General features: G+C 35.6%; 1 protein-coding gene across 1 annotated transcript; it reads left to right on the top strand.

Moving 5' to 3' along the window:
- Nucleotides 1-24283: 24283 nt before the first annotated feature.
- On the top strand, nt 24284-54692 carry LOC126892033 (uncharacterized). The gene is made up of 6 exons (XM_050661454.1): nt 24284-24406; nt 35793-35952; nt 42295-42476; nt 52709-52825; nt 53516-53641; nt 54535-54692. Exons 1-6 carry the CDS (start codon nt 24284-24286, stop codon nt 54649-54651), a joined length of 825 nt encoding a protein of 274 aa, XP_050517411.1. The 3' UTR covers nt 54652-54692.
- Nucleotides 54693-72089: the final 17397 nt, after the last annotated feature.

Genomic DNA, 72089 nt, shown 5'->3' with positions numbered 1-72089 from the left:
ATTGGTGATGGCTGTGGTAAGATTCTTAAGGAAGTGCTGAGAATCTTTTGTTAATAGTGAATAGGAAAAGCCGAATTATTTTCGGATAAATTTGCTCCAAACCGGACCCGTTAAAAAAAGGATTGCATTGAAGGAGAGATAAAACTGAGTGGAGAAATTAATTTTAACCCTGTGTTTGAAAGAAAACAGGTATGTCGTTGCTCTTTTGTTTTTTTAATAGCTGTAGGTTAGTAATAAATAGAGTCAAATTCATTTTCCTTGTCAACTGTTTTACTGTGGGTGTAAAAAAGTTGATTGGATAAAAAAGTAGCTATATTTAAAGGAATAACTTTAAAATGTATTTTAAATTTAAGCGGCAGATTTTGGTAATGTAATATATATTCTGGGATGGGTTTAGCAGCATTTGAATATATTCTTTTTGTTTCATTACATGGGGTGGGATAACTTGGTAAAAGTTAGGCTATATTGCCATAGAGGATTTAAATGTAATCAACTATACAGATGTAGTTTTATGAAGGCATTTATTTATTGAAGTGCTCTTCAAAGTAGTTCTATTTAATTTTTTTGTAGAGAAATAAAATACTTAATCGAAACAGCTACTTGTTATTATGGGTATATTTAAATCTTGTAAATTAAAGTACATAATTCGGGTACTTAATGGGACTATTTTTATTTAAGGGTTTTAGTACGGGACATTTTAGTACTGGACGTTTTAGTACGGGACGTTTTAGTACGGGACGTTTTTTTGAAGTCACACGCGTTCAACAGAGAGGCCATTTGAGCGTCATGGCATGTCAGGGAATGGACTGATGGACCCGATGGTAGAATCTTAAGCCCCTACATAATCCGTTGTAGATAATATGGTAATCTGTGGAGAAGATTCAGAATTAAGGTCTTTTTTTTACACTTCATTATATTAATTAAGTTATATTCATGCTTTGTTTGGACTTATTTTTTTTGGATAGTATTAAGAGGATGAACTTTATTATTTGTACATTTTTAATTTAAACTTCATTAAGAGGATAGATCATCTAGGATAATTAGGAGTATCTATTGATTTTTTTTGCCGATGTTAGTAACTTATTTTTCATGAACAGAAACATATAACTTTAGGGTGTAATAGCCAGTTATTAATTTTTCTTTTTTTTACTGCTACCATTTATTTAAAGTAAACAATATCTAAAGTTTTTAAAAATACCTACATCACAGTTTAAATTGTAATGGGGCAAAGGCAGGGATTTTATTGGAATCTAGAGTTTAAAACTTTTCAAATATTACCTACGGTGTGTTTCATTCTGCGCTTGCGTACGCTATGGGCCCATTGCTAGCCGCCGCGTTACCCGAAGTTCGTTCGTGTTGAGAAGGAACATATTCCAGTCTTTGTTACCAGCTTTGTTGTTATTTTTTTTTAATTGAATTTAATGTACGGGGGAAATATATATTTAAAATAGTGGATTTTAAATTTTAATAGTTATATTGCGGTAAGATAATTTTGTCACCTTTATTTTTTTTACATTATTTAGATAAATTTGTCACAAAAAAATACTTGTAGTCACTCTTTGAATATTTCAGAAAGTTAATGTCACCTAATCACTTGTTTAGTGTGTTTGTAAGAGACAACCTCGTAACCGATGTTAGTATTACATCATAGGGCAATAAAAGTTGTATATGGGTTACTCGTGTCTTATTATTATTCCTTTGCTTCATTTGGGGAATAAGTTATAGTTATCTGTTTGTACTGGCTGGCAAAAAAGGAAGCTGGCGCCCAAGTATATTTATTCGTTCTATTTGAATCCACCCCGCCACCGGTGAGTTAGTTCGGAGCCAGTACCGTTGAAGAACGACAACGGCCTACATATAACTGCAAGGTGAGTAGCATTAGTGCTGTGGTGTTTGTTTTAGTATTTATCTACGTGCTAACCCGTCTTGCGCGTTATAATTTGGCGCCCAACGTGGGGCACCATATGGTGACAGTAGTGGCGTCACATGGTGACGTAAGTGGTGACATATGGTGACAGTAGTGGCGACACATGGTGACATAAATGGCGACATATGGTGATAATTGGTGACATTAGTGGCGACCTTTGGTGACATTAGTAACGGTTGGATTGTTTGTGATATTAGTAACATAATATTTGAGTTTACATTTTTAAAAAGTACCTATTCAGCAGACTTGATCACCTGGAGATGACAAATATATAGTGCTCAAACATTGGATATTGGAACTACTACAACTGGCTTAGGAGTCCTGAAGTTTAGTAGAAGATAGGTCCACTGGGTGTGGAGTCAACATTTTTGAGGAATTTGGTGAATGGAGCTGACAGTGAATATTTTATTGAAGGTGACATTTTATGTAGTTAAATGTAACTCTTCATCCTTGTCATTGGTATCCAATTTATAAACCCTATCCCTTACTGTAACTAAATAAAAAGTAAATTATTTTGGAGTAACACACTTAGTATTACTTAACGAACCTTGAGTTGGTTACTTAATAATTTTTATATATTTGACATATACCTATGAATTATTGCCCATTGGTCTAAACTAGGAAGCAATTATAGATTTATGAGTTGTATTGATACTTTAGAGTTAATTTTTGTTATTGAGAACATATTTAGGAATCATGTCTCGAAAGTTAGTTGTTAACCGGTTGGATAAAGAGGCTCTTGAGTATGAATTAAGGATTCGAGGAGTCCAATCTGTATCGGTGGAAGATGATAGGAAAGCTTTAGCTCCTCTACTTCGGATGGAACGTGATGGGAATAAAACAATTCAATATCCAGCGCATCCTTATACATTTACGGAGGACAAAAATGCAGTGGATAAGAATCTTGCAGAAGTAGATACAGCTCTTCAGGGTATAATTGGAATACCTACTACATCTGAATATACAAAATGGGAGACGAAGTTAAATCACTTGTTAGGAAGAGTAGATTTGATGGAACATGGAAATGATGACGAGATGAAGACTACTAGATCAGCACTACTTGCTCGAGTGTTGTCGTTACTGAATTTACTTCATGAGAAGGTACATCCAGCTAACCCAGTACCCCCATAGTTGATGTTATAGCTGGACTTAGCCAAACTTTCCATGCTAATTTAGGAACTGCTGTTAGTTCTTCCCCAAGTAGACCTGCAGTTGCTGTAGGTCAGGTTGGATCGAGTGCTGTTGCTTCTAGAATGGTACTACCACATAAGTGGGGCATACAAAAATTTTCAGGATGTAGCAAGTCCATGTCAATATCAGCTTTCTTTGAGTTGGTAGAAGAATTCAGTGTGGCCCGTCATGTTCCAAAGCATATTTTGTTAGAATCTGGTGTTGATCTATTCTGTGATAAAGCGTACCAATTTTACAAAGATGCCCGTCTGAGAGTTAACACATGGGAAGAACTCGAAGAAGAATTTCGTAAGGAGTACTTGTCTGCCCATCACAGTGAAGCTGTATTTGAAGAATTAAGGAGACGTACTCAACATTCCTCTAAGACGATAGGAGTCTATTTAGCCGTCATGTCCAGTTACTTTAAAAGATTGCGTTGTCACTTAAGCGAAGAGGCTCAACTGTCTATAATCATGAGGAACTTACATCCGTTTTATCAGGATCGACTTCGAGATCCACTACCAACGACTTTGGAAGAACTTCGCGTGGTTTGTAGAAGGATGGAGGAAAGGAGGGATACTATTCGAAATTATGTCGAACCCTCAGTTAGACGCGGAAACATACTGGAAAAGGATTTAGCATATGTTGATGTTGAAGTAGAGAGGGAATCGAATGTTATAGATGCTGCTTCAACCTCCAATGCTTCAGGCAATCATGAACGGATGGTTACTTGTTTTAGATGTAAGCAACCTGGACATAAGGCTATTGGATGTCTAATGCCGAAGAAAATTTACTGTTTTGGATGCAAAAAGGAAGGAGTAACTGTGAGGAATTGTCCGAAATGCAAGAAACAGGGAAACGGATCACAGCCCCTTTAACTGGTCGAAATAAGGAAGCTGATGTATCTTCGACCAATGTACAACCAATATTAGATTTTATTTTAGACCATGCACAGAATGATGAGAGACCTTATCTGCGTGTAAGTGTTCTAGGGATGGAAATGCTTGGCTTATTGGACTCAGGTGCTTCTAGAACCATTGTTGGTAGTACTGGATGGAAGTTATTGAGAAGTTTAGGTTTAGAAATCGATAGTTCCAAACCGACTACTTGTCGTGTAGCCTATGGACAATCCTGTGAAGTACAAGGTGAATGTTCAGTACCCTTTATGGTTAGGGATCGATTACGTGTTATATCTGTTTTGGTCGTAATGGGAGTTCCACATACTCTGATATTGGGAAGCGATTTTTGGCGTCTTATGGGAATAGTTCCAGATCTTAGGCATAACGAGTGGCATTTTTCTGAATCACCAGTTATGTTATCTGCAGTTGATCATCTTAGAGGTCAAACTGTCTTATCGGATATGCAGAAAACTCGACTTGAGGCTGTTGTTAGTAGGAATCGTGAGCTTATGGGAGATACCCTCGGATTAGGGATGGGCGGTGTCGATAATGTCATGTCGACAATTCGATTGTCGACATGTCGACAATCATGTCGATGTCGAGTGATTTAAAGTTGTTGCCAATGTCGACAATGTCGAGTATGTCGACAATTAGCAAACGATCAGAATGACGTTCCGTGCGCACTAATTTGAAATTTTAGGTTAATCTGGCTGCGCTGACTTATTGAAAAAGTATGCATTAATGTTTCAACAAGTTGCAAAGAGACCAAATAATCTCAAACTTTTGAAACTTTTAACCTCACTATTAACTTGCGATTGTCAAAGTCATAGGATATTCCATAATTGTTTGATTGCAGGTTTTTCAAGTGTAAATGAATTTTAAATAGATTCATATAGAGACAATTTATTATGTGCAAACCTCATGATAGAGTAATGCAATGTAATGAATCTAAAACATTACCATATAGATGCAAAACCAGAAAAAACCAGCAAAACAAGCAAATTTTCATAGATTTTTAATTTTCTATCGTTACTCGTAAACTCGTAACATTTACAGAAAGGTTTAAAAAAATTAAAAAGAAACGTAAACCTAAACGTCAGAAAACGAGGTAAGATTCAAAACCACAATCAAACATATCTCAGTACATTGAAACCTTACCTTGTTTCCTAACATTTCGTTTACTTTTTTTTAAATTTTACTAACTCTTTATTATAATAATTATAGTATAATAATTACTGAAACAGTGTTGAATCTCTTCGTGCTTTGGCAGAGACTGCATAATAAAAACATTACAACATTTTGCGGTTTTGCTAATTTTTAACCAAAGAAAACATTTAACCAATAATACATCAAATAGTTGTACTTTCCCCGTCCATATCTACAATTTCTTCCTCGTCCAGGTCATAACTATTTTTATCAGGATACTCTCCCTTTAATGAAACATAAATATGTACCAATTTCTTGGAATTAGTGAACGTTAATCTATTTCTTATCAGACTGTGAATGTGTCCCCAATTTGAAAAGAGTCTCTCGATTTGAGCTGAGGAGGCTGGCATTTTTAGAAGTCTGAGAGCCATTTTAGCAAGAATTGGGCATTCCAGTTTGACCACTCGCCAAAATACTAGAGGCTTTTCAACTCCTTTTTCCCAAAGTGTTGAGAATATTCCTGAAATTGTAAACCTAATATATTAAAAATCAAAAGAGCGATAATTTTGTCTGAAAGACTTACCCGATTTAGTGTTAAATTTGTCCCATTCTTCTATGCCCTGATTGCACAACTTTCTGAGTAAGAACTGAGTTATTATACCAGTGTGCTCTGACGTAAGCTTGGAATTTTCATATTTCGGATGCAGATAGTACGCAGTTAATGCGTACACGTTTAACGCCATTTGTTGTCTGTGTTTCAATTTTTCTTTAAGGTTATCTGGCAGATTCAAATTGAGCCACAGATGAACGGCATCTGCTACAGATGTGTCAGATTTCTGACAAACATTGATCAGATTACAAATGGGTTCATAAATTTCTATGTTCTGTTGAATCTCATCCACAAATTCATCGTTGAAGATTAATTCCTTGACTTTCGGCTTAATCTTTTTTTTCGTTACAGCGGCTACTTGTTTCATATATACCAGATTTTCTAGGAGACTTTCGAAAGAATCTCGGTAAGAGCACCATCTTGTTTCGGCCGGCAATTTGATTCTGCGCCCTCCCTTATCAACTATCATTTTTTCTAAATCTGGTTGCTTAAATTCTTTGAGGACAATGACCACATTGTCGACTAACTTTTTATCCAGCACGTCTTTGGCTAAAAGGTTGCCGGTGTGGCTACTGCACGTAGAGTGCCACATGTTGTGCTTGAGGAGGGATCCCATTTTAATCATTGCACTAGCATTATCCGAAACTATACCGTACGCATCTACATCGTATTTTTCTTTTGCAATTTTTTTAGATTCTGTTATTATTTCGGCAAGTTTTTCTCCAGTCTCAGACTCCGTGGTTAAATCCCAAGCATCAAGAAAGGCATTTTTTCCGTCTGCACTATGCAACATTGTCACAACCGTTTTAGAATTAGTAGATGAGTTTTTCCAACCGTCACACAAAATGACTGACTCGGTTTCCACTTTTTTACGTGAAATCTCAATACAGTCTTCATAGCACTTATTTAAAAGCGATGTACAAAGTTTTTTCCGGCCAGGAATTTTGTCTAAATAAGCAGGACGGATCGTTTTTATAAAATTTTTAAAGAGAGGTGATTCTACCACAGTAAATGGTAAGTTACAGCCGAATATAAATTTGGCTAGTGCAGTGCTTATCTTCTCCTCTTCATACTCTTGTAATATGTCCATATAGTCGGTGATTTTCTTTGATTTTTTGGCTGGTCTAGCTTGAGATGTAGCGAATAAATTTCTTTTATTCGTGCTTGTGTAGCTTGTGCTGGAGGAAGTTGGAGTACTTAAGTTAGTCAAATTACTACTCTCAGTATCAGTAGTTGATAACATCATATTTTCAACAATACTATGAGTGCCTTGAATTGCTACACCATTGTTTTCTTCCAATTCCAATAAGGCGGCATCGGTATCTAATGAATTTTCTATAATTCCATCTAGCATGTTTTCAGGTGAAGTTCCAGTCACAATAGCTAGCGAACCATCTTCCATAACTTCGTAACTACCGTTCGTTGTATTCTAAAATTCAAAATAAAAAGAAACTCTAAGGTGACTAAATATGAAGGGCGGATCTACGGACACCCTGTATACAGAAGTTGGCATAGATACAGCGTTTTGTACTTAATTCAATAGGCCAATCCGTTTTTTGCCGTAAAATACTAAACTTGGTGTTTTTTAAATGGGACACCCTGTATATAGAGATGCAACAACGTGAAAACCTCAGAATACAAATTCTGGGGTGAAAACTGATGCAATTTATGTCCCCTTCCGAATTCGAATTAAATAGTAATCAAGAAATCTACAATAATATATAGTGCGTTATTTTCACTTCTTGCCGTTAGATGGCTATACGGTTTTTAACGCCATGTTTTCTCCAATATACTACTACCGAAATGGTGATCCATGCGTTGTTGAGTTATGCGGCTCCGAACACATTTTACGATTCATTTTTATATTATAGATAAATGTAATTTCAAAAAGTTCCCCCCAAAATTTTTTCTAGATCCGCCCCTGCTAAATATGTAGTAGAACATACGTCCTATATACTCACTTGTGGATTAACTGTAGGTGTAAAACCTGTGTCTGAGCCAGTATTTTCGTATATCGAAACATGCGACATTTCATTATTGGATTGATTACCATTGCCACGATCTAACTTGCAGACGTTTCTTAAAATGAAAGTACGGGACGGGGTTAGTTATCAACCGATACAAATATCAATTTCAGAGAATAAATCTCTATAGCTATCCAGCTAAAATTAATTAAAATATTTCTTCTTACCTGTGACTTTGCAATCTTGCTGCAGCTGTATTTTTTATCACATTTCCACATACACAACATTTAGCCGCGTGCTTTCCTTCTATCTTTAATACTTTGAATGATAATATATCATAGTTTTTATTCAGTTTTCTGCCACTCATTTTGATTCTGATCAGATCAGATCACATTCAAAGTTTACAACTGAATAATTTCATAACATAACCTCACTTTTTTCCATTATGGACACGTTGCTGACATTGTCGACATTGTTGACACGTTCTCGACATTGTCGACACGTCTGTGTCGACAATTAAAGTCGACGTGTCGATGCCCATCTCTGCCTCGGATGCACAGATGTTACTGAACACACTATAGTTTGTAAAGCTGCACCTATTAAACAGCGATACTATCCTGTCTCTCCGATCATACAAGCTCAGATTGACAAAGAACTGGATCAGATGTTGGCTCAGGGAATCGTAGAAAAATCTACGAGCCCATGGTCTTCGCCGATTCTGTTGGTGAAAAAGAAGGACGGGACTTACAGATTTTGCGTTGACTACAGGAAGCTTAATGCTGTAACTGAAAGGGATAGTTATCCCCTTCCTTACATGTCAAACATCCTTGATAAGCTACGTAATGCGCATTATCTGTCAACTCTTGATATCAAGTCTGCTTATTGGCAGATACCGGTAGCCGAATCATCCCGACCTTTCACTGCTTTTACAGTGCCTAGGCGTGGTTTATTCCAATTTAAACGCTTACCTTTTGGTCTTCATAATGCACCTGCGCGTTGGCAACGACTTATAGATACTGTTCTAGGACCAGATTTGGAGCCTTACGTCTTCTGCTATTTAGATGATGTGGTAATATTAACCGAGAGTTTCGAGGAACACTTAAGGATATTAGAAGAAGTTTTCAGACGTTTAAGAGAGGCTAAACTGACTGTCAGTTGGGACAAGTGTCAATTTTGTCGGCCTGAATTAAAATATCTTGGTCATGTTGTGGATAGAAACGGGATACATGTCGATTTAGACAAAGTTAAAGCAATGCTTACCTTACCAACTCCCAAAAACGTTAAGGATGTTCGTTCTGTAGTGGGCACATTTTCTTGGTACTGGAAATTCATACCAGATTTTGCGACTTTGATTTCCTCAATTACCGCTTTATTAAAGAAGGGGAGGAATTTTAATTGGACATCGGAATGTAATGCTTCATTCCAGAAGATTAAGGAATATTTAGTATCGGCACCAGTGTTGAATTGCCCTGATTATTCGTTGCCTTTTGTCGTCCAATGTGATAGCTCTGGTTATGGCATTGGAGCGGTGTTGACTCAGACGCATCCCGATGGAGATCGAGTTATTTGCTATCTAAGTAGATCTCTAACTAGACAAGAACGTAACTTCTCAACCACAGAAAGAGAATGTCTAGCAGTATTATACAGTATTGAGAAGCTACGGCCATTTTTGGAAGGAATACAGTTCACCGTTGTAACAGATCACGCTTCGCTAGTGTGGTTACAGAATTTAAAAGACCCGTCAGGTCGTCTTGCGCGTTGGGCAGTAAGGTTACAACAATACGATTTTAAAATAGTTCATAGGAAAGGAAAGGACCATGTCGTTCCTGATATGCTTTCCAGATCTGTACCAGTGATAGATTCCGTAGAGACTGAGATCAGAGATCGTTGGTACACTAAAGTTAAGGATAAAGTGGAAAATAAGCCTTTGAAATATTCTCAATGGAGAATTGTTGATGGGAAGCTATGGAAGTACGTTAAACCTAGGTTGGGATTTTTAGTGGACGAAGTTGATAATTGGAAAGAGGTAATACCCAAACAAGATCGGGGGAAAATTCTTCAACAATCGCACGACTCACCATTATCTGGTCATGCGGGAGTTTTAAAAACTTATAAGCGAGTTTGTGAACGCTACTATTGGCCGAAACTTAAAAGTGACGTGGCACGCTATGTGAGAGGTTGTCGGATCTGCGCCGCACATAAGGTGGATCATACAGGGCCGAAGAGTTTGATGACTGCTCAACCGCGAGCCATACAACCGTGGGAATGTTTAAGCTCAGATTTAATTGGACCATTGCCAAGGTCAACGCAAGGCCATCGTTTCATATTAGTTGTCATGGACCTGTTTACTAAGTTTCCACTTGTCTTTCTACTACGGTCTTCTACAACCGCCCACATTGTGAAGAAATTGGAGGAGAACGTATTTTTACTCTTCGGAGCTCCTAGGTTGTTGCTTTGCGATAATGGACCACAATACACTTCACGAGTGTTTACTAATCTCATGAAAACTTATGGAGTGCAGGTTAGGTACAATGCTCTTTACCACCCTCAAGCAAACCCTACCGAGAGGTATAATCGGACACTGAAGATTATGCTCTCTTCGTATGTGTCGGACAATCATAGGAAATGGGATGTTAATTTGGCTAAGGTGGCATGTGCCACAAGGACTGCTTATCATGAATCAATTGGGCAGAATCCTTATTTCGTGAATTTTGGACGAAACATGATACTAGATGGTGACGAGTTCCGTAAAAAGGAACAACTTAGAGATGTGAATAACGATCAGAATCAGGAGAAAACTGTAGTTGAGAGGACTCAAGTTTTAAAGGAGTTGTTTGCAGACGTTCGAAGAAGATTAGATAAGGCTTCCCAGAAGAGCGAGAGGGTATATAACCTCCGAAGGAGACCAGAGGAATTCAGTCTTAATCAAGCCGTATGGAGGAAGAACTTCGTTTTATCAGATGCTACTGCTTACTTCTCGAAGAAGCTTGCTCCTCGTTGGGTTGGACCATTCTTTATCAAGAAGAAGGTATCAAAATGGACATATAATTTGGTTGATGAGTTAGGGAATGATCAGGGTACCTATAGTATTAAGGATCTTAAAGCAGCTAGCGCTGCAGAAAATTTCCCTGGGTAAATTTTCTTTAAGTAAGGGGGGTCTGTAACGGTATAATATTTTGCTAAGAAACTTAAGACATTCTCCTCGAGTGTAGACAACCAGTTCTACCTTCTATACGTCAATGATAAAGCCAACAATTAAATAATATTGTTGAATGATGTGTACGTACTTGACATATCCGAAACACGGCCTTTTTGATGGATGGCGCATGTGTTTCGTTGTGATTTTCTATTTCTCTCTAAGACGACGGTGCTTGATTTTTGGGACAAACGAGTCGTTGTTGGGTGTGGTTCTTTGTTCCTTTGTTGAGACTAGTCATTGGAGCTGTTACAAAAAGTGTATGGTGTAAAATTGCCTATGAAGGCGATCAAAAATATATGTTTTGGATACGACCATATTTTTGGTGAAATTTTTCCTACCCATTGGTGATGGCTGTGGTAAGATTCTTAAGGAAGTGCTGAGAATCTTTTGTTAATAGTGAATAGGAAAAGCCGAATTATTTTCGGATAAATTTGCTCCAAACCGGACCAGTTAAAAAAAGGATTGCATTGAAGGAGAGATAAAACTGAGTGGAGAAGTTAATTTTAACCCTGTGTTTGAAAGAAAACAGGTATGTCGTTGTTCTTTTGTTTTTTTAATAGCTGTAGGTTAGTAATAAATAGAGTCAAATTCATTTTGCTTGTCAACTGTTTTACTGTGGGTGTAAAAAAGTTGATTGGATAAAAAAGTAGCTACATTTAAAGGAATAACTTTAAAACGTATTTTAAATTTAAGCGGCAGATTTTGGTAATGTCATATATATTCTGGGATGGGTTTAGCAGCATTTGAATATATTCTTTTTGTTTCATTACATGGGGTGGGATAACTTGGTAAAAGTTAGGCTATATTGCCATAGAGGATTTAAATGTAATCAACTATACAGATGTAGTTTTATGAAGGCATTTATTTATTGAAGTGCTCTTCAAAGTAGTTCTATTTAATTTTTTTGTAGAGAAATAAAATACTTAATCGAAACAGCTACTTGTTATTATGGGGATATTTAAATCTTGTAAATTAAAGTACATAATTCGGGTACTTAATGGGACTATTTTTATTTAAGGGTTTTAGTACGGGACATTTTAGTACTGGACGTTTTAGTACGGGACGTTTTTTTGAAGTCACACGCGTTCAACAGAGAGGCCATTTGAGCGTCATGGCATGTCAGGGAATGGACTGATGGACCCGATGGTAGAATCTTAAGCCCCTACATAATCCGTTGTAGATAATATGGTAATCTGTGGAGAAGATTCAGAATTAAGGTCTTTTTTTACACTTCATTATATTAATTAAGTTATATTCATGCTTTGTTTGGACTTATTTTTTTTTGGATAGTATTAAGAGGATGAACTTTATTATTTGTACATTTTTAATTTAAACTTCATTAAGAGGATAGATCATCTAGGATAATTAGGAGTATCTATTGATTTTTTTTGCCGATGTTAGTAACTTATTTTTCATGAACAGAAACATATAACTTTAGGGTGTAATAGCCAGTTATTAATTTTTCTTTTTTTTAATGCTACCATTTATTTAAAGTAAACAATATCTAAAGTTTTTAAAAATACCTACATCACAGTTTAAATTGTAATGGGGCAAAGGCAGGGATTTTATTGGAATCTAGAGTTTAAAACTTTTCAAATATTACCTACGGTGTGTTTCATTCTGCGCTTGCGTACGCTATGGGCCCATTGCTAGCCGCCGCGTTACCCGAAGTTCGTTCGTGTTGAGAAGGAACATATTCCAGTCTTTGTTACCAGCTTTGTTGTTATTTTTTTTTAATTGAATTTAATGTACGGGGGAAATATATATTTAAAATAGTGGATTTTAAATTTTAATAGTTATATTGCGGTAAGATAATTTTGTCACCTTTATTTTTTTTACATTATTTAGATAAATTTGTCACAAAAAAAATACTTGTAGTCACTCTTTGAATATTTCAGAAAGTTAATGTCACCTAATCACTTGTTTAGTGTGTTTGTAAGAGACAACCTCGTAACCGATGTTAGTATTACATCATAGGGCAATAAAAGTTGTATATGGGTTACTCGTGTCTTATTATTATTCCTTTGCTTCATTTGGGGAATAAGTTATAGTTATCTGTTTGTACTGGCTGGCAAAAAAGGAAGCTGGCGCCCAAGTATATTTATTCGTTCTATTTGAATCCACCCCGCCACCGGTGAGTTAGTTCGGAGCCAGTACCGTTGAAGAACGACAACGGCCTACATATAACTGCAAGGTGAGTAGCATTAGTGCTGTGGTGTTTGTTTTAGTATTTATCTACGTGCTAACCCGTCTTGCGCGTTATGAAGGGTAACTTATAAGTACTATGACTCTATGGTAAATACAAAATATGACGGGAACGAGCTCCCAATTTTTCATAAGACTGTATATTCAGGGGAACATACATAGGATTATCCAGGAGATATTCCTGAATCTAAGCAGCAACTAATGCCTGAGGATAGAAGAGGGAATCTACTAAAAAGAAAATCAATAATTTGTCCCGACGGGTTGATCACTAACATTACGACTCTACGTATATGGATAATCAAAGCATCAATATACTATGAACTAAGAGACATAAAATAAGCAAACTAAACTTCCCTATTATCGTGTGAAAACGTGCCTGGAATATCTGGACTAATTACACAAGAATGGTTAGGAAATGTTGCGCACCGTTTCCCGACCGGAAATATTATCATGCATAAACATCCGCATACTCAACCATGAAAGACATGGATTACGAAATCGGATAGCAGTGATCAATTGCTGAATTTCGAACCCACGTATTCACCAACTTTGAGCATTAACAGACTAGTTCATAAGAAGAAATATGAAAGACTCAAAAATTCATCTATAAACCAAAATTCCAAACTCATTCCAGAATTATACTGTGGAGAAAATAAGGATCTGAATTATTGTAAAGTATCTAACATGTCCGTGACAAATGTCAATAGCGTAACCCAATAACAAATTAAAAACCCCATCTTTCCAATATGGCAAATCCAATACTTACATGATATAAAAATAATATAAAAAAATAATAATAAGTAGGTAATCAAATATCCAAAATATAACACATAATCTAAGATATGGTAGTGTAACATAGTTCCATTTCTATTCAGCAAGAATACTTGTATGAGCCCACATATCCAAATATCTAATAATCAACAGCCCTTTTATTATAAGAGGTTGAGTACACAAACTAAAAGTACAAGTGGGGATTATCAACTTGGTAATACTATTGGCTGGATTAGTACTTGAGAATATTTGTCCATGAATTAAAATGCAATTCATAATACAAAAAAAATGATAAACTCATACAAGCGGTATTACACAAGAATTCGGTACCTAATAAGTAACTAATAAGTGAGAAGTCATCAAACCATGCCGAAGGTTAAAAATTATGCTATGGTCCTGCACTCTCTGGTGATTAAAAATTTAGACTAAAATACTATACCATAATAAAACGAGCTAAAGGCAAGCACAGGAAGATATTAGCTTAAACAACCCTGTTAAGTTAATCTTCTTCCGATGAAGTTGAAGAATCAACATCGTCCATGGTATTGTCAGGCAGTAAATCCTTTACATGAAATTGACCAATTCGCTTATTAGTCAAATTGTCCTTTAATTCATAAATCAAAGGAGATATTACCCTTAAGACAGTACATGGGACATACTTCTGGCAAAACTTTGCAGAAATGGCATCACCCTTACTGGATTTGACAAAATTGCGCTTTAATACTCGATCACCAACAAAGAATCGCAGATCTCGTTTCCTCAAATCATAGTGCTGCTGGTTCCTTAGGTAAGAAGTTTTTAACTTCTTCCTAATGTCTGCGAAAATATGAGGTAACGTCTGGAGATCATCTAAGCGATGAACTTTCTCAGATATTTGAGGAAGATTTTCGGAATTGTCTGAAATTACACCAAAATAATCACCTGATAAAGCAACATTCCTACCAAAATTCAGATATGCTGGAGAGCACTGGGTAACTTCATGGACAGAAGTCCTTATGGCTTGAGCTATGGAATGAATATATTGATCCCAAGCTCTGTGATCTGGGTATGTATAGGACCTTAGAGCTGTGACAATACTGCGATTTACTCTCTCAGTATGGTTTGCTTGTGGATGGTAGGCAGCATTATAAAAGGTCTTCTGAACCTTATATTTAGCTAAAAGATCTTTAAAGGCCTTTGATACAAACTGAGGACCATTGTCACATGACACAATTTGGGGAACACCGTACACCAAAAAGACTTGTTCCTCCAAATATTTCAAAATTGCTGGAGTTGTGGCCTGACGAAGAGGACAAACTAAAGGAAATTTAGTGAAATAATCCACAACTACCAGGCAATAGGTATTACCCTTGTAGCTCCGAGGGTACGGTCCAATGAGATCCATTGAGATCATCTGCCAAGGAAAATTGATGTTCCTGAAGGAACCCATAAGTCCAGCTTGTGGTAGGTTACTTGGTTTACAAGTAGAACAAACCATGCATTTAGAAATGTACCTTTTAATAGACTTCCGCATGCCAGGCCAATAATATAATTCAGCAATGCGGTGATATGTCTTATAAAACCCAAAATGACCAGCTGTAACTTCATCATGAAACATATGCAGAATATTTTCGCTATTTGGCGTAGGCACAACTATTTTCCACTCCGACATGTTGGATAAGGACTCTATCGGACTAAAGGTGTGTTTGTACAGAACATTATTCTCTACCTTAAAATCAGGATATTTTTGTGGGTCTTGAGTAACCCTATCAATCATATTCTGATACCACACATCAGGGGTTAAAGAAGACAGATCTAGGACATTAATATCGTGGACACGTGAAAGAGCATCTGCAACCACGACCCCGTTTGCCTTTCTATGGACAATCTTATATGAATAGGCAGCCAGTTTACATATCCATCGAGAAAGTCTCTGAGAAGGGTTTTTCATACTATGAAGCCATACCAAGGAACTATGGTCCGTAATTATAGTGAAATTACGACCTTCCAAATAATAACGAAACGCTTCTAACACATGGATGATAGCTAAGAGTTCTTGCTCTGTGGTTGAATAGTTTTTCTGGGCCTTATTCAACTTCTTACTAGTGTAAGCTATTGGGTGTTCAGAGCCATCCTTCAACTGAAATAATACGCCACCAGAAGCAGTATTAGAGCAATCTGTCATCAGATAAAAATGCTCATCAAAATTAGGTGACATCATGACCGGAGCGCTCGTTAAAGCATCTTTAACGCGCCTAAAAGCTTCATCGGCCTCAGGAGTCCAAGTAATGATCTGTCCCTTTTTCCTGTTCTTCAAAAGATCAGTAAGAGGAGACAACAAGGTAGAGTATGACGGTACAAACCGACGATAATAGCCACACATTCCCAATATCCTACGGACTTGGGTGGTGGTCTTAGGTATGGGAAAATTTTTAATAGCTACTATTTTCTCAGGATCAGTCCTTAGCCCCTGGTTATCCATAACATAACCCAAGAACTTAAGACTAGGACGACAAAACTGACATTTATCCAAATTGATCGTTAGATTAGCTTCCTTAAGACGTAAAAATAACTTATCTAAAATTTCCATATGAAGGGAAAAATCGGGAGTGACAACCAAAATATCGTCCAAATAATAGAAAACATAGGGCTCTAACTGTGGACCAATGACTAAATCCATCAGACGACACATTGTCTGAGGAGCAGAAACAAGACCGAAAGGCATGGTGACAAACTGGAATAATCCTTTACCACTGACAGCAAAAGCAGTATACTTCTTGCTCTCTTCACTCAGCGGGATCTGTAAGAAGGCCTTAGACAAATCAATAGAAGAGATGTATTTGGCATTCTGAAGTTTGCTCAAAATCACATCTATTCTGGGGATAGGATAAGCATCCCTGTTCGTTGTGATACTGTTAATTTTCGACCGTCAAAGCAGATCCTGAAGGATCCATCCTTCTTCTTCGTTAACCAGAGTGGAGAACAATAGGACGACGTTGAATGTTCTATGATATTTAAAGCAAGCATCGAATCTACTTCTTTTTCTAAATCTGCCTGCCAGGCTTGAGGTATGGGATACTGATACAACCTAAAAGGAGTGGGATTTCCCACTTCGATAGTGTGAGATATTAACGACGTACGACCTAGTTTGTCTTTTGAAGAAAGAGTAGTGAATTTAGAGATCATACTCTCTAATTGCCTTTGTTCGGAGCTTGATAAACTAGCAAAATCATGAATAGCACTAAGGGTAGATAAATTAAATTCAGATATGGAAAAAGAAAAATCAGAACAACTTAAGGTGCTATTGAAAGCATTGAAAAAGTCCATACCTAGAATTATAGAATTCTGCACGGAAGGAATAACATAGAATGTAATTTCTCTACATAAATCGGCCACTGTGATTTCAATTTGGAGTTTGCCCGTAATGGACTGAACTGTACCATCTGCAGTAGATACTTGCAAAGATGAAATGGGCATAATGGGAATACTAGAATTTTTCAATAAATTTAATGAATGTCCCCCGATCAAGGAAATATTAGAGCCACTATCTAACAAAGCTAAACACGATTGTCCTAGAATTTGAATAGGGAGATATGGCCTATTATCATTTTGTTTCCTAACTAATAAAGAATTAATATCTAGATCTAAAGTATTTGGTTGTCTAGAACCGTTATAGGGAACTAACCTAGACGTATCATCATCATTAACAAAACTAGAATCTAATATAGATAATGGAACTACATCACTATCACAATTATTATTGTTACGTTGAACACTACCAATCAAAGAAGAATTTGTAAATGAACATCTGTGATCATTTGAATCAAGCAAATCTAACGTATCATCTATAGAAATTAATTTCTGGTTTAATTTTGTTTTGTGGTGTGTGCTGTTTTCTTGAAAGACACCCCTTTCCCTTTTCGTGAAGATGGGTTTGGGTTGCTGGATGTGCTTGGTCCAGCAGTTTCGTTTGACGATGGGGTTGGATTCCCTGATTGGGTGTTGGACGGAGAAACGTTCAGGGGACGGACCTCCGACGTCTCGTTTCCCGAACACTTAGAACAATTCCTTTTAAGGGTGTTCTCTCGGCCACAGCCATGGCAGAAAATACGACTTTGAGGAATCCCACAATTGTAAAACGGATGACCTGGCTGATCACAATTCCAACAGACAAGAGAACTAACAACCGAAACATTATGATCATGGCCCTTATTTGGCCAAGAACGTTGCCTAAAGGAAGTTGGCTGAGAAGAAGAGTTAGAATAGGATCGAGATGTGGATGGAGGTTGAGAAGACCAGGATAAAGTTTCCTCCAAACGTTTGCACTTTATAGTAAGGTCATCAATGTTCTGAATGTCCATAAGAGCTAATTGTTGATGATAAAAGAGTAATAGACATTTAAGGATGATTTTAATTTTAGCTAAATCTGACAAAGGAGTGTCTAAACGACTACACATACCTAATATAGTATTAATAAACATAGTAACAGATTCCCCAGGTTTCTGCTTATGATTCTTAATTTGACCTAGTAGGTCGTCCTGGAACGAGTACGGAAGAAAATCTGACTTCAACTTTTTAATCAGATCAGACCAACAAGAAAAATTACCCCTATTATTCCTAAACCAGGTAAAAGCTGTCCCGGTGAACAGTTCAGCAGACGCAGCAAACAAATCCTCTTCAGAAACACCTCTAGATACTCGAAGACATTCAACCCTTTCCAAAAATGACATCTAGAATCAAGTTCACATCATAGTTAACTCTAGAATCAAGTTCACCCTCTAGTGTAAATATTCTAAGAGAAACAGATTTCTTGAAAGGTTCCTGTTCTTCTGTAGGACAGTGTAACAAGTGTACACGGGCAGAAATATGGCCTAGACGAGATGTTAATCGCGCATACTCTGTATCCTTTACAGTTCCCCTAAATTTTTCGATTTTTTTAGACAAGCTGTCCAATGTTTCAGAGATTCCTTTCTGTTGTTCCTCAAAAGGGATGGATACAGCTGAAATTTGGAGAAAACTCCTATTGCCAGCTTCTTGTTTCAAAGCACCTCTCAGAAGATTGCGTTTTTTATCGACAGTTGTCGACTCCTCTGGCATTATGTCCCTAATCTTTAATTCATAATCCAGTTCATCCACCAGAAGATGTTCAGCTTTAAAAGCACACATGATGAGAGCAAAATTATTGACAAGTAGTCCAAAGAACAGAAGTATGAAAGATACCTAAGTTTGCACGCAAAATATATATACCGAGAAAATATTCGCAACACACCAACAAAATCAAAATGGCCAGCAAAATATATATATATATATATATATATATATATATATATATATATATATATATATATATATATATATATATATATATATATATATATATATATATATATATATATATATATATATATATATATATATAATGGAGTATATAATCAAATAAATAAGATCAAATAAATATATAAGATCAAATAAATATATAAGATCAAATAAATGGATAAATAATCCAATAAATAATGTATACTCAAGTAAACCTACTACCTAAATACCTAAATAAATTTTTATTTATATGTAACTTACCACCACTTTGGGAAAAAATATATATAATAATAATCAATGCTTAGTTGTACCTCCAACTATACCACTATTGGCTGAAGGAATAAAAATTACCTTATATGAATTATATTATTAATAGCAATATTAAATATGTTCCCAATAAAAATTCAAATTTAACCCAGAATGTAAGTTGCACAAACCTATACTATAATGAGGTCCCAAAATATAAACAAAAATCAAAACAGCGTATAAGAATACCTGATATGTATCAGAAATTAAAAATAAAATAAATAAGTAACAAGATGTGTATAGAGATACCAAACGGAAATAACAAAGAAACTTGAGATAAAAAGAGAAGAATTGACCTAAATGAATACTGTCTCAGACCAAAAATAAGGCCCCACGTTGGGCGCCAATGTAACCAGATAGAAGGAGATTTTCTGTTGGAGTGAATGCACAGAGAGTGATAAACTCCAACAGACGAAGGAAAAAGAAGATCTACTTAATGTAGCCAAAGGAACAACAATGTGGCTTCTGCGTTGAAGGAGCTGAAGTCTAAAATACTACTTTGCAGTAGTACTTGTATGGAAAGATGCCAAGACGAAGAGTATAGAATTGATATAGGACTGAAGATGAAAATTATGAATAGATAGATGTAACTTGAATAGCTAGCTCAATATGCAAGAGAATGGCCACTTGACACTCAAGGAAGGATTCGGCCAATTTGCACGGCTATTTCTGGCTGGACAATAAATTAAAGGAAATGACAATGATGGCTAGAAAAGAAGATATTAAGACAATGTTCACAAAATAGATAGAGTAAATATAGTAATATAATGAAAATATAATAAATTTTTGGGCGCCAGGAGAAGGATAACTGGATTAACCCTCTTCCAGGTATTCTACGCTGCTATAGAGTATGTTAAATTTGTAGTACAAGTATATTAAATGTACAAATATAAAGGAGTAATATGAGAAAAAAAATATGCACAATAAATATATATTTATTAAATTTAACTACTAGATGTTCACAATCTCCGAGTTAAGACAAGTAACTAGTATGTAACTCTAACATGACAAAAAAAAAATACTAGTGAAAGTCATTTACAGAATTACCTTACAAATATAATCTAAGAATAATCTTAATAAGGTTAGAAAATCTGAATAAGGGTACCTCTAATACAGAAAGTACAACTTACACTTGGTTAGTAGTAACTACCCTCACCCAATAACAATGGTACGATTATCATACGTACACTTAATTCAATACTACCTGATAATATGAACAAGATATTTAATATATGTATGTACAACTCAATGAGTTGACGGGTACCAAGTCCCTAAGTGAACCAACGGAGTTCTGGATACCAAAGATCCTTTTACCGACTCGTGGTTCTTAATAATAATGGCAAGTAAAACTAGTACCTTCCTGACGGGATGGGTACTAGGGATTTATTCGAATTTAATATAAAAATTAATAGTTAAAGTTAAATAATTTGAATAATAGAAATTTTTAATGATATTTGAAGTTAATTTGAAAAATTTAATTTAAAATATACTAAAATAATTAAAGGAGTTTAAATAGTTATATAAAAGGGAAACAAGCCAAAGAATAATAAAAAAAATATAAGAGTACCAACACTATTGTATGGGAAAGTATCTGAGCTCAGAGATTCTCACCATGGAGGTTACGCAGCTTTGGGGAACGCTATCAATTATTATAATGTTCTGTAATACTACAAAAATCTTGAAAAGGGAAAGGTTATGTGCAATAAATTTATAAAGTACCTATATGAATAAACTAAGTATCCTGAAAATCACAAAAAACAGTCTAAATTTTTACTTAGAGCAAACCGAATGTTCATCAACACAAACCCCTTTTCACAATCTTCCAATGTTCCTTGCGGTGCGTTCCTTGCTGTGTATTCCCCAAATTGACCGGGATGCAATGAGCACAAAGGGGTGCTAACTCCCTCTTGCAACTGTACTGCTGGAGGTACAAGAAAACAGGTGGAAAAAAAACCAGTTGAAGGTACAGGCGAAAAAGATAGATATGGAGATATTCCAGGCTGGTCTCCTAGTGACCGTCTCTCTAGAAGTGGTCTACCTTGGTGGTCTTAGGTTTTCTTTTTTTTATGAATTCATAGTGGTGGCTAAAAAAAACACATATGGTATTACTACCAATCCACCAATGTGTCAAAAAGAAGCAAGAGAAACGAGGAGGTGTTTTTATTCCTATGGGAATAAGAAGAAATAGGTCATTAAGTCCAAAAACTTGAATGACTAGACAGCTCGACTCTTTATTAAGTTGTTATCAGATGACCTTGTTCAAATAACACATGTGATTTTCAATTTGGCTACAAGATATAATTACTGTGAAAAAATATTTCATTATAATATATACACAGGTATATAGATATATTATACAAGGATGAAATATAGTATGATTAGGCAATGGATACTTGTTTGATCATGGTTCAAAAGATAGGAGATCTGTAGACTTGAAAGGAATATAAAAAAAATTGAGTTTAAATTAGCTCTATTTTCCAACAGAAAGCACAAATTAGCAAAGAATATTCAATTATCTCTAGATGAGTTTGATCCATGAAAATAAACCATAGAAACCATGAACATAGACGACATGAAACTTAATTAGCAAGTTAGTCAAGAAAATTTCAATATGGCGGAAAATAAATTAATAAAAATTTTTATTTACCAGGCCGGAACTCATTTTAAATCTGCATTCAAATTCTTCAACTTCGTATTCACTAATAACTTTATATTCCCTAATACTGGATGGATTCAATCTTTAATTATAATTTGGATCTTGAAATTGTGGGTAAAATATCAAGCTACCGACCTGCCACTCCGACACACTTCTAGAAAGCCAATGCCCTCTCGTTAGCTGGCTGACGATCTCCGCGGGCAATTCAATTCCCCTCTCCCATCGATACGCTGTCAAACGCAAGCAAACCAATGTTGCCACACTTAAAATGTGACGTCACAAGCATTTAAAATTCTGTGATGGTGTTATGTTATATTTTAATAACCATTGAAAGAAAATAATTCTAAAAATAATGAAATAATATCTTCCCATCAATAATGGATTCTATAAGGGGCGGAACGTCACACGCTGTACACTTTTTAGATGGGGAAAAAGTGTTGAATTAGCGACCGTCATCGCGACCGTCATTGCTTCGACGAAATAAATTTTTGATGTGAACACTTCTTTAAGGACGTTGTGCACTTTTTAGATAGGGAAAAAGTGTTGAATTAGCGACCGTCATAGCTTCGGAGAAATACATTTTTGAAGTGAAAACTTCTGTAGAAACGTTGTGCCCTTTTTAGACGGGTAAAAGGAATTAAATTAGCGACCGTCATCGCTTCGACGAAATAAATTTTTGAAGTGAAAATTTCTTTAGAGACGTTGTGCATGTTTGGATGTGAGAAAGTATTAAATTAGCGACCGTCATCGCTTCGACGAAATAAACATTTGAAGTGAAAACTTCTTGAGAGACGTTGTGCACCTTTGCATGGGGAAAAAGACCGTCAACACGTATATAATATAGGTATAGCACTTCTTTTTGGATGAGGAAAAAGCATTGAGCTCGTAATTTATATACTATAAGAAGTTTTCACTTCTGTCGGCACTCCCATGAGGGCTTTAATTTGTTTTTTATTTAGAATGATGTAATTGCATATTAGAATATGTATATTTATGTAGTTCATAATTCCAAACAACTTTTCATAATTGTTCTGTTAGTGTATCTTTGGTTGCCTATATAGATGGCATATAGGTGAACAAGGATTAGGATTAAGTTATGTTAGGTCTGATCCGGGGAACCGGTACAAGCTATGTAAGATCATCAAACTAAATAAAGATATCTTAATCAAGAGTACTTAATAGTCTTTATTAAAGAACCCAACTAAACATGGTGACAGCGGTGTTGAGTGCAGCACGTATATTTTAAGTACAAAACTATATTACCCAGTAACCACTAGCACATGCCAAGAGTAGCAAAGCAAAGTTAAGGGCAAAAAATCAAGAAAATATTACTGCATTGTGGTCAATTGTGGTTGAAATCATACCCGACGTAAAGTAAAAGTGAAAATGTCTACTAATACTACTCCTGGTACAAATACTCAAGTTATAGAAGGTCCAGCACCATTGAATGTTAACCCTCCTGATAAATTCAATTTTTTGGCCCCAGCAATTTGGCCTGCATGGAGGAAGAGGCTGGAACGCTACATGTCGGTATCAGGGCAGCTCCAAAAGACAGAAGAACAAAAAATAGATATCCTACTGTATCTTATGGGAGAAGAATCCGAAGATATTTTGATACAATTTCAAGAAATTCCAGATACTTACGAGGAAGTCCTAAATGCTTTTGACAAATATTTTATCCCTAGACGTAATATTATATATGAACGTTTCAAATTCAATTCTACAGTACAAAAACCAGGTGAAAGCATTGACTTATTTATTACTAGCCTACATACTTTAGCAGAACATTGTCATTATGGACAACTGAAGGAGGAATTGATCCGAGACCCTATCGTAGTAGGCATGCTGGACACAAAAACATCAGAAAGGTTACAGCTAAAAGAAACTCTAACTTTACAGCAATGTATACTGGAAGCAAGGCAAGCAGAGTTGCAGGCGGTGCAGAATAAAGATTTACTAGGTGTCCAGAGACATATTGGTAAAGTGCAACTAAATCAAAGTGGTGCGAGTCACGAACATATAAAGTGAGTGATGGTCAGGGATCCAGTGGTACTGTGAAAAAGTGCGGTTTTTGCGGGCTACAGTTCCATTCCCGAGAGCAGTGTCCTGCCAACAAATCGACATGTAAGAGATGCATGAAGAAAGGCCATTGGGCTTCCGTATGTAGGAAAAATAAGGTCAGATCTGTCAAAATTGATTTATTAGAATTAGAAAATAAGTATAATATAGTAGAATATGAGTCTGATGATGAATTAGAGGTAGAAACTAATAGCTTTCTTTGTTCAGTACTCAAAATTGATCACCAGATAAATCATATTGACTCTAAAGAGTGGATAGCATCCATATATATGTCAAAATTAAATAAAAATGTAAACTTTCTAGTAGATAGTGGTGCAGATATTAGTTGTCTTCCAAAAAGGTTATTGGACCCTAATTTATTAAAAGATGTTAAGCCAACAAAAATAATTGTAACTGGCTCATCTGGGGTTCGATTGTCTATCCTTGGCACTCTGGATTTTAACTTAAAATTAAATAACTTAAATTTTGACACTCAGGTGTATATAATTAAAAATCTGGCAAAACCTATTCTTGGAAGAACAGCTATTGTCAAACTAAATGTTCTTAAACTTTTTCATAATCAGATCGCACCGTTAACATCAGATAATGCATCAATAAAATCTCAAATTTTATCTCAGTTTCCTAAAATTTTTGATAGTGTTGGGAAATTTAAAACAGAATTAGAAATAAAATTAATTGAAAATGCCCATCTGTGCCCAGAACAATTCCTATACCTCTGTTAAAACCTTTAGAAGAAGAACTTTGGAGGAGATATATTAAAACTTATGGATATAATAGAGCAGGTATATTTTCCCACAGAATGGGTTAGCCCCATAGTAGTGGTGCAAAAAAATAATAAAAATCGACTTTGTGCCGATTATACCAAATTAAATCGATCAGTTTTTCGAGCACATTATCCTATTAATAAAGTTGAAACTATTTTGGCAAAAATGTCAGGTTCACATTTCTTTTCAAAACTGGATACTCATTATGGATTCCACCAAATAAAATTAACCAAAAATTCTCAACTTCTTACTACATTTATTACCCCGTTCGGTAGGTTCTATTTTAAGCGGCTACCCTTTGGAATCAACTGTGCCCCAGAATACTTTTCCTGTTTACTTAACAAAATATTGTCAGGTATAGACGGGGTTGTCAGTCACATAGACGACATATGCATACATGCTCCAACTTTGGAAAAACATAATAGTATTCTAAAAGAAGTATTAAGAGGAAACAGTAGCGATCAACAGGTAGCAAAAACGCGTTCCAAGATTGCGGCTATAATTTTGAATATTTTTTCGAGATATTTGGCACACGTATTCGTAATATAATAAAGAATGGCGGCACAGAGCCCAATTTGAAAAATATATTAATATGTGGAAATTACTCTGTAATTAAATACAATATTAAAAAAACGAGCCATTACCGCCATTAAGAAGAACAAAAAAATACTCTTTCTTCAAATAAACTTTTTTATCCGATGCCTAGATTTTGTGTCATTTTGGAACTACTAAAATTTTTTATTTCATTAGTAGTTCCAAAATGACACAAAATCTAGGCATCGGATTTTTTTTTTATTAAACACAAGCTGTGTTTAGACTTGTATCCCGAAATAACCAAAGTACGTGCCTCCTAGCGGCGGGATACGGGCAACAATACATTGGCTTATAGGGCAGTCCTTACAGTAGGGATCCTGGCCTATACAGAAAAATGCAGGCGGGTGTGGGGTAATACTGCACTTTGGTTGCATTGGTGGTGTATTGGCTAAACGTGCAGGGCAGGGTATGGTGCTGATAGAAAAGGCATTCAGGCATCAAATATCCAAAAATCTTTTCAGGCCATAATAATGAAAAGACCTTCTCCAAACGCAGTAAAAACTTATACTGAAATGATGGCATCTCCTGAGGTAAAATGTTCCGGAAGTAAAATGAGCCTCCGTTCGGATCTCCGGGTGAGGACTATCTCAGGGGGAACACCATTGCAGGTTAGAAAAATCAGGATAGGGTCTTGGAATCTTGGTAGTCTTACAGGTAAGAGTCTGGAGTTAGTGGATGCGCTCAAACGAAGAAGAGTTCAAATTGCTTGTATTCAAGAAACTAGGTGGAAAGGACAAAGGGCGAAAGAACTAGGTGAAGGATACAAATTGTGGTATGTAGGGAGTAGTAACACTAGAAATGGAGTTGGTATAATTGCTGATAGTGAAATGAAAGGTAACGTAGTAGAAGTTGTAAGAACGAGTGATAGAATGATGTCAGTGAAATTTGTAATTGATAAAGAGGTATTGAATGTTGTTTGTGTATATGCTCCCCAAACAGGTCTGGGTGAGAATGAAAGAAGAGCTTTCTATGATCAATTAGGAGACGTACTGAGTGATATTCCAGCAGAGGAGAAAGTTATAATAGGAGGTGATTTCAATGCACATGTGGGCCAAACCAAGACAGGATATGAAACAATACATGGGGGATTAGGCTTTGGAACTAGAAATGAAGCTGGAGATGACATGCTTGAATTAGCAACAGCATTGGATATGGCGATTGTTAACACATTCTTTAAAAAGAGAGAAACTCAACTTATTACCTACAAAAGTGGACAACATCAATCCCAAATAGACTACTTCATGATAAGGAAAGAAGACATACGTGAATGCAAGGACTGCAAGGTAATAGTGAGTGAGACAGTAAGCCAACAACATAAGCTGCTTGTTCTGGACATCGAAGTAAAAAGCGAAACTAAACAAAAATATCGGAGAGGACCACAAAAAATCAAATGGTGGCTGCTGAAAGATGAGAAAGAAGGTCTATTCAGGAGAAGAATAGTAGAAAAAATATGTTGGAACATGAAAGGAAGCCCTAATACAATTTGGAGAAAAATGGCCAGTAGTATTAGAGAGACTGCTATTGAAATACTTGGGAAAACGTCAGGAAAAAAGTTTGAGGATAAAGAGACTTGGTGGTGGTCAAACGAAGTACAAGGAAAAATAAAAGAGAAGAGAAAATTATATAAAAAGTGGCAAGAAACCAGATCCGACACAGATCTTCAAAACTATATGGTGGCGAAAAAGGAAGCGAAAGTAGCAGTAGCAAAAGCCAAAGCAGAAGCGTATTCAAACCTATATGATCAACTTGATACCAGGGAAGGCGAAACGAAGATATATAAAATAGCCAAACAGAGAGCAAGGAAAGCAAAAGATTTTAATCAGATTAGATGTATCCGAGATGAAAATAATAAAATACTAGTTCAAGAAAGGGAAGTCAAAAAGAGATGGAGAAAGTACTTTGACAGCTTATTAAATGAAGAATTTGACAGACAGCCTGTAGAGTCAACGGAGACAGTAGCAGCAATGGTCACCAAAATAACCAACGAGGAAGTGGCTCAAGCGCTTCAAAAAATAAAGAAAGGAAAAGCGGTAGGACCAGATGATATTCCTGGGGAAGTATGGAGAGCATTGGGAGAGACAGGAACAAGGTGGCTAGCAGGTCTATTTAATAGAATTATGGAAGTCGGACAAATGCCAGACGAATGGAGAAGCAGTATACTGGTACCTGTTTACAAAAACAAGGGAGATATACAACAATGTACAAACTACAGGGCTATAAAACTGCTTAGCCACGCCATGAAAATATGGGAAAGAGTAATTGACAGACGGATACGTGAAGAGACCGAAATATCCGAGAATCAATTTGGCTTTATGCAGGGTAGATCAACAACAGATGCAATTTTCATTATAAGGCAGTTGATGGAAAAATACAGGAGTAAAGAAACAAACGCTCATATGGTATTCATTGATCTTGAGAAAGCATATGATAGAGTTCCTCGAGAGATTCTGTGGTGGGCACTCAATAAGAAAGGAGTCCCTGGTGAATATGTAAAGATTGTGAGGGATATGTATGAGGGAGTAACGACTAGTGTTAGGACAGGTGTGGGAGAGACTGATAAATTTCATGTGAAAGTAGGATTGCACCAAGGCTCTGTGCTTAGTCCGTATTTATTCTCATTAGTTTTGGACCAGATAACAGCGAAACTACAGGGTAACATTCCATGGTGCTTAATGTATGCTGATGATGTCGTGTTAGTAGGAAATAGTGAAAGAGACTTAGAACAAAAACTGGAACAGTGGAGACAAGCTCTGGAGGAAAAAGGTTTAAAACTTAGTAGGACAAAAACAGAGTATTTGGAATGTTCATTTAAAGATGGAGCTACTACAAATAAAATGGTATCTTTGGATGGTGAAATGATTGTGAAAAGCAATAGTTTTAAGTACCTAGGATCGGTATTACAGAGTAATGGAGAAATAGATGGAGATGCATGCAGTAGAATTAGGGCTGGATGGATGAAGTGGAAAGAAGCGAGTGGTGTGTTGTGTGACAGAAAAATTCCAATGAAGCTGAAGGGAAAATTCTATAAAACAGCCATAAGACCGGCTATGATGTACGGAACTGAATGTTGGGCAGTGAAAAAGAAAGAGGAACAACGAATGCATGTGGCGGAAATGAGAATGCTTAGATGGATGAGTGGAGTGACAAAGAAGGATAAAATTAGAAATGAGTATATTAGGGGAAGTCTAGGTGTGGCACCAATTGATGCCAAAATGAGAGAGCATAGGTTAAGATGGTTCGGTCATGTTCAACGTCGAGACGTTAATCACCCAATACGAAGAATAGCTGAAGTGCAGATTCCTGGAAGGAGTAGGAGAGGAAGACCAAAGAAGACCTGGGGGGAGGCGATAAGGCAGGACATGTTGGTAAAGGGGATTAACATTGATATGACCCAAGACAGAATTGTGTGGAGAAATGCAATTAGGGAAGCCGACCCCGCATAGGGATAAGGCAAAGAGAATGATGATGACAAGCTGTGTTTAGACTACTGAAATCTGGTCATCAGTTGACCAATTATCAGTTCTTCTTTAACTTATATTACTAAATGATACATAATCTAAGATCTTAACCCTATGGTGTCCTCTTATTTTTTTTAACAAGTATGAAATTTTAAAACTAAAACTAACACACAAAACAACACTATGCTCTGCTTTTACACTAACACTTTACACTAACTCAAATGGTTTTCTTCGTTTGAGTCTTCTTTCTAGCCCAGTATTATCGAGGAGCTGGATGGCCTCGATGTTTACATGACTATGGAGCCGTTGTTCGTGACTACCTGCCATCTTCTTGATAACTTTGTCTACATCTTCCATCTCAAGATCCTTGTGGAGGTCGACATTTCGGATATACCAAGGAGCATCAACGATGCTCCGTAATACTTTATTCTGGAATCTCTGGATAATCTGAATATTACTTGAATTGGCACAGCCCCAGAGTTGGCAACCATACATCCATACTGGTCTAAGTATTTGTTTGTATAAAAGTATTTTGTTATATGTGGACAATGCAGAGTTTCTTCCCATCAGCCAATACATTTTTTTGTAACGGATACCTAATTCTTCCCTTTTCTTTTTAATGTGGACTTTCCAGCGAAGCCTTGCATCAAGTGTGATACCTAAATATTTTGCAGAAGATGCATATGGTATTTGGGCATCATTTATTCTAATTGGAATGTTTTCGATTTTTTTATTTGTAAAATTGACATGAATAGATTTAGATTCATTTAATTTGATTTTCCATTTTTTAGTCCAGTTGTGTATTTTATTGATTGCCAACTGTAATTTTTCTGCTGCTTCTTCGCTGGTATCACCTACTGCTAAGATAGCGGTGTCATCTGCAAATGTGGCTATAGTATCATTTTCCATTTCAGGTATATCGTATGTGTATAACAGGTAGAGAACAGGACCTAATACGCTTCCTTGAGGGACTCCTGCTCTGATTTCTTTTAGATCAGTGTACACGTCTTCTTGCTTAATTCTGAAATATCTGTCAGATATATATGATTGTAAAATTTCTGAATATTGCTTAGGCATAAGAATTTTGAGTTTGTAAACTAAACCTTCATGCCATACTTTGTCGAAGGCCTTAGCTACGTCTAAAAAGATTGTAGAACAGACTTTCTTTTCTTCTAATGATTTCTCAATTATGTTAGTCATTCTGTGTACCTGATCAATCGTAGAATGTTTATTTCTGAAGCCAAATTGGTGGTTTGGAATCATTTTTTTCTCTTCTATTATTGGTTTTATTCTTTTTAGCAGAAGTTTCTCAAAAAGCTTCGACATCACTGGTAAAAGTGATAATGGTCTATATGAAGACACTTCATTTGGTGATTTTCCTGGTTTTGGTATCATTATAACCTCAGCTATTTTCCATAAATTTGGAACATATCTCAATCTAAATGCAGCATTGATTATGTTGGTCAATTTGACTATGGCTTTACGAGGCAGGTTTTTTAGTAATTCTCCAGTAATTAGATCATATCCTGGTGCCTTCTTAGGATTTATATTGTCTTTTATTTCATCAGCTACTTCCTTCGGGGATGTTGGTCTGATTCTCTCCTCTGTCTGATTAGGCTCTATCGATATTTGATTATTATTTTGGTCATCATGCGGTTTAAATGTATTTTCTAAATATGTGGCAAATCTCTCTGCCTTTTGCTCATTACTTCTAGCCCAGCTACCATCTTCTAGTTTAATGGGTGGAGAATGGGTTACTGGTCTTTTTAGCCTTTTTGTAGCTTTCCATAGAGAGTACTCTGTGCTACTATTATCCGTCAACTCTCTCAGGTAATAACTGATTGACTCATTTTTTATATTTTGAATCTCTCTTTTAAGTTTTTGACTAGCATTGTTTAAATTTGTTTTATCTTGGGGTGCTCTGGTTTGTTGCCACTTCCTTTTAAGTTTTATTTTCTCTTTAATTAACTTTTTAATTTCTTTCGGAGAGTTGTTTCCTTTGACGTTTGATCTTATAGTAGGAGTACTTTCCCATGCTGATTTTTGTATATTTTGTACAAGCAACTCAACTTCCTCATCTAGTTGTTCAGGTTTTTTTAATGGTACTGCTAGTTCAATTCTATCTTCAAGGATTGATCTAAAACTTTCCCAGTCTGTTAGTTTATTTGTTAGTATTGGGTTACAATCCTTTCTGATAATCGTGTCACTCACAGTGATTATTATGGGTGAATGATCTGAATTCATATCCCAACCTTCATTAATATCTACATAGTTGGATGAAATATTTTTAATAACAAAGAAATCAATTAAGTCCGGTATTTTGTTTGTATCTGTTGGCCAATAAGTCGGTCTACCTGTTGATATTACTTCACATTTCTGTTCTTTTATGGCTGCCAGTAACTCTTTTCCTTTAGTGGTTGTTAATCTTGATCCCCATTGGGTGTGCTTTGCATTAAAGTCACCTCCAATGATATATCTTTTTCGCAAACTTTTCAAGTATTCTACATACTGTTCTTTTTTAATGGAATGCCTAGGAGGGCTATAAATTGAGCTTACATTAACTTCGCAATTAGTTTTGAGTTTGACACATACCATAGTTGCTTGTATGTGTTCTGTTTCATATTTTAGCTCCTCATAATGTTCAATGTTATCTTTTATTATTAGTGCGCTGCCTCCTTTGGCTGCATTGTCAGGATGTATAGTGTGGTTTACCCTGTATCCTCTAAGCTTTATAAAAGATTGTTTCGTGAAATGTGTTTCAGCTATGAGACATAAATCAACTTCTTCTGTATCTAGGATAGTTTAAAGTTCATTTTTATGTTGTAGAAGCCCATTGGCATTCCATTCCATGATTCGTAGTTGCTTAGCCATTTCGAATTTTCGGTATAGCTCCTTTAGCGCTATGTTCCAATCTAGTAACGCGTATATCTATTTGTGTTATTTTGTCATCTATCTTGATGAGTTTTTCTAATATTATTTTCAATGTATTCTCGGTTTCCAATTCTTGGTCCGTTTGTTTTACATTATTAACTACATCACTGTATTTTCTATTTGCAGTGACGTTTTGTGCTTTTGGCTTTTCCTTCTCATTGACCCTTTGTGGTGGTTTGGGTAGAATGGCCTTATTTGTTCTCTGATTTCTCAGCTTTTGTATTTTTTGGCTACATAACATCCTCGGTAGCTTGCAGGATGATTTTCACCACAATGGATACACTTTGGTTCCTCTTTTAGTGGTTTCTGACAATCTTTGGTAAGGTGCTTACCGATGCATTTAACACATCTTGGTTCCTTATTACAATATTTCCAGGTATGACCATAGGCCTGGCATCTTTTGCACTGTGGTACCAGCTTCAAGCTCCTTAGTGGTTCAATTTCTACTCTCATGCTCAAAATGTCAGTTATTCCAAAGATTTTGTTTATATCTTCATCTTGTCTGAACGTCAGGATGAACATATCAAGAGGTTTTTTAGTTCTCCACTTCAATTTCTTATCAGCTTGTATAGCTTTATATCCTCTTCTTTGTAGCTCCTTTACTATGTCATTAGGCTGATAGGAATGATGTAGTTTCTTAACCATTACTCTGATTGGTCTTTCTTGTTTATTTTCATATGTGTGATAGGAAAGTTTACTCGTGTTTAAACTGTTTATTAGTTTTCTATACTCATTACTGTCGGGTGTATTGATTTTTATGACTTCACTGTTTATTATTTTCATGGTGAATTTAATACTAGCATCGACTAGAGCCTTACTTAAGTTGGCAGCATCTTCGAAACCTTCTACTACCACCGGAGGTGGCAGTTTTAGCTTTTGAATTTGCTTTACAGCTGTTGCTTTCTCTGGAGAGGGAGGAGATAGTGAAGTATCCATTTTGCGTTTTTTGGTCCTCCTGTTCTCTTGTCTTATCCACTCCGTTTCGTTGGCTAAATCTTCTTCATCGGTAAAATATTCAGATTTGTTTGTTTTGGTTTTTGTTTTATCGGCGCTTGCTGTTGACCCTATATCTTGTTGGGTATTCTCAAGCTTTGCTAATCTTTGCTCCATTGTGATAATTATTTGATTTAGGCGCTGATTATCTATATTAAGTTTTTGAACATTATTTTCTGATTGAACCCATGCATTATATAATGCTTGTTCATTTTGCGAATGTTGTGCATTTTCTGAAAATAAAACGTTCTTTTCCTAAACTAATATTGCCTCAGTTGGCGTCTGATTAGGAAACATTTTAAAATAAAAATTGTTCCTTTATTTTTAATAAAAATAAAAGTAAAAACTTACTTATTAATCGACTTTTGGTTTCTGGTTTCGTGATAACATAACGACCATTTAATTGGATCGTCGGACATCACTCACGATAAATAATATCCTTAATAATATACTAATTTAACTACTCGTTGATAAGAACGTCTCGGATACAACCTTACCGTTCGGAAGTCTATTTGTTAGGCATCGGATAAAAAAGTTTATTTGAAGAAAGTGTATTTTTTTTGTTCTTCTTAATGGCGGTACAGGCTCGTTTTTTTTAATATTGTATTTAATCACAGAGTAATTTCCACATATTAATATATTTTTCAAATTGGGCTCTGTGCCGCCATTCTTTATTATATTACGAATACGTGTGCCAAATATCTCGAAAAATAATCAAAATTACAGCCGCAATCTTGGAACGCGTTTTCGCTACCTGTTGATCGCTACTGTTTCCTCTTAAGGAGGATAGAACAAGAGGGGATCACTTTAAATAGAAATAAATGTGTTTTCGGTGTTCAATCACTTACTTTTTTGGGACATATAATTTCTAGTACAGGCATATCAATTGACCCAGAAAGAATAAAAGCTGTTTGTGATTTTCCAGAGCCCAAGAATAAGAAAGAAATTTTACAGTATTTGGGAATGATAAATTTTTCTTCTAGGTTCATCCGCAATCGTTCTGATTTATTAGAACCACTAACAGCTTTACTAAAGAAAAATGTTAACTTTAATTGGGGCATATTACAAACGGATGCATTCCAAAAATCAAAACTGCTTCTATCTAAGTGTCCTACTTTGGCCTATTTTGACCCCACCAAACAAATTTTGGTTCAAGCTGATGCATCTTCTTATGGCTTAGGAGCATGTTTAATTCAAATTTCTGATGGAAAATCTGAGATTGTAGCATATTCATCAAGGTTATTAACAAATACTGAGAAAATGTATGCTCAGATTGAGAGGGAAGCACTAGCTTTGCCATGGGCTATGGATAAGTTTTCAGAATATGTTATCGGTTTACCATCAGTTACATTGCAAATAGACCATCGTCCTTTATTGCAAATTTTACAGACAAAACCAATCGATGAACTGACACCTAGACTACAACGTTTCAGGTTACGTTTAATGCGTTTTAATTACATTGTTCATTATTCGCCAGGCAAAGATTTAGTTATCGCTGATGCTTTGTCACGGAATTTTTCTGATAGTGCTGTACAACCAGAAACAGAGGAATTAGAGGCTGAAACAGAGGTACATGTCAAACTTTTACTGCAATCTCTACCAGCTACCTCTACTTTTCTGGAACAAATAAAAGAGGAACAAAAGCTAGATAATATTTTATCTCAAATAATACAGTACACTGCAGAAGGATGGCCAAATAAAAACAAATTAAATCCTGAATTAATCCCTTTTTACCAATATCGGTTTGAGTTTTCATTGTCAGAGGATATTTTGCTTAGAGGTTCTCGCATTGTGATACCTTATGCACAACAACTACGAGTTTTTGAAGGTCATTTTGGTATCGTTAAATGTATAAACCGTGCTAAAACTTCAGTATGGTGGCTAGGTTTGTCTACACAGATAGAAAACCTGGTTAGAAATTGTCCTCAGTGTATTGAAAATAGAACTAATCCTAAACACCCAATGATTGCTGATAAGTTTCCTGATAGGCCATGGCAGAAAGCAGCTCTTGACCTATATAAATGTCATGATACATGGTACTTAATAATTACAGACTATTATTCAAGGTTTTTTGAATTCTTTAAATTTACTTTGAATTCTTTAAACTTATAGTTGAGAGGGTGAAATAAATTTTTTCTAGATGTTTCATATGTGAAATAGTGCGATCTGATAATGGCCCACAATTTCGAAATGAATTTCTAAAATTTTCACAAGAGTATGATTTTAAATTGATAACCAGCAGTCCTATTTTTCCACAGTCCAATGGATTTGTTGAGGCTGCCGTAAAGGTTGCAAAAAATTTAATAAAGAAAAATGATGACATCCATAAAGCTCTTTTAGCTTATAGAACTACTCCCTTTTCACCTGCTGAATTATTATATGGAAGAAAGATAAGGTCATTTCTTCCTTTGTTACCAAGTGACTTAAATAATCCTGTCGATTTGAGTCTCCTAAGGGAAAGGGAGAGTAGAGCTAAGGATAGCAGTGCAAAACAGTTTAACAAAAGACATCGGACAAGAACATTGCCAAATCTAACAATTGGGGAATATGTCTGGGTAACTGATCTGAGGATTTCTGCTAAAGTTGTAGATCTTTTAGATCAACCTAGATCATATTTAATAGAATCAAATTCTGGTCAGGTTTACCGCCGTAATAGGTGGCATTTAATACCAGCACCTTATTACATAAAACCTAGTCGGTTTTCTCCAACGTTAGTATCAACAGAGTCTGTAGGCACCCATAATAATTATAATAATTTTGAGAACAAGCAGGAAAGTAGTATATAAAGATCTAAGCAAGATACAAAATGTAATTTGTCGAACCAGACCTTAACAGAGCAAGATAGAGAAAGTGAACTCAAATTGAATGATTCTCCAAAGACTGTGTCTGAAACTATTGGTGCTAAGTCACTACCAGTATCATATGAATCCCAATTTGTGTCTACTCCTAAATTGCCAAGAAATATTGCTGAAATTCCTATTTCAGGTAGACCCAAACGAGAAAAAAAAACCTTCTCACTTGAAGGATTATGTACAATAATTGTAATCTTTAGTGTAGGATAGTAGGTATAGTGTTTTGTATTAATATTTTGTTTAATTTATATAAACGGCTTAAAGGGGGAGATGTTCTGTTAGTGTATCTTTGGTTGCCTATATAGATGGCATATAGGTGAACAAGGATTAGGATTAAGTTAGGTTAGGTCTGATCCGGGGAACCGGTACCAGCCACGGTTCTTAGACATGACTACGGTTGCCTAGATTGACTAACCAATGAACATTAAGGGTGCGATTACGTCACGAGAGTGTACTGTCATTTGAATCGTAATATGATTTTTTTCGAATCCTGAGAAAACTAATTATTTTAGAAAAATTTAAATGCAGGATGAAAGATTACATTATTACCGAGGGCGGAAAGCCCCTTAGAATAAACAAGCAGTTTCTATTGAATGAAATATTTTAAATAAAATATCACACTTCTCTTTTATTTTCAGCCCTATAACTTATTAAAATGAACATTATAAAAGTTTTCAGGGACTTTCAGCCCTCGGTAATAATGTAGTCTTTCATTCTGAGTTTAAATTTTTCAAAAATATTTATTAGTTTTCTCAGGATTCGAAAAAAATGAATACAATTAAAACACATTGAGAATTTTGACATGCGTCAAAATTTTGCATTAACTCAATGTAAAATTCTAAACTGTTGAATTCCAGCTTCCCTAATAATTATTTTACATCAAAAGACATTAGAAACTATTTGTAGAGGATTGAAATCTGTATTGAAAACAACTGTTAAAGTTGGTCTACGAATTAAACATACCTATTCCAAAATTTTGTAAAAATGTAATACATTTCAGTTTTTCAGCCCAAAATTAGGCCGCACAAAAACAATACAGATGATAAGATACCCTCAGTTGCGGAGAAAGTATTAATAATAAAGATTTTTTATTCAGTCAATGGTGTGAGCACTGTCAGTTAAATAGTAACGTGTGGCCTAACTTTTACACGCATACCTATTGTGGCAGATGTATCATATTTTTCAAAATTTTGGAATGCATTTAAATCGTAGAACAATTTTAACTTTTGATTTTAATACAGATTTTAATTCTCTACAAGTATTCTCTCATGACTTTTGATGTAAAATAATTAGGGAAGAAGGATTTCAACAATTTAGAATTTTACATTGAGTCTCCTATGGCCCGTTTTACGATTCACCACCCGGTAAAAAATAAAATGTGTATTATTTGTCTTATTATTTAATAATAACACAAATAATACACATATATACACAATAATACACATGCAATGATCGAAAATCATTTAAAAATATGAGATTGTGTACTCTTGTGACGTAAAGTCAAAAATATAAGTCTCCCCACCACCGTCGGTCAAGGCAACCGTAATAAAGTCTAATAACCGTGGGTACAAGCTATGTAAGATCATCAAACTAAATAAAGATGTCTTAATCAAGAGTACTTAATAGTCTTTATTAAAGAACCCAACTAAACAATAATAATGTTCAATATTGTGAAAAATAAAGCTACTTTACTCTCGAGCAATCTGATGGTTGAGTTTTAAGTTTTAGACCATGTAGAACTTTTTATGAAGAATAACTTTTTTTCGTAAAATTAATAATAAAAAAGTTTTCCATATGGTTAAAACTTACAGGGACATAAAGTATACGCTAACTTAGATAGCGTGCCACAATAAAACAGTTTCATAACCTTTTTATTTATTATTTACTACTAATATTATGAAAAGAAAAAAGGAAATGGCAATTTTCTGTAAATATGTACAATTATTTGTTATTGCAATAATTAAATTTAAAAGACTAAGTTTTCACTCTAATGGCATACAGCATATCCCACCAGAATGAAAACAATGGGAACCTTCTCTGGTTACACCTCCGAGGCTTCTACAATTTGCAAGCCATACGGATGCTGAGACTAAGGAAGATGAGGGAATTCTACAATTTACAATTCACGTCCCATCTGCTCAGCGCGGTAAAGTTCCAACGAGACTGCTTCCCTTCATACTCCACACAGAGTAAATGTAAATAAAAAATGAATAACCATTTTCAATTCCGTTGCAAAACGAAAATACAGCCGAACCATATTCCAGTCCAATCAGAGAGTGCTGCAAGCACCTCTACCGGTTTCGAAACTTATTAGTCTCTCATCAGGAGGCACATATGCTGCTCTCCCTGATCCAACCAAAACAAACCCCAGCGTGCAGTCCCGAATTGCAACGAACGAAATGGCATAGATGCCCTAGCGGCAACTGCTAGCAAAAGACTAAGTTTTCACTCTAATGGCATACAGCATATCCCACCAGAATGAAAACAATGGAAACCTTCTCTGGTTACACCTCCGAGGCTTCTACAATTTGCAAGCCATACGGATGCTGAGACTAAGGAAGATGAGGGAATTCTACAATTTACAATTCACGTCCCATCTGCTCAGCGCGGTAAAGTTCCAACGAGACTGCTTCCCTTCATACTCCACACAGAGTAAATGTAAATAAAAAATGAATAACCATTTTCAATTCCGTTGCAAAACGAAAATACAGCCGAACCATATTCCAGTCCAATCAGAGAGTGCTGCAAGCACCTCTACCGGTTTCGAAACTTATTAGTCTCTCATCAGGAGGCACATATGCTGCTCTCCCTGATCCAACCAAAACAAACCTCAGCGTGCAGTCCCGAATTGCAACGAACGAAATGGCATAGATGCCCTAGCGGCAACTGCTAGCAAAAGACTAAGTTTTCACTCTAATGGCATACAGCATATCCCACCAGAATGAAAACAATGGGAACCTTCTCTGGTTACACCTCCGAGGCTTCTACAATTTGCAAGCGATACGGATGCTGAGACTAAGGAAGATGAGGGAATTCTACAATTTACAATTCACGTCCCATCTGCTCAGCGCGGTAAAGTTCCAACGAGACTGGTTCCCTTCATACTCCACACAGAGTAAATGTAAATAAAAAATGAATAACCATTTTCAATTCCGTTGCAAAACGAAAATACAGCCGAACCATATTACAGTCCAATCAGAGAGTGCTGCAAGCACCTCTACCGGTTTCGAAACTTATTAGTCTCTCATCAGGAGGCACATATGCTGCTCTCCCTGATCCAACCAAAACAAACCCCAGCGTGCAGTCCCGAATTGCAACGAACGAAATGGCATAGATGCCCTAGCGGCAACTGCTAGCAAAAGACTAAGTTTTCACTCTAATGGCATACAGCATATCCCACCAGAATGAAAACAATGGGAACCTTCTCTGGTTACACCTCCGAGGCTTCTACAATTTGCAAGCCATACGGATGCTGAGACTAAGGAAGATGAGGGAATTCTACAATTTACAATTCACGTCCCATCTGCTCAGCGCGGTAAAGTTCCAACGAGACTGCTTCCCTTCATACTCCACACAGAGTAAATGTAAATAAAAAATGAATAACCATTTTCAATTCCGTTGCAAAACGAAAATACAGCCGAACCATATTCCAGTCCAATCAGAGAGTGCTGCAAGCACCTCTACCGGTTTCGAAACTTATTAGTCTCTCATCAGGAGGCACATATGCTGCTCTCCCTGATCCAACCAAAACAAACCCCAGCGTGCAGTCCCGAATTGCAACGAACGAAATGGCATAGATGCCCTAGCGGCAACTGCTAGCAAAATACTAAGTTTTCACTCTAATAGCATACAGCATATCCCACCAGAATGAAAACAATGGGAACTTTCTCTGGTTACACCTCCGAGGCTTCTACAATTTGCAAGCCATACGGATGCTGAGACTAAGGAAGATGAGGGAATTCTACAATTTACAATTCACGTCCCATCTGCTCAGCGCGGTAAAGTTCCAACGAGACTGGTTCCCTTCATACTCCACACAGAGTAAATGTAAATAAAAAATGAATAACCATTTTCAATTCCGTTGCAAAACGAAAATACAGCCGAACCATATTCCAGTCCAATCAGAGAGTGCTGCAAGCACCTCTACCGGTTTCGAAACTTATTAGTCTCTCATCAGGAGGCACATATGCTGCTCTCCCTGATCCAACCAAAACAAACCCCAGCGTGCAGTCCCGAATTGCAACGAACGAAATGGCATAGATGCCCTAGCGGCAACTGCTAGCAAAAGACTAAGTTTTCACTCTAATGGCATACAGCATATCCCACCAGAATGAAAACAATGGGAACCTTCTCTGGTTACACCTCCGAGGCTTCTACAATTTGCAAGCCATACGGATGCTGAGACTAAGGAAGATGAGGGAATTCTACAATTTACAATTCACGTCCCATCTGCTCAGCGCGGTAAAGTTCCAACGAGACTGGTTCCCTTCATACTCCACACAGAGTAAATGTAAATAAAAAATGAATAACCATTTTCAATTCCGTTGCAAAACGAAAATACAGCCGAACCATATTCCAGTCCAATCAGAGAGTGCTGCAAGCACCTCTACCGGTTTCGAAACTTATTAGTCTCTCATCAGGAGGCACATATGCTGCTCTCCCTGATCCAACCAAAACAAACCCCAGCGTGCAGTCCCGAATTGCAACGAACGAAATGGCATAGATGCCCTAGCGGCAATTGCTAGCAAAAGACTAAGTTTTCACTCTAATGGCATACAGCATATCCCACCAGAATGAAAACAATGGGAACCTTCTCTGGTTACACCTCCGAGGCTTCTACAATTTGCAAGCCATACGGATGCTGAGACTAAGGAAGATGAGGGAATTCTACAATTTACAATCAGTTACAGTTCTCGTTGGAACTTTACCGCGCTGAGCAGATGGGACGTGAATTGTAAATTGTAGAATTCCCTCATCTTCCTTAGTCTCAGCATCCGTATGGCTTGCAAATTGTAGAAGCCTCGGAGGTGTAACCAGAGAAGGTTCCCATTGTTTTCATTCTGGTGGGATATGCTGTATGCTATTAGAGTGAAAACTTAGTCTTTTGCTAGCAGTTGCCGCTAGGGCATCTATGCCATTTCGTTCGTTGCAATTCGGGACTGCACGCTGGGGTTTGTTTGGGTTGGATCAGGGAGAGCAGCATATGTGCCTCCTGATGAGAGACTAATAAGTTTCGAAACCGGTAGAGGTGCTTGCAGCACTCTCTGATTGGACTGGAATATGGTTCGGCTGTATTTTCGTTTTGCAACGGAATTGAAAATGGTTATTCATTTTTTATTTACATTTACTCTGTGTGGAGTATGAAGGGAACCAGTCTCGTTGGAACTTTACCGCGCTGAGCAGATGCGACGTGAATTGTAAATTGTAGAATTCCCTCATCTTCCTTAGTCTCAGCATCCGTATGGCTTGCAAATTGTAGAAGCCTCGGAGGTGTAACCAGAGAAGGTTCCCATTGTTTTCATTCTGGTGGGATATGCTGTATGCCATTAGAGTGAAAACTTAGTCTTTTGCTAGCAGTTGCCGCTAGGGCATCTATGCCATTTCGTTCGTTGCAATTCGGGACTGCACGCTGGGGTTTGTTTTGGTTGGATCAGGGAGAGCAGCATATGTGCCTCCTGATGAGAGACTAATAAGTTTCGAAACCGGTAGAGGTGCTTGCAGCACTCTCTGATTGGACTGGAATATGGTTCGGCTGTATTTTCGTTTTGCAACGGAATTGAAAATGGTTATTCATTTTTTATTTACATTTACTCTGTGTGGAGTATGAAGGGAACCAGTCTCGTTGGAACTTTACCGCGCTGAGCAGATGGGACGTGAATTGTAAATTGTAGAATTCCCTCATCTTCCTTAGTCTCAGCATCCGTATGGCTTGCAAATTGTAGAAGCCTCGGAGGTGTAACCAGAGAAGGTTCCCATTGTTTTCATTCTGGTGGGATATGCTGTATGCCATTAGAGTGAAAACTTAGTCTTTTGCTAGCAGTTGCCGCTAGGGCATCTATGCCATTTCGTTCGTTGCAATTCGGGACTGCACGCTGGGGTTTGTTTTGGTTGGATCAGGGAGAGCAGCATATGTGCCTCCTGATGAGAGACTAATAAGTTTCGAAACCGGTAGAGGTGCTTGCAGCACTCTCTAATTGGACTGGAATATGGTTCGGCTGTATTTTCGTTTTGCAACGGAATTGAAAATGGTTATTCATTTTTTAATTAAATTTAAATTTTGTAAAATTTCATTTTTGTCAATACATTGTAAAGAACAATATCTTAATTAATATTTTCTAAAACATTGAAGGTTATTTAAATAATACAGCAATTTTTATTTCAAAATATTGCACAAAATGTACAAAAATATACAAAATGTACAAACGAAGATAAATGAATGAAGATAATAGTAAATAAATTAATTTTGTCATTTTAGCTTACTACATAATTTTTCTTTCGTTTGATAATCCATTGACACCAGAATATGTTGATGATTCCGCTACAAATCCAATATCCACGCCTATGGAGTCAATTATGGCTATGTTTTTAATGTCTTTAACCAACTTTGGAGACTACTATGATGCCTTCGCAAGGACAGAGCATGAGTATGAAGCCAAGGTAGGACGATGATGGCATTAATTATCATTATGGTAGGGGAGCTCAAGCGGGGATTTTTGCAGTTACTCGAGCGTGTCAGATTATCACATGGGAAGAAACCTTGTACCCTGTAAATGTACATCTACCATATATTGGTTCTTAATACAGGGAAGTTGGTTAAGGGGGGTCCGAAAAAAGCATCTATCCTTAGAAAAGCTCGAAACCGTCAGATTAAGATAAGGTAAGTACATGCAAAAGAGTGTATATTTAAAAAATCTGACGATTTGAGCAGGCGTAAGGAAAAGGGTGAGTCACAAAATTTCACAAAAAAAACCGAATATTTCGCAAAATGAACGTCAGATCGAAAAACTAAAAAATACGTTTCCAATATTTTTCAAAAATCTATCGAATGATAATAAAACACGACACCCCGCGGAGAGGGGTGGAGGGTAAATTTTAAATTTGAAATACTTAAATACGAACCCCGCGATATTTCGCGAAATGAACGTAAGATCGAAAAATTGCAAAATATGCGTATTCAATATTTTTGAAAAATCTGTCGAATGGCACCAAACACGATCCCACAGAGGTGGGGTGGGGATTACATTAAAATCTTAAATAGGAGCCCCAATTTTTATTGCAGATTTAAATTCTTTATGTAAAAACAAGCAACTTTTATTCGAGACATTTTTCGAATTATGGATAGATAATTATATAACTATAATCAGAAAAAACGATTGTTGAAAATGGAATATTAAATTAAATAATGGAAAGTCCCCACTAAAATGGAAAACTTTACTTAACTTTTTTTAATTTTAGGACCTACTTTTCACAACCCCATAGGTTCCCAAAGCGCTCGAGTAACTGCAAATTTTACATACTCTCCTCCCCTATTATAACAATTTCTAAAATAAGAATATATTAAGGTTCAGTCTAAGTCCAATTTTATTTCACGTGTCAATAAATAAAATAATAAAAGAAACTAAAGAAGATGCCTACATAATGAGAAACAAATAACTTAAAATATACTGGAAAGCCTAAAAAACGCTAAAAAATAATAGTACAACTATCAATAAAAAGCTATTTTTTGGTTCCGTTATGTAAATGACACGTTTTCAATCTGAAGCTCTGAAGATGGCCTTACAAATGTCGTAAATTCTTACAGTACCTATATTAAAAATATTATTAGGTACTTACATAGTACCAGGAAAAAATCAAATCTATCTTCAAATTAATGAAGTTGGTAAAAAAAGTCCAGATCACTCTAAATATCAAACAGAACCATTATATACTCCATTACATTAATTAACCTTTAATAAAATTTATTACAGTAGTGGTTTAGTGAACATAGGAACACAAAAACTTAGTGTAAATACTCGTGTAATTAAACACAACAAGAACCGGATCATATCCTCAAAAAATTATAATTAATTCTAAATAAGGTATCAACGTAGACCAGTGCATTTAGCACTAAAAACACCCGAATAAATAAATGTTTAAATAAATACAGCACCTATAGACTTGTAGTTTTTTTTTTATGTTTAGGATGACGTCAGGAAAAAAGTCTAGTATTCAAAAATGGGTGGAAATGCATAATTGCACTGTAAAGTGCATAAAATGCATCCAAAATAGCATAAATATAAAAATAAAGTCAAAATCAGTATACTAAGGAACAAAATTTATTATTTGGGGGTTTTTGGGGTCACTAAATGCCACTGGCGAAGCGTCCATGTAACCACTGTTACCATTGGTAACAGTTAAAAATCTTGCAATAAATATTTTATGACTGTTATGAAATAATTCCATTTATATTTTTTACCAACAGAAATATTTGTTAATAGTACCTAATTCAGTAAATAGTCAACTAGACGCACGAAAATATTGGCGAGATATAATGTGAATCCATTGCACGTTATTATATGCTGTTACCAATAATGGCAGTGGTAACGCAGGAGAAACCTCGCTATCGCTCGGGACTAGCTCGTTTCTGAAAATTTTGAAGGAGCGACGGCTCTGTTTTGAGGATTGGTAACATTAGTTTAGTACCTATTACAGATTACAGTGTGCGTGCATTTAAACATGGAAGAGTGTTGCGTATTGCGTAATTGATCAACTACTTGAAAAGTTAATCTCCTTGTAAATTTTTTTTATATATAATTTTGAAGAAAAAAAAATGATATTATTGAAAATGGAAGAATTAAAACATAAACAATAGTTTTCAAAATCTATTCTTTTTCCTACTTGTTCATTTTTTTATGTTAATTTTATGGTAGAATAATATCTTTAGTTTGTTTATTATTTATTGTTATACCTGTTACATATTATACATAATTACATACATATAATGACGTCGACTTTGCAAAGTAACAAGACACTTACTCAACACACACACTACACATTACTCCACTGCCACTGACTTAGTGATAAGTTATACAATTACGTGGCTAAAGGTTCTAGTTCTAAACCAAAGCCGAAATCAGAGAAAAAAAAACATACATATAATTTGGGAATAGTGATTTGTTTAATTTTATCCCACAGGATTGAAAACAAAAACTTATATTTGGGAGGTTCAAAATAATTTTTTTTAAATAAGATTTTTTTACATCTGGTTTGGTAACACTTTAGAAAAAGTCACGCGTCGCCACTGCTAAATGCGTGACGATTACGCTATCAGAACTGATCCCCGGATCACCTGGTGCCCAAGGTCACGGCAAGATATGTCATCTTCTGGAGTTTCGATGGTTTTCGGCAATAAATCGATGCAAACGGATTACTCATGGAGTTTAGGGGTGGCTAAATACGAATATGATATCAGAATTGACCTCCGAAGTACCTGGTGTCCAGGGTCGCTACCAAGGCACGTCATCTTCTGGAGTTTCGAGGGTTTTCGGCATAAAATGGATGTAAATGGATTACTCGGGAAGTTTTTGAGGTCGCTAAATACGAATATGCCATTAGAACAGACCCACGGAACACCTGGTGCCCAGGGTCACTGCAAGGGACGTCATCTTCTGGAGTTTCGAGAAATTTCGGCATTAAATTGATGCAAATGGATTACTGAGGGGTTCTTGAGGTAGCTAAATACGAATATGCCATCAGAACCGAATTCCGGAGAACCTGGTGCCCAAGGTTATTGCTAGGGGCGTCATCTTCTGGAGCTTCGAGAGTCTTCGGTACTAAATTGATGCAAACGGATTACTCATAGGTTTTTCGGGTTGCTGAATGCGAAGGCACCATCAGATCTCACCCTCGGAGCACCTGGTGCCTAATGCAGGTAATCTTCTGTAGTTCCGAGGGTTTTCGGCATTCAATTGATGCAAACGGATTACTTACTAATCCGATTTTGGCGTTGTTGAACACGATTGCGTCATCAGAACAGACACCAGCGCACCTAGTAGCTAGGGCACGTCATCTTCTGGAGTTTCGAGGGTTTTCGGTACTTAATTGATGCAAATCAATTACTAATGGGATTTTGGGGTTTCTGAACATAAATACGCCATTAGAACAGACACCGGAGCACCTGATGCCTAAGGCACGTTATCTTCTGTAGTTTCGATAGTTTTCGGTACTAGATTAGTGCGAATTACTCTTAAGTTTTTGGGGTTGCTGAATATGAATATGCCATCAGACCCAACCCACGCAGCATCTGGTTTTACAGCAGGTCATCTTCTAGAGTTTTGAGTGTTTTCGGTACTAAATTGATGAAAACGGATTACTCATGGGTTTCTCAGGTACCTGAACACGAAAACGCCATCAGAACAGACACCGAAGCACCTGGTGCCTAAAGCTCGTTATCTTTTGGAGTTTCGAGAGTTTCCATTACTAAATTGATGAAAAATGGATTACTTTTTGGTTTTGTGGTTGTTGAACATAAATATGACTTACATGAGGAATTCTGGAGTATCTAGTGATTACGGTAATCACTAATAATGTCAACGCATAATAAAACTCATGTAAAAAAAATAAATAGATCAACATAGTAGAGTTCGTATTCCGTAAACCCAAAAACTCATGAGCAATTCGTTTACATGAATTTAGTACCAAAATTTTTTTAAACTCCATAAGATGATATACTTTAAGCACCAGGTGCTCCGGTGTTTGTTTTGGCGGCGTATTTGTCTTCAGCAACCCCAAAAACCCATGAGTAATCCGTTTGAATCTATTTAATGCCGAAAACCCTCGAAACTCCAGGGGATAACGTGCCTTAGGCCCAGATAGTCTCTTCTGATGGCGTATTTGTGTTTAGCAACCCCAAAAACCCGTAATCTGTTTGCATCAATTGAGTACCTAAAACTTTCGAAACTCCAGAAGATGACGTGCCTTAGGCACCAAGTCCTCCGGTGTTTGTTCTGATGGGGTATTCTTGTTCAGCATCCCCAAAAACCTATAAGTAATCTATTTGCATCAATATAGTACCGAAAACCTCGCCTAGTGGATGACGCCCCTTGCAGTGACCCTGGGCACCAAGTTCTACGATGGTCTGTTTTGATGGCATGTTAGTGTTTACCGATCTCAAAAACCCATGAGTAATTTATTTTCATCAATTTAATGCCGAAATTCCTTAAAACTTCGGAAGATGACGTCCCTTGTAGTCACTTTGGGCACCAGGTACACAGGGGTTGTTTGTGATGCCATATTCGTGTTTAGCGACCTCAAAAACCCTCGAGAAATCCATTTGCATCCATTAAATGCCGATACCCCTCTAAACCCCAGAATGGGGTTACGGGAAATACCAGGTATTTCGGCACCAGGAAATACGGGCACCAGGTATTTCGAAGTTCAATTATGATGGCATATTCGTGTTTAGAGATCCCAAAAACCCGTAAGTAATCCGTTTGCATCAATTTAATACCGAAATCCGTCGAAACTCCAGAAGATGACGTACCTTGCAGTGACCTTGGGCACCTGGTAATCCGGTGGTCTGTTCTGATGGCATATTCCTGTCTAACACCACAAAAACCCCCGAGTAATCCATTTTTCTCAATTTAATGCCAAAATCCCTCAAAATTCTAGAAGAGGACATCCCTTGCAGTGACCTTGAGCTTCAAATGCACAGGGGGTCGGTTCTGATGGCATATTCGTGTTTATTACCCCAAAAATCCTCCATAATCCATTTGCATCAATTAAATGCCGAAAACCCTCGAAACCCTAGAAGATGACCCCAGAAACCCGTAAGTAATCCGTTTGCATCAATTTAATACCGGAAGCACTCGAAACTCCAGAAGATAACGTCCCTTGCTGTGACCTTGGGCACAAGGTAATCCGGCAGTCTATTCTGATGGCATATTCGTGTTTGGCAACCTCAAAAACCGCCGAGTAATCCATTTGCACCAATTTAATACCGAAAGCCCTCGAAAGCCCAGAAGATGACGTCCCTTGCAGTGACCTTGGGCACCAGGTGATCCAGAGGTCTGTTCTGATGGCATATTCGTGTTTAATCACCTCAAAAACCCCCCGAATAGTCCAGCTGCATCAATTTAGTGCCATAATCCCTCGAAACTCCAGATGACGTGCCTTAGTAGCGACCCTGGGCACCAGGTACTCCGTAGGTCAATTCTGATGACATATTAGTACTTAGTGACCCCTAAAACCCGTAAGTAATTCGTTTGCATCGATTTAATGCCGAAAACCATCGAAACTCCAGAAGATGACGTCTCTTGCACTGACCTTAGGCACCAGGTGATTTGGGGGGTCAGTTCTGATTGCGTAATCGTACTCAGTGACCCAAAAACCCCCCAAATAATAAATTTTGTTCCTTAGTATACTGATTTTGACTTTATTTTTATATTTATGCAATTTTGGATGCATTTCATGAACTTAACATTTTTGAATAGTAGACTTTTTTCCTGACGTCATCCTGAACATAATGCAAAAATCTGCAAGTCTCTATGTGCTGTATTTAAAAATTTATTTATTTTGTGCTAAATGCCCTCGTCTAACGATGCGTAAAAATAAAGACATAACCACGGAGGAAATCAAACTATGAATGAGAAAAGTATACCACGCCGACAGAATGTCAGATGACTACGAAAGATCCTGAATTGCATATTCGTTTACTGTATCTAACTCTATCGAATACTTGTTAGGGTATAAGTCATACGTATCCGTCCGCGTCTAATTTGAGTACAGCAAACTTTCGAATGTCGCTCTAAAGTCTCCATCAGAATTTCCGGGGTCTCAATATCCTAAGCCTCCAGATCACTTGTAGACTTGTAAACTGTGCAGTGTACTACGAAGTACTCCTTGGAACGGTGGACGGTCTATTGATACCATCGATGATCAGGGCTGCTTTATCCATTAGGCAATATAGGCAGTTGCCTAGGGCGGCACATTATGAGAGGGCGGCACAAATACTGTACAAAAAATATTTGTATAGAAAAATTATGGATCTGGGTTCTGTCATTAAAGAGTATAAAGCTCTTTCAAATTACTTTACCGCAAGAAAGCCACAAAAGTGTGCCCAAATAAAACATATAAAGAAATAAGAAAGAGAAAAAGAAAAATTCAATTTGACGGGGGGGCCGATGATGAACTAAACTTTTCAGCTAGTAATGAGATGAAAATCCACACATTCTATATTATAATCTACACTCTGATAAGAAACCTGAATATACGTCTGGAATCTTATCGACTTATTTATTAACGTTTTCGTGTTATTAACAGATTTGCCAAAATTAAGCAATGAAGAAATTATTAAAGAAGCTGAAAATCCGGTACAAAGTAAAGACGACCCAGATACATTATTCATGCATGAATGCATTCGGAATGCATTTGGATACCACAATAAAATCACCAATTGACATAATCTAAAGATATTAGTGCAGTCACTGAAGGTGGATATGAGCTATTATAATACCTCCGATTTCGTTGAACCTCCATCGATTTGCATGAAAATTGGTGAGTAGTTAGAGGATACCTCAAGAAACAAAGGTGACATGGTGTCAACTTGCGCTTTTACCCTGGGGGTGGAGGCCACCCCTTCTCGTCAGTGAAAATTATTTTATTAAAAATATCCCCAGAATTCGATATAGAGGCAAATTCTAAGCAAAATTTGTTACATAAAGTTATTAAAATAAATCAAAACTTTTTGAGTTATTAAAGATCAGATTTTAATTTTTTGTGAAAAAATGCATGTTTTTAACCGATTTTTCATAAATAACTTAAAAACTATAAGATTTTACAAAAAGTTTATTACTACCAAAATTAAATCTAAAAAAATGAAATAAACTCCTTACTGAAAAGACCTTTTAATGGTAACTAAAAGTGATTTATAGGTAATTGAATGCATATTTTTTTTCGGCGAGTACCCAAATCTAAGTAGGTATTCAAGCTTAAATAACGGGAAAAGATGCATTTTATAACATAACCATATTAAACATTAATTTGTCAAAGTACTTAGAAATATCTATCAAATGAGCCCCCGAACAAATTGATAGCATTAAAATTTATGCACCAAATATTTTCAAAATTTATCTTTTAAGAATTTTTCCAAAAAAGTTATTGTTTTTTTTTTAAATAACTCCTTTAATTTTTACGATATTAGGTTTGCCTTAACATCATTTGAAAGTTAATTTTATTGACTAATAAACCATGTTGAATTTAATCTTTTAAACCCCTTACTTTTTTAAAAATAAAAGGTTAAATGGCCCCGGTTACATGGTTCTTGCAGCAAAATTTAAGCTTTAAACGTTTCTATCTCGGTTATTCTTTACCCTATAGTTATATACCCTATAGTTTTATATAGTTATATAAATTTAAAATATTTGATATAGATAAAACTAAAATTTGGTTATACATATATCAATTTTTACGTATATTGAATATTTTTGGAGTTATTATCAAAAAAAATGAAAATTACGATAATTTTAAAAATTCTGATTTTTTTAAATTATATCTTTTTTTTAATAATATGCATTCTAAACCAGTCAAAATTGTTGAAATCATTAATTATGCTAATATAAAGAAATTCTTCTAAGGACTACTATAAATTTTAATTTTTTTTTGGAAATGGCGTATGTTTTATTTTTCACTTTTTCCTAAAAAGTTCTAAAGGGTTCTCTTATTTTCATCATAACTTGCTTAATTGTGATGATACTGACTTCTACTGGAGCTCATTTGATAGGTACTCCGAAGTACTTTAGTAGTTTAGTAGTGTTTAGTAGGTATATTTTATAAAATGCATATTTTTCCCGTTATTTAAGCTTGAATACTTAAATTTGAGTACTCATCGAAAAAAATATACATTCAATTAACGATAACTCACTTTGAATTAACATTAGTTTAGTTCTTTCAGAAAGGAGTGTATTCAACTTTTTATTATCTTCAATTTTGATAATAACTTTTTTGTAAAAGCTTATAGTTATTGAGTTCTACGTGAAAAACAGCTTTAAAATATGCATTTTTTTACGAAAAAATAAAATATTTTATTTTTAATAACTCAATAAGTATTGATTTATATTAATAACTTTATATAACAAATTTTGCTTAGAATTTGTCTCTCTATTGATTTAAAAAATTATTAAAAAAAATAATTTTCATCCTCGAGAAGGGGTGGCATTCACCACCACGGTAAAAGAGCAAGTTGGCATCATGTCAACTTTGTTCCTTGAGGTATCCTCTAACTACTCACCAATTTTCATGAAAATTGATGGAGGTTCAACGATATCGGAGGTGAAAACCTTCAGTGACTGCACTAAGTGGATTGAAAGATATTTTCCCTAATTTTGACATTGCTTTGCACATTTACTTGTGTATCCCAGGTGCCAACGTGTCCGCGGAAAGGTCATTTTCGAAAATGTCAAGAATTAAAAATAATTTCTCATCAAGTATGACGCAAGAACAAGTTCAATTAATTTGTCGATTTTGTCAAGAAAAAAAAATTTTTTTGAATAGTCTTTTTTGAAAAGAAGTCTCCCATGTGATCGAACTGGAATGACAATTTTTCTGTTATAGGTATATACACATCGTAGTTTAAATCCATTTTTAGTGTTTTTGCAAATTTCTGCAATTTTTTTTCGCAAAAATAGTACATGGTTGAAGGGCGGCTACTAGAGAATTGCCTAGGGCGTCAATTGACCTAAACGTGGCCCTGTCGATGATAACGTTGCGTTTGGGTTGGCGTTGGTTCTTGACGGAATCTGGATTGGTAGACGGAGAGGACTGTGTGTTATTGTACTTGTGGAGAAGTCCCCATGTTGAAGGCAACCGGATACCGCCATTTCTTTCATTGAGACAAAAAATTAATAGGGAAAGATTCGGTGATTACACTGGCCATTCTATGGGTCTACGTCGTTCAACTCATCCTCAAATCATTCACAAAATTTTCTCAAGAACAGCATCTAAACAGTTTTTCCCGGACGATGGATTGGACGACTGCACCCATAGAATGGCCACCGTGAGCATCGAATCTTAGCCTATTAGATTTTTTTCTCACTTAAAACACTTTTGAAGTGTTTTTTGTACAGATTATAGTATATTGTACAACAAGTGAGAAAAAAGACATATTTCTCGCCTCGTGCCGCAAATCAAGCAAGCAATATGTCACTTTATCACGTGTTGTACACTGTACTATTTCTATGGATGCGTTTTTGTCAAGAGTTCAAACTTCAAAATTAAATAATTTAGGTGCTTTTAGGTATATTATATGCCTAAATTGAAATAAAATACATATACACCTATATATGTAGTTATTTAATATTCTTAATATTTATATACTTTATTTATTTAAAATTATAATTAACAGTTATATTTGAACAGTTTTAAAAGGCAATTCCTAGTAAGTTTTGCTTCAACACATTTTGTTTACCAATAATAATTGTGTTTGTATTGTGCATGTTACCATGGAAACGGCGATCATATGTATGGAAAACGGACGGAGAACCCGTGAGAAAAAATATTTCTCGTTTTGAATGTATTGTAATAAGTAGTGAGAGAAGTTGCACATTGTATAGCATCCATAGAAAAATATTTTATAAGATCCGTTATTGCCTGAGTCTGGATTGATATAAAAAATGAACGTGCACATTAAAATGCAACTCATAAAAAAGACAATATTTAGATCTTGGTTGATATAATCGTAGAATATGTAAAACTGATAATATTAATTTCATGAGAAATATAAAATAAAAATATATAAATGTATTATACTATACTTTTTATTTTGCTTTGTTAATATTCTACGTTATTAATTTTATATTATATATCATTACAAACAGCTACATTGATTTTTATAGATGGAGGTTATTCTGTTTCAGATTCTTTTTGTAATATTTATGGCAATCGTTGCTATTTTATTAATAAACATGTTAATAGCCATGATGGGAAATACTTACCAGAAGATAGCAGAAACAAGAAACGAGTGGCAAAGACAGGTATGAATTTTATTAGAATATTAATATAATTAACTGCATTATGTTACATCGTTTTCCATTTTAAATCATAGTAGCTCCTTGGTTTATTTTTTTACGTTGTAATTTTTTAAATAGGAATAGCTGAACTGCTGGTTCCTCAAAGAAGCATGAGAGGAAGACCAAAGAAGATCTGGGGAAGACGTTTAGGCAGGACATATCGGTAAAGCGGATTGGTGTTGATATGACCCAAGCTAAAAACTTATGGAGAAATACAATTAGGGATAATGGCAAATAGAATGACGATGATTATTTCATTCATAGAGATTCTGGCCAATAAAAACTTACAAGAAAAAAAATTGCAGCAGGAATTTTTTTCGATAATTTCCCGTCGTTAATTATTACGTCAGATGCCCTTCGTTGCCATGCAAAAATTAACATTAAGTGACATTAATGACATTTATTAATGTTTTACAACTTGTCAAATAAAACACCATGAACAATTTTAGCAAATATTCAGGCGAATATATCAATAAAATATTAGTTAAGATGATTTTAAAAACAATTATTTATTCCATTAAATTACCTAGCCTCAGCAGTTGAATACTGTAAAAAAATAGAGTCAAAAAAAATTTATATTTAAGCGATAAGTAATATTATGATTAATTGAAAAACATATTTTTTCTGAAACTTTACATGTTAACCCATTTTCAGTGGGCTAGAATTGTACTTGTGGTTGAAAGAGGTGTAAGCCCTCCAGAGAGGCATCGTCAGCTAATGGTTTACTCACAACCAATGTCTGATGGAAAACAGGCTTTAGTTCTGCGGTTAAATCAGTCGGTAATTATATTCTTTTTTGTTTTTTAAATAGTAGTTTAGAGTAGATTAAGTTGTAATATATTTTTTCTTCAAACGTCAAATAATGATGACATTACTTATCTAACTTGATCCTGTCAAAGTTTGATGTCTCCGCCGGCAGCAGTTTTTTTTTCCCATTTCTTTACGGCGGAGGGAAAAATGTTGTCATGGCAACAATATGAAACATGTCACAAAGCAACAATACAAATGTCATTAACAACAATTAAACATCATTTTTATTTATAGTAATATTAAAAGTACAATTAGTTAATGAGGCATTTTCAAAGTTGAAACCGTGCAAAAATGTTCCCGACTCTTGATACGCATTGGTAATTGTTGATGATACTGATGGTCGAGCACAACTTTCAGCAATCATTCCGACGACTTAATTATTTTAATTTCTAACATCTAGACGACTTTGATAGTTGTCACAGTTAATTTCGAGTAAAAATAGCGTATGAATTGTACTATTTATGGTCGAAAATTGCTACGTTTGAAGAAAAAATAGTATACTTTATTCGGCAAAGAAGCGACTTTTCTTGACTTGCCCTCTATTACGCGCCTCACTTCGTTCGGCGCGTAATACCGGGAGCGTCAAGAAAAGTCATGCTTCTCCGCCTCATAAAGTAATATACTATTCTAATACTCCAGTTTAAATTTACTATTATAATTGGGAATAAGCCACAATATTAGTTAGAAATTAAATTTATTCTACGTTTCGACTTCCACTCGGGAAATTGTTATTAAAATATAAAACATTAATAAATTAAACAAATTTTGTTTTTCTTGCAAACGTTCATACTGTAGGTACAATATGTATGTATATTGCATATAATATAATAGATATTTTAATAAATATTTTGTATTATATTTAGGATGAAGATAAGGAAGAGATGAAGGAAATTCTGGAAATAAAACGTAGACATGAAAGATATGTCAAGAAAAGAAAAGAAGCAAATCAGATACATGCAAATAATGTAATTCATAAGTAATATAATATACAAAGTTTATATTATAGTAGACTGTACTGTAATTTACACTGTTTTATTTATTCCTCTTTATTTTAAATATCTGTAAAATTTATTTAAATCTTTGATTGGTTATATATGTTAATTGTTATCTGTTGTTGACAACCTTGTATGAAAAACTATTATTTCAGTTAATTTAAACTGTTAGAACACAATTTTAAACATAATAAGAATAAACAAAGTTAAGATAATATGTAGTTCATCAAACTAATATTTGGGAATACCGAAAGACTTTTTAAAAAACTTTATTAGAGCTAAAACAACTAGTTAAAATAAAAGCAGAATCTAGACTGACTATGACTAAGAATACAATTTTAATTAAACATTATGAAAAATGCAATATAACAGTTCACACGATTTCATATAGCGTCAGCACTCATGAGTTCAAAGTCAAAGTACCATGTCATCACTTCTAAGCTGGAAATCCATAGGCGTCTCTCTATTACTCCTCTTCCCCTAAAATGAGGCCTGTTGTGGAATGAGAAAATTTTGAACTGGAATCAACAGGATCAGTATGTTTGACTTCTTCTTTTTTTTCTTTTCTCTTCTTTTTGTTTCTTTTCTTATAGGCAATGTAGATTATTGTTAATATGTTGGTAAGATATAGTAGGTACGATGGTCCAAATGTTGGATCTGTAATTTTCCCTATGTACTGTGTATTTTCATAGTTGCAATAATTTTAACTGTCTGAAGTTTAATAGCGGCTCTGAAATTAATATTGGCTGTCCAAAAGTTCGCTTTCGGAATACATACTAGTTCTTGGTTTTTGAAAAGGATAGTACACTGAGTATTTTGATCAGGAAGATGCCTGTCAGTGTTTTAATTTGTACTTCTTCGGAAAATTTGAAAATTAGTTTTTTCTTCATAGGAATTACGGCCAAAAATTGGTTCATCTCTGGTATGATTTCGATGTGGTTGCCTTGGATAGTTTTTGGTTGTTTTGGAGACCAAATTTTGTTCTTCGCTTGGATACTAGGACATTTTACCATGGGTGGTGCAAATGTCGTTGAGAGGTATTAATGAATTTTTATATTTCAGAAAATATCTTATATTATGTTTTATTACTACAAATTCTGACTCATTTTTTATGAGGATAGGTAATAATTATTATTAGTAAGGGGATTAGTAAAAATCGAAGATGTTCTCAAAACTGATAGGGATTGTTAGAAAATAAGTTACAATTAGAAATTAGAATAAGTAAGAAAAGGTAATTTTATTTTTCTCTGTTTTACAAGTGATTTCCAAAATGGACTCAAAATCTAATATATTTTCGTATTTTACTTAAAAGGTGATTGTGTTTTATAAAATAAAGATATTTTTTTGTTTATTCTTTTGTAGGCTATTTTTGATATAGTGAATAAATAATAAATGTAATTGTACGTCCCTGATACAACGAAATTACCTTTTAGAAAAATGTTAATTTTTTACTATACTGAAATTATACTCAAGTTATCATATTTAATTACCAGTGGCTTTAATTACAATGTTACTCTACAATTAAAAATATACAAACATATGACTAGAGATAAGGAGTTTGCAGATTCTTTATTTATTGGAATAATTCTTTATTCTTGTGTTGATTGTGACAAACTTGGAAAAATATAAGTTTTCCGTTTAGGTCGTTTTACATTTGAAAGGTGAATGTTTTCGGTAGTATTTTTATGTCGCTTGATAATTTTTGCTGTTTTCTTATCTTTATCTACGGATTTAATTTTTCCTTGTCATATTTATTTTTAGTTTTGCCTTTTATTTATTTATTTCGCACAAATACTTCGGTAGAAATTTTTTGTGGTAATTCTTCCCGTGTTTCATTTGCTTTGTTTATAGTTATCGCTTTATTTTGTTGAATTTTTTCGTTAATACTAGAATAAAGTAATTTCATTTTATCTTTATGATTAGAGATATAATTATTAATTTATTGTTGCTCTAGGTCAATATTGAATGGGGAGTTATTGTCTAAATGTCCCGTAACTAGTTCATAGGGTTTCATTTTTGTTACTGAGTGAATACTACTGTTGTATGCTAATAATGCATAATTTACTTTTTGTTCGATTGGGTCGGTTTTATACTCATTTTGATTATTTAGCAATCTGATATGTTCTATAATAGTTGAGTGAAATCTTTCAGCTATACCGTTTGATTATGGATGCTGGGAGGAGATAAAGTTAATTTTTACCTTGTGTAATGCTAATAAGTCGTTGTGATTTGTTCTGGAAAACAATGATGGGTGAAATATCTAATCAAAGCGTTAGCTACTTCGATGCCTTGGACAGAATTAAGTTTGTAAAGTTGGGCATATTTGGAGAAGGAATCTTCTATCGTTAGAAATTTGGTATTTTCAAGTGTTATGGAATCTAAATGTAAAATCTGAAAAGGCTTAATTGCTGTAGGAGTAATGTTAAATGTTTGCTTTATAGGAGTTCTATCATATTTTGTTATTTGGCATATTTCGCTTTCGTTAATATAAGTTTGTTTGCCTTTGAGCATGGGATCACACATGTTCATTAACTCGGCCCATTTAGTGTTAGAGCCATCTTCTCTAACACTCACATGGGTAATTCCTACCTGACGCGTCCATGTCGCGGGGGTGGGCACCTCTCACTTCAGTAGGCCGGAGTGAACAGGTGGCGAAGTTCAGGTAGGGACCCAGTTCTGTGGGGTATAACGCGGACCCCTGCCCAGGGATACGGGTGAAGACCACAACGGCGGAGACGGCGTAGAAGAGGATCTTCGGTTCGGCGTCAATGGCGGAAGTGGCAGGCCTGTTTTTTCGGCATACCACTGCAGAATCGGATCTAAAATGGGCGGTTGTGGATTCTGGTTGACGAAGAAACATCGACGGCGAAAGAAAAGGAGCAGATTGGGCTCTTTAGTCCTGTAAGACAACCAATCTAAAGGAACAAAACCTTGATTACAAATTACCCGGTCCTCCAGGTAGGGGGTTAAGACGTCAGGCCGGTTCCCTGTCACTTGTAAAAATTAGAAAAATACCAAAAAGCCTAAAGATTGCTTCGGAATCTCGGACGGATTAAATAATAAACGACTTCGGCGACGGAAAAGGATTATGAACATTGGCACCTGGAATGTGCAGAGTATCAGCGGAAAGATGGAAGAAATAACTGAAGAAATTAAAAAACTAGATATGGATATAGTTGTCTTAACCGAAACAAAGAAGAAAGGAATAGGTATAGAAAAAGTAAACAATTATGTACATATATTCAGCGGAGTTTCAAAACACGAGAGAGCGAAAAGAGGAGTATCCGTTCTAATACACAAAAAACATAAACATAAAATCACTGACTTTGAAGCAATAGACGAAAATATAATAAGAGTAAACATAACGATAAAAGAAAAACCTATTACAATACTTGGGATTTATGCAATCAGTGATGATGAACCTTACACAAACAAAGATGAGTTCTTTGCTAAAGTTAACGACGAAATTACGAAAATTGGAAATAGAAGAGAATTGATAGTTATGGGAGACCTGAACAGTAGAGTAGGTCGTAAAGTAGATAATAAGGTGGTAGGTCCCTACGGAGAAATAAACCAGAATGATAATGGTGAGAGGCTAATTGAAATATGTGAAAACCATCAATTAAAAATAACCAATGGATTTTTTAAACATAGAGATGTACACAAGTACACCTGGATCCAAACTACAAGAAATTTAAAATCAATTATAGACTATGTCATCATAAAACAAAATACTAATATGCAAGTACAGGACACAAGAGCATACAGAGGAATAACATGTGGTTCAGATCATTATGTCGTAAAATCAAAAGTAACCTGTCCATTTAGATATAAAATAACACATAATCAAACAAATTGTCAACCCCAACAAGAAGAAACTTTGGAAAAAAGAAGTTATAATTTGGATAGTTTGACCCAAGAGAGTACAAGAATACTATATCAACAAAGACTGGATGGCAAACTAATGAATATAACAGAAACATCAACAGTAGAGGAGGTATATAGAAACGTAGTCGTTAGCGTTAAAAAAGCTGCAGAAGAAGCACTCGGCTTTAACACTCAAAGACAAAGTGAAAAACTATGGTGGAACAAAGAAATAGAAGCACTCGTAGAAGAGAACAAGCAAGCGTATATCAGATGGCTGAGCAGTAAACAACAAAAAGATAGAGATGAATACCTGGAACTCAAAAGAATAACAAGAAGAACAACAGTAAAAGCAAAAAGAGAAATGTGGGATAAGAAGTGCCAGGAAATGAATACCTACCTGGGAGGCAGAAAATGTACAGAAACATGGAAGTTCCTCAATAAAATAAGAACTAACGAAAGGAAGAGCACAAACATTCAATTAATATCCACACAAAAATGGGAAAAGTACTATGGGGAACTACTGACAGAAAATAGGGACGAATACTTAACTCAATCACCAACAGAGGTTAACATTGAAGGAGAAGATATAACAATACAAGTGACAGAAATTAGAAAAGCTATAAAAGAACTGAAAAACGGTAGGTCTCCAGGACCAGGGGATATCCCAGCCGAACTAATAAAATGTGGATCACAAAAATTGTTTGAAACCATCACTTGGTGCATAAATCAATTTATAAATGGTTCTCCCGTACCCGACGAGTGGAAAATTGCTTATATTTCGTCGATTCATAAGAAAGGAGATAAGCTTAAATGTGAAAACTATAGAGGGATATCAGTGACTAGTACATTCAGCCGTTTGTATGGACGAATAATTAGAGACCGCATTGAGAAGGAGTACAAAGACCAAGAGGAAGAAGAACAATCCGGTTTTCGAACAGGAAGAAGCTGTACTGATAATATCTTCTGCCTCAAACAACTAATAGAAAAAAAATTAAGCACAAATCAAGAAACCCACCTCATGTTTATTGACTTGCAGAAGGCGTACGATACAGTTCCTGTAAACAAACTCTGGAACGTGTTACGACAGACGAATATTAGTGTCACCTTAATAAAAGCCTTAAGAAATTTGTATGAAGGGTCAACATCACAAATAAAAACTGGAAACAGATTATCGCAAAGCTTCCTGGTTAATAAAGGTCTACGTCAGGGGTGTTGTGTATCACCGACCTTATTTAAAATATATGTTGCAAAAGCATTGAAAGAGTGGAAACGAAAATGCAGAGGCATGGGCGTAGACCTTGGAGAGATTTGCTTATATACATTGCAGTTTGCTGATGACCAGGTTGTTATAGCAAACGATAAAGATGATTTAGAGTACATGGCAAGGAAATTACAAGAAGAATATAGAAAGTGGGGACTAGAAATTAATACAGAAAAAACAAAATACCTGCCAATAGGTACCGAACTATCGAACATCACTTTAGAAAATAATGAAATCATCATGCCCTGCGACCATTACACATATCTGGGAATCGTTTTTGACACAACGGGGAAAGATGATGAAGAAATAAAGAGAAGAATAACACAATCCAGAAAAACAATAGGTTGTCTAAACAGCGTACTGTGGAATCATGAAATAGGAAAAAGAAGAAAACACAATATCTACGAATCTCTTATTAAAAGCAGTCTATTGTACGGAGCAGAAACTTGGCGGATAACCGAAAACAACAGAAGAAAACTGGAGGCAGTAGAAATGGACGCTTTTAGAAGATCAGTAGGAGTGTCACGCAGAGAGAGAATACGTAATGATGAGATAAGACAGCGAATGGGGGTGGACGGCTCTCTAACAACAGACATAGAAAGAAAACAGCTGATATGGTACGGACACGTCCAGAGGATGGATAACTCAAGACTCCCTAAAATAATTATGCAATGGGTACCACCAAACCGCAGAAAGAGAGGAAGACCCAAGAAATCTTGGAGAGAGGGAGTAACGAAGGCGATGAGCGCAAGAGATCTTAGAGAGGGCCAATGGGATGATAGAGTGTCATGGAAATTAGGCATCGGACAACGTCGCAAGACGTTTTAAAACCGATTGATATATATATATATATATATATATATATATATATATATATATATATATATATATATATATATATATATATATATAAGTTTGTATGGAGGCTCTTTGATTGGGCCAATAATATAATGATTTAATTCGGCTATCTGTTTCATTTAAACCTCGATGATTTTGCTTGCCTTCATGATAGTTTTGAATTATTTCCTTAATTTCGTTTATAGGAACATCGATATTTTAATTTGGGTACGGTATATCCTTTAATAAAATCAATCACGTCACGCTCAAAATTATTTTTTGAAAGCTGGACAAGAAATCTTTGTCTTTTGTCAAATATTTTAATTATAGTGGGTTTAGCAGGATTAAAATTGACTTCTGAGATAAAAATTTGGTTAATTCCCGTGTTTACAGGACTTTCGGAAATAGGAATTCCGGGAATAGGGTTTTCTATATTGGTATGTATCGTCTCGCCGTCATAAGGTTCTTCTTCTTGTCTATTCTCTTCATATATTTCAACAATTAGTGATTCTGTTTCTGGTTCGTTGGGAATATCTTTTTGAGCTTGTTCGTTTAGTGTTTCCATATATTCAAAAATATTTTTTGAGTTTTCCAAATTTTTTGTTTCATTGACGTTTAGTTCTATTCTGGATAATATATCGCAATTTGTGTTTAAAGATCCTTTTTTATAAATAGTTTCGTAATCATATCTTCTAGTTTCAGACGCCATCTTACAAGTTTGGAGCTGGGGTCTTTCAAAGAAAATTCCACACCTGTAATTTTGAACCAATCAAAATACGTTATTTTGACAGATCACCATGGCAACGGAGGTATTTTATCGAAAATTTTTTGCTCGTGGGGTACCCAACAGCGAATTATAGTGGAAATTTTTTGACGTTTACAATAACAGAACATTTTTGACAGACTGGTTTTTATTTGTTTACATAATTTAGTTTTGATTCATTTTCTATCACTTGTAGTTACTCAAAACTTATGTAAAATTGAAGAATATACTATTTTCTATCTTGAAATGGTATTCCCATGCAACTACAATGAGTAGAAATTACGAATTTGAAAGCCTAAATAATTGCTGACAAACCTATGGCGCGCTATTAATCTGTTCATGCAGCTTTGGATTTTCAAATGCAAATTTGGTGTGGAATTTTCTTACCGAATACCACGCGAAGTCAAATTAATATCCGGAAATTTTTTTTTGATCATGAATATTTTTAGAAAATTTCCCTCGTCTGCGACTCGGGAAATTTTCAAAATATTCATGATCTCAAAAAAATTTCCGGAAATAATTTGACCTCTAGTGGTATTACTAGTGAAAATAACCACTGTAGTGGTTTATGATCAGTCATCATCATTCTCTTTGCCTTATCCCTATGCGGGGTCGGCTTCCCTAATTGCATTTCTCCACACAATTCTATCTTGGGCCATATCAATGTTAATCCCCTTTACCAACATGTCCTGCCTTATCGTCTCCCCCCAGGTCTTCTTTGGTCTTCCTCTCCTACTCCTTCCAGGAATCTGCACTTCAGCTATTCTTCGTATTGGGTGGTTAACGTCTCGACGTTGAACATGACCAAACCATCTTAACCTATGCTCTCTCATTTTGGCATCAATTGGTGCCACACCTAGACTTCCCCTAATATACTCATTTCTAATTTTATCCTTCTTTGTCACTCCACTCATCCATCTAAGCATTCTCATTTCCGCCACATGCATTCGCTGTTCCTCTTTCTTTTTCACTGCCCAACATTCAGTTCCGTACATCATAGCTGGTCTTATGGCTGTTTTATAGAATTTTCCCTTCAGCTTCATTGGAATTTTTCTGTCACACAACACACCACTCGCTTCTTTCCACTTCATCCATCCAGCCCTAATTCTACTGCATGCATCTCCATCTATTTCTCCATTACTCTGTAATACCGATCCTAGGTACTTAAAACTATTGCTTTTTACAATCATTTCACCATCCAAAGATACCATTTTATTTGTAGTAGCTCCATCTTTAAATGAACATTCCAAATACTCTGTTTTTGTCCTACTAAGTTTTAAACCTTTTTCCTCCAGAGCTTGTCTCCACTGTTCCAGTTTTTGTTCTAAGTCTCTTTCACTATTTCCTACTAACACGACATCATCAGCATACATTAAGCACCATGGAATGTTACCCTGTATTTTCGCTGTTATCTGGTCCAAAACTAATGAGAATAAATACGGACTAAGCACAGAACCTTGATGCAATCCTACTTTCACATGAAATTTATCAGTCTCTCCCACACCTGTCCTAACACTAGTCGTTACTCCCTCATACATATCCCTCACAATCTTTACATATTCACCAGGGACTCCTTTCTTATTGAGTGCCCACCACAGAATCTCTCGAGGAACTCTATCATATGCTTTCTCAAGATCAATGAATACCATATGAGCGTTTGTTTCTTTACTCCTGTATTTTTCCATCAACTGCCTTATAGTGAAAATTGCATCTGTTGTTGATCTACCCTGCATAAAGCCAAATTGATTCTCGGATATTTCGGTCTCTTCACGTATCCGTCTATCAATTACTCTTTCCCATATTTTCATGGTGTGGCTAAGCAGTTTTATAGCCCTGTAGTTTGTACATTGTTGTATATCTCCCTTGTTTTTGTAAACAGGTACCAGTATACTGCTTCTCCATTCGTCTGGCATTTGTCCAACTTCCATAATTCTATTAAATAGACCTGCTAGCCACCTTGTTCCTGTCTCTCCCAATGCTCTCCATACTTCCCCAGTGGTTTATGATCAGTAATAATAGTAAAACGTCGTCCAAATAAATATGGGCGAAAATATTTGACAGCCCATACTATCGCCAGTAACTCTTTCTCAAAAGTTGAGTAATTTATTTCCGAATCGTTCAAGGTTCTGCTTGCATAAGCAATCGGCAAATCGGATCCAAACTTTCCTTGACTAAGTACGGCTCCTAGTGCAAAATTACTTGCATCTGTAGTGAGGTTGAAAGGACGGGAAAAGTCAGGATACTGTAATATGGGTCAGTGGCGGCCGGTCAGGGTCGGCAGTGCTGACCCACACGTTTATATAGATAGATTTTTGGACATATTGGCTATTAGTGCACCCTATGTAAGGCACAGCTGAATCTTATGTTTGTGCGGCACAGTGTTGCCATGCCATTTCTTTCATAATTTCAACCAATGTTAAATGTACCTACAAGCATAATAGAATAAGAACGTTTACTGCTCCGTCAATATACTAGGTAGAATGACAAGTGAGGTGTCAAATGAAAGCTTATAATCCAAGGATAGTACTAAAGGTGAGAAATTAGACCTAGATTGTCTGTCCGTCAAAAAATAAGGGTTATATTGGGGATTTCTAATGTCGACATTAAAAGTTGCACTAATGTTTTTTCTATAAAACATTTTGATCTAATACTTACCAGAAAACTTCTTTGTACTCTCTACTTTCAAATAAACGTGATTAAGAAGCTAAATTTTAAACTTCGTCACACAACTTTTGCGATACTTTGCAATGCACAAATCCGCACCTTTTTCTTTGAAAAATTCATAACCTTTATCATGATAAGAATAAAAACTTGAAGCAGGTACCCTTGTCTTCAGAAATGTTACGAGCTATATACTGTAAAAATTTCAGAAAAAAATATTAAAATGGAACAGATTTGTAGCGAGGTAAACGCAAAAAGCCTGATTTCATTTTTTTTTATTTTTAGGTTAAAATTGCGATTTTGACAATGTTCTCCCACATAAAATTCAAAATAAACCTCATTTTCGTTTTCAGCACCCTCGAAATGAATAAAATTTGTCATTCACCCCTCCGTGGTCAGTATCTCGAAAATTAAGCGTTTTTTTGAGGGTGTCCTGCTCGTGTATAATATCACAAAAAATTGTAACGTGATAGTATGAAAAAATAGAGGGTACGGCAACGGTGTTACAAGTGATGGTCGGATCCAATGCCAAAATCTACACAGACATATTAAGGTGCACTAATATCCAAGATGTCCAATTTTTTTAATATTTGTATCTGTGAAGTAAAAAAAATCTGTCAGATAATACAGACTAAATTTTATTCATGTTTTTTAAAAGGATTTGATCAATCCGAGCGTTAAGTGATCCCTGCGCATAACAGACTTCTCAAAAAATGAATGATCCGAGACATTCATCTGACTTTTCGGCTAGCCGTACCCAACTCATCCGTAGCTGGCGATTTACACGTAAAACTTAACGAAATAGCAAGTCGATGAGCAAGCGAACATACATTCTCTCCGTAGTCAGGTACGGCATATTTAAATCTACCGGTCGGTAGTGTTTCATTTGGCATCGCCAGATCGCATCGGCAGAAATTGTCAAAAATAATCACGCCGTTTTACGTCGTTTAATTGATATTGTAATTTTTTTAAGTTGTCAGGAATTATCATTTAGTGGACATAATGGATCGAAGCATTTGTTAAAAATCAAAGTCATTATGGAGAAAATAATAAAATTGTTTTAGAAATACTTACTTTCTGATTCGAAGTGTATTCGTAATACAGAATGAACTAATACATATAATCAAATAGTTACATTTTGAATAACGTTATTGAATCTGAGATTTAGAAAACCATTTGCTTTTCGCTGGAAGTAGATGAAACTTCTGATTATCATGTCATTCACAATTATCAATTATTGTTGTTCGATACGCGTTACGCCGTTACGTGGTAATATTTATGAGAGGTTTTTAGGTTTTAGAGACGTGAGTAAAAGCAATAAGGCAGAATATATTTTTGATGTTTTAAAGAACAGATTAGAATTTTTTGATATCAAAAATAAATTGGTAGGGCAAACTGGGGCAATCTTATGACGGCGTTGCTGTGATGTGTGGTGAATTGCATGGTCTCCAGGCAAAAGTTTAAACTACATATTGCATCACAAGTTTTATTTACTCACTATTATGCGCATATAATGAATTTAGTTTTGCATAATACGTGTAAAAAAATAAAGAATATCGTCTTTTCTTGCCAATTTAGCTCACCTAAACGGATTACTGCTTTAGAACAAATTCGTTTCGAAAAAAAAAGCGAACAGTTTGTCAGACGCGATGAAATTTTAAATCTCGGTTAGTTTTATCTAAGCAGATTATCTCTGGTAGTTTTAGTATCTGTAGCAGATTTTCGTGAACAGCTTTTGGAAGTTTTTGATTTTATTATCGAAGGCGACGATTTTAAAATTGGCGATACCTCGATCCGTGAAGCAATCGGTTTGAGAACTTTATTAAATAATTACTATTTTAATTGATGGATTCGACCGTTACTTGATGGAAGTTCATTTTATCTCACAATAAAACACTGAAAAACGATTGTTTTCTATATTTCCACAAAATTTATTACAACTATGTTATTACTACAGCTGTTTCGGCAAAGTGCCTTTCTCAAGTGATATATTTTACAATGTGTTTGCCTTTTTAAGTCTTTAACTGAAGAGGTTGAGGAGTGGGGAGCTGTTTGTCTCGAGTTGGTCATTCAGAATTATATCTGTATTTTTCAATTTATTAATTTCCATTGATTCTAAAAGTGATAGCTTAAGGCCTTTATTTTGAATATGTAGATTTTGAAAATCTTCATTGAAAGAATGATTATGATCTAGAAGGTGAAGTGCGTATGTAGGAGTGTCTGTTTTTCTATTGTTGAAAACCCTTTTGTGTTCTGCTATCCGTTTGTCAAAAGTTCTGCCAGTTTGACCGATGTAAGTTTTCGGACAGTCACCACAAGTTAGTTTGTACACACCACTCTGTAGTTGCTTTCTCTTTCGGCTTTTATTGTTTTTAATATGTTTGCTTAAGTTGTTGTTAGTTCTGAAAGCTGGTGTTATTCCTTTCTTTTTTATGTATCTGGCTATTTTTGTTGTTATTTTGCCAGTATATGTGAGAGAGCAGATAGTACTGGGTTCTTTCTGTGGTGGTGGATACACTAATTTCAAGGCTTTCTTATGGAGTTTTTGGTTTAAAATGTTGTTAACTGTTTGTTCGTTATAGCCATTGTTTACTGCTATTTGTCTAATGATATTTAGTTCTGTCTCGAAGTTATTTTTTGTCATAGGAATTTCTGTCAGTCTATGTATCATGCTATGGTAGGCTGCTAATTTGTGTTGTGTAGGATGGGATGATGAATTGTGTATAGTTGTGTCAGTATGGGTAGGTTTATGATATACGGAGAACTCATGTTTGTTGTGTAGTCTGGTAATCGTTACATCTAGAAAGTTTATGGAATTATTCTGTTCTGTTTCTATTGGGAACTCAATATTACTATGAAGTGAATTAATGTATTATAGAAATTGGTTAAGTTGTCTGTTAGTTCCTGTAAAGCAGGCTAGTATGTCATCCACGTATCTCCACCAATATAAGAACTGTACACAAGACTACACAAACCTGACCACCCAATAAGACCTGTAGTTTCTTTTTATACAGCTCCGTCATATAAACTTTCAAAAAAACTGTCAGATATTATTACAGAATACACTAAATTTTCACCTAAATTCACCGTAAAAGAATACACTAGAACTAGTTAATAAAATACAACATTTTCAATTGCCCAACAACTCCAGACTAATTTCATTTGACGTAAAAAATCTTATTCCTAGTGTTCCTCCTACAGAAACTTTTGTTTTGGTTAAAAACCTTTTAGAACATAATAGTACAAATCAGATCATTGCATCTGAAATTTTACACCTTCTTGAAATTTGCATAAATCAAGACTATTTTGAATTCAATAATCAAATTTACACAAACAACAGTGCAGGGCTTATTATGGGTAATCCTCTAAGCCCATTACTATCATGATATATTTATGAAAAAGATGGAAAGCAACTGCACACACGTGTTTCGGACTCATTAGTCGTCATCAGTACAGTATAGCCAAGTTAGAAGAATAATAGTTTAACTTGGAAAAAGATCACTACAGGAGCAATATGACCATTTGTGACAACAATGTCAGAAGACCCTGCCTTTCAGGGCGACGACCAACACAGTCACGGAGGCAAAGCTACCTGAGGAAAGAAAAGACAAAACCTTATAAAATAAAGGATGTTAAGTAAGCGAGTACAACTATAAACATAGAAAAGAAAAATCATTGGCAAATAACTCGCAATGTGAATGTGAATACAAAATTAACAATATAAAAAGATGGAATGCAATTGCAGACACGTGCTTCTGACTCATTAGTCGTCATCAGTACAGTATAGCTAAGTTAGAAGAATAATAGCTTAACTTGGAAAAAGATCACTACAGGAGCAATATTACCATTTGTGACAAAAATGTCAGAAGACCCTGCCTTTCAGGGCGACGATCAACACAGTCACGGAGGTAAAGCTACCTGAGGAAAGAAAAGCCAAAATCTTATAAAATAAAGATGTTAAGTAAGCGAGTACAAATATAAACATAGAAAAGAAAAATCATTGGCAAATAACTCGCAATGTGAATGAGAATACAAAATTAACAATATAAAAAGATGGAATGCAACTGCAGACACGTGTTTCTGACTCATTAGTCGTCATCAGTACAGAATAGCCAAGTTAAAAGAATAATAGTTTAACTTGGAAAAAGATCACTACAGGAGCAATTTACCATATGTGACAACAATGTCAGAAGACCCTGCCTTTCAGGGCGACGACCAACACAGTCACGGAGGTAAAGCTACCTGAGGAAAGAAAATACAAAACCTTATAAAATAAAGGATGTTAAGTAAGCGAGTACAACTATAAACATAGAAAAGAAAAATCATTGGCAAATAACTCGCAATGTGAATGTGAATCCAAATTAACAATATAAAAAGATGGAATGCAACTGCAGATACGTGTTTCTGACTCATTAGTCGTCATCAGTACAGTATAGCCCAGTTAGAAGAATAATAGTTTAACTTCGAAAAAGATCACTACAGGAGCAATATTACCATTTGTGACAACAATGTCAGAAGACCCTGCCTTTCAGGGCGACGACCAACACAGTCACGGAGGTAAAGCTACCTGAGGAAAGAAAAGCCGAAACCTTAAAAAATAAAGGATGTTAAGTAAGCGAGTACAACTATAAACATAGAAAAGAAAAATCATTGGCAAATAACCAGCAATGTGAATGTGAATACAAAATTAACAATATAAAAAGATGGAATGCAACTGCAGACACGTGTTTCTGACTCATTAGTCGTCATCAGTACAGTATAGCCAAGTTAGAAGAATAATAGTTTAACTTGGAAAAAGATCACTACAGGAGCAATATTACCATTTGTGACAACAATGTCAGAAGACCCTGCCTTTCAGGGCGACGACCAACACAGTCACGGAGGTAAAGCTACCTGAGGAAAGAAAAGCCAAAACCTTATAAAATAAAGATTTTAATTAAGCGAGTACAACTATAAACATAGAAAAGAACAATCATTGGCAAATAACTCGCAATGTGAATGTGAATACAAAATTAACAATATAAAAAGATGGAATGCAATTGCAGACACGTGTTTCTGACTCATTAGTCGTCATCAGTACAGTATAGCTAAGTTAGAAGAATAACAGTTTAACTTGGAAAAAGATCACTACAGGAGCAATATTACCATTTGTGACAACAATGTCAGAAGACCCTGCCTTTCAGGGCGACGATCAACACAGTCACGGAGGTAAAGCTACCTGAGGAAAGAAAAGCCAAAACCTTATAAAATAAAGGATGTTAAGTAAGCGAGTACAATTATAAACATAGAAAAGAAAAATAATTGGCAAATAACTCGCAATGTGAATGTGAATACGAAATTAACAATATAAAAAGATGGAATGCAACTGCAGACACGTGTTTCTGACTCATTAGTCGTCATCGGTACAGTATAGCCAAGTTAGAAGAATAATAGTTTAACTTGGAAAAAGATCACTACAAGAGCAATATTACCATTTGTGACAACAATGTCAGAAGGCCCTGCCTCTCAGGGCGACGACCAACACAGTCACGGAGGTAAAGCTACCTGAGGAAAGAAAAGCCAAAACCTTATAAAATAAAGGATGTTAAGTAAGCGAGTACAACTATAAACATTGAAAAGAAAAATCATTGGCAAATAACTCGCAATGTGAATGTGAATACAAAATTAACAATATAAAAAGATGGAATGCAACTGCAGACACGTGTTTCTGACTCATTAGTCGTCATCAGTACAGTATAGCAGAGTTAGAAGAATAATAGTTTAACTTGGAAAAAGATCACTACAGGAGCAATATTACCATTTGTGACAACAATGTCAGAAGACCCTGCCTTTCAGGGCGACGACCAACACAGTCACGGAGGTAAAGCTACCTGAGGAAAGAAAAGCCAAAACCTTATAAAATAAAGGATGTTAAGTAAGCAAGTACAGCTATAAACATAGAAAAGAAAAATCATTAGCAAATAACTCGCAATGTGAATGTGAATACAAAATTTACAATATAAAAAGATGGAATGCAACTGCAGACACGTGTTTCTGACTCATTAGTCGTCATCAGTACAGTATAGCTAAGTTAGAAGAATAATAGTTTAACTTGGAAAAAGATCACTACAGGAGCAATATTACCATTTGTGACAACAATGTCAGAAGACCCTGCCTTTCAGGGCGACCACCAACACAGTCACGGAGGTAAAGCTACCTGAGGAAAGAAAAGCCAAAACCTTATAAAATAAAGGATGTTAAGTAAGCAAGTACAACTATAAACATAGAAAAGAAAAATCATTAGCAAATAACTCGCAATGTGAATGTGAATACAAAATTAACAATATAAAAAGATGGAATGCAACTGCAGACACGTGTTTCTGACTCATTAGTCGTCATCAATACAGTATAGCCAAGTTAGAAGAATAATAGTTTAACTTGGAAAAAGATCACTACAGGAGCAATATTACCATTTGTGACAACAATGTCAGAAGACCCTGCCTTTCAGGGCGACGACCAACACAGTCACGGAGGTAAAGCTACCTGAGGAAAGAAGAGCCAAAACCTTATAAAATAAAGGATGTTAAGTAAGCGAGTACAACTAGAAATATAGAAAAGAAAAATCCTTGGCAAATAACTCGCAATGTGAATGTGAATACAAAATTAACAATATAAAAAGATGGAATGCAACTGCAGACACGTGTTTCTGACTCATTAGTCGTCATCAGTACAGTATAGCCAAGTTAGAAGAATAATGGTTTAACATGGAAAAAGATCACTACAGGAGCAATATTACCACTTGTGACAACAATGTCAGAAGAACCTGCCTTTCAGGGCGACGAACAACACAGTCACGGAGGTAAAGCTACCTGAGGAAAGAAAAGCCAAAACCTTATAAAATAAAGGATGTTAAGTAAGCGAGTACAACTATAAACATTGAAAAGAAAAATCCTTGGCAAATAACTCGCAATGTGAACGTGAATACAAAATTAACAATATAAAAAGATGGAATGCAACTGCAGACACGTGTTTCTGACTCATTAGTCGTCATCAGTACAGTATAGCCAAGTTAGAAGAATAATAGTTTAACTTGGAAAAAGATTACTACAGGAGCAATAGTACCATTTGTGACAACAATGTCAGAAGACTCTGCCTTTCAAGGCCACGAACAACAAAGTCACGGAGGTAAAGCTACCTGAGGAAAGGAAAGCCAAAACCTTATAAAATAAAGGATGTTAAGTAAGCGAGTACAACTATAAACATATAAAAGAAAAATAATTGGCAAATAACTCGCAATGTGAATGTGAATACGAAATTAACAATATAAAAAGATGGAATGCAACTGCAGACACGTGTTTCTGACTCATTAGTCGTCATCGGTACAGTATAGCCAAGTTAGAAGAATAATAGTTTAACTTGGAAAAAGATCACTACAGGAGCAATATTACCATTTGTGACAACAATGTCTGAAGACCCTGCCTCTCAGGGCGACGACCAACACAGTCACGGAGGTAAAGCTACCTGAGGAAAGAAAAGCCAAAACCTTATAAAATAAAGGATGTTAAGTAAGCGAGTACAACTATAAACATTGAAAAGAAAAATCATTGGCAAATAACTCGCAATGTGAATGTGAATACAAAATTAACAATATAAAAAGATGGAATGCAACTGCAGACACGTGTTTCTGACACATTAATCGTCATCAGTACAGTATAGCCCAGTTAGAAGAATAATAGTTTAGCTTGGAAAAAGATCACTACAGGAGCGATATTACCATTTGTGACAACAATGTCAGAAGACCCTGCCTTTCAGGGCGACCACCAACACAGTCACGGAGGTGAAGCTACCTGAGGAAAGAAAAGCCAAAACCTTATAAAATAAAGGATGTTAAGTAAGCGAGTACAACTATAAACATAGAAAAGAAAAATCATTAGCAAATAACTCGCAATGTGAATGTGAATACAAAATTAACAATATAAAAAGATGGAATGCTACTGCAGACGCGTGTTTCTGACTCATTAGTCGTCATCAGTACAGTATAGCCAAGTTAGAAGAATA

The sequence above is a fragment of the Diabrotica virgifera genome, chromosome 1 (assembly GCF_917563875.1).
Source record: "Diabrotica virgifera virgifera chromosome 1, PGI_DIABVI_V3a".
Classification (NCBI taxonomy): domain Eukaryota; kingdom Metazoa; phylum Arthropoda; class Insecta; order Coleoptera; family Chrysomelidae; genus Diabrotica; species Diabrotica virgifera.
The sequence above is the reverse complement of the archived record's forward strand: the minus strand, read 5'-3'. Positions and strand labels throughout refer to the sequence as shown.

Coding starts and splice junctions, on each gene's coding strand:
- LOC126892033 (XM_050661454.1), top strand. CDS start 24,284: ATGAAGAAAGGCCATTGGGCTTCCGTATGTAGGAAAAATAAGGTCAGA. Junction 42,477..52,708: donor AGCATGAGTATGAAGCCAAG/GTAGGACGATGA, acceptor ATTCTGTTTCAG/ATTCTTTTTGTAATATTTAT. Junction 53,642..54,534: donor TTCTGCGGTTAAATCAGTCG/GTAATTATATTC, acceptor TATTATATTTAG/GATGAAGATAAGGAAGAGAT.